Source organism: Osmerus eperlanus, chromosome 1 (assembly GCF_963692335.1).
Source record: "Osmerus eperlanus chromosome 1, fOsmEpe2.1, whole genome shotgun sequence".
Taxonomy (NCBI): Eukaryota; Metazoa; Chordata; class Actinopteri; order Osmeriformes; family Osmeridae; genus Osmerus; species Osmerus eperlanus.
Genome location: NC_085018.1, coordinates 14,375,474 through 14,436,421, shown reverse-complemented (window position 1 = coordinate 14,436,421; position 60,948 = coordinate 14,375,474). Strand labels below are relative to the sequence as shown.

General features: G+C 46.0%; 3 protein-coding genes across 3 annotated transcripts; 1 reads left to right on the top strand and 2 right to left on the bottom strand.

Annotated features, from left to right (window-relative positions):
- Positions 1 to 715: 715 nt before the first annotated feature.
- On the bottom strand, positions 716 to 6,982 carry si:ch211-220m17.5 (guanylin family protein). The gene is made up of 6 exons (XM_062456413.1): positions 6,846 to 6,982; positions 6,244 to 6,439; positions 5,998 to 6,049; positions 2,720 to 2,852; positions 2,175 to 2,361; positions 716 to 1,173 (listed from the first exon to the last, which is right to left on the bottom strand). The coding sequence occupies exons 1-6, from the start codon at positions 6,909 to 6,911 to the stop codon at positions 1,100 to 1,102; spliced, it is 708 nt and encodes a 235-aa protein (XP_062312397.1). The 5' UTR covers positions 6,912 to 6,982; the 3' UTR covers positions 716 to 1,099.
- Positions 6,983 to 17,688: 10,706 nt separating this feature from the next.
- Positions 17,689 to 20,137, top strand: nmur3 (neuromedin U receptor 3). Its single transcript, XM_062471852.1, has 2 exons — positions 17,689 to 18,607; positions 19,615 to 20,137. The coding sequence occupies exons 1-2, from the start codon at positions 17,755 to 17,757 to the stop codon at positions 20,028 to 20,030; spliced, it is 1,269 nt and encodes a 422-aa protein (XP_062327836.1). The 5' UTR covers positions 17,689 to 17,754; the 3' UTR covers positions 20,031 to 20,137.
- Positions 20,138 to 22,045: 1,908 nt separating this feature from the next.
- On the bottom strand, positions 22,046 to 30,833 carry lactbl1b (lactamase, beta-like 1b). The gene is made up of 6 exons (XM_062461690.1): positions 30,652 to 30,833; positions 29,439 to 29,545; positions 28,169 to 28,326; positions 25,338 to 25,585; positions 23,905 to 24,010; positions 22,046 to 23,566 (listed from the first exon to the last, which is right to left on the bottom strand). The coding sequence occupies exons 1-6, from the start codon at positions 30,755 to 30,757 to the stop codon at positions 22,588 to 22,590; spliced, it is 1,704 nt and encodes a 567-aa protein (XP_062317674.1). The 5' UTR covers positions 30,758 to 30,833; the 3' UTR covers positions 22,046 to 22,587.
- Between the last annotated feature and the right edge of the window lie 30,115 nt (positions 30,834 to 60,948).

The window sequence follows — 60,948 nt, the reverse complement described above, 5'->3', positions numbered from 1 at the left end:
TTGCCAAGGTCAACACAAGCGCGGGTCAAAGCGAAACCCGATTGGATTCCAGTTTCCCCTTATTCAGTGTCAAACAGCGTCTGTGAAGGATGTTGATGCTACAGAACCAACACAGCCCTGCGTGAGAAGATGGAGGTGGAGGTTCTTTTTCTCTGCGTCCCTCCTCTCATGCCTGGAAGCGTTCTTGGCATAACAGGGTTCATTTCAACATGGTGTCAGCTGTCCAACTATTTATTATCCCTTACCGGCTTGGCATTCTTGTGTGAGGTATGGTAGGACATGGCATGCTGATTCTTGATGGGTTGTAATTTACGTGTTGTTACTATAATTTGTCATCAGTGTTTCTCCGACAGATCTCTACATGTTGGATTGAAAAACAGTTCTCTTTTTACTTTTACGAAGTCACACTGTTGACGTTTCTCACAGTTGTGTTCACAACAAAATGGTCAAGTAAGATATCGCGTTTTGAAAAGGGATAGTGGAACTAAGATTCAAACTAGTTCTTGAGATTTATCATTTTTTCCACCTTCCTACCAACCTATCTATCGTCCTACCACGGTTGGCACAAGAGGTTGTGTGGTGAAGTCTGCCCTCTGTTGGTAGTAGAGAGGACAGCAAAATTAACATGACCAATTCACATTCGGTATGCTTTATTTTCACATAAAAGGATAAATGAGAATGCAAATGAAAGGGAACAGGACAATACTTAAACTCATTAAAGTCAAACATATCTTTATTTTCAGTTCCACAAAGTGCAAAATAATAAACCATGAGGAAACATTTTCAGATAATAAATTAGTATAAAATGTCAAACAGAACAATACAACAACCTTAAAAATTACTCCAGTTCCATATAGTTCATGATGAACGACAAGAACACGAGGGCGAGAGGTTGACGGGTGTGGAAGCTGGTAGGAGGGCTGGGTAAAGGAAGATGAGTGGGTGAGGGAAGAGGAGGGTGAGGAAAGAGAATAGTGGCTGGGTGAAAAGAAAGGCGAGTGAGGGAAACGTTTTGTTGTTGTTGTAAATATAACAGTGGAAGATGGGCACCTTGTAGATTCTCCATGGTGATGTTTGTAACAGAGTTCCGGTCACCCTGTCACTCGAACACACATCCGAAGCAGGATGGGTTGGCACAGATTTCACAAGGATCAAGCGGTGTGATGAGCATTGCTGGAGACACACACACACACACACACACACACACACACACACACACACACACACACACACACACACACACACACACTCACACACACACACAGACAAATACACACAGCATTGTAAGCTTCCAGTGTCCCTCTGACATTAAACATGTTGAATGTCAAACTCCAGGCAAATATTGACAAAGGGAGGATGTCCTGAAGCCTTACAAGGTTTACAAACAATACAAAACAAGGTTTACACAATATTAAGGAGTATGCACAGCGATAGAGTCATACACAAGCGCTCTTTGTTTCACTCATTTTATTGCCTAAACACTATTTACTCTGCTCTCAATGGTCTCCTGCCTGACATAACACCTCAGAGCAGTACACACACACACACACCCAGTAGCAAGGCCTGTCTGGGATGTGTACAGACCGCAGAGCAACAGCAGCCAAACGTTAGCCTGTAAGATACTGTGTAAACACTCGACCAACCTCCTATCCAAAATGCAGTATGCAACCTACGGGACTGTTGTGAAGGGGCAGCATCTGCCACACGTCCCCCTACCCTCCAGCCCTGCCTGTGCTGCTATGCAGCCTTTCAGACCCTGAATCCTGCAGGTGTGAGAGGGGTGGGGGATTAGCCTGGAGGTGGGGATGTGGGCTCACAGCTCAGCAACATGCTGTTACATCTGAAACGAGTCACAAACCAGTCACAAGCTCTCGAGCCACAAGCCATCTGGCTCCGACATACTGCAGCAGAGCTTCGCTGGAGGGGGTTTGGGGAGGCACTGCAGCTGATAAAGATTAATCGCTCCCCTTGACAACGTGTATAGAGTACAGGAAATATTCTGGCAATGGGCGTTGCTATCTTGAAGGTGGATATTAGAAGGCTAAATGATCAGTTCACGTATTCTTCTTCCATAAATCGTTTCTCGTTTGTGGGAAACTGTTTCAAAAATGGCCCGTCGCGCAAGGCGCAACCAGTGTTTTGGGTGGAGTTGCGATCTCTGGGATCTGACTCACCAAGCCGGTAGAAGGTCAGGGCTGCTCCTCTGCCCTGGCACACTGGCAGGAAGGACTGAGGCAGGGCGGGGTCGGCACAGAGGGACGAGGCGCTGGTCTCAGCCAGGTTGGGGTTCAGGATCCAGTCTGCATCCATCAGCTCCTTCAGCACCTTCACTGCCTCCAGAGGGTAGCTTCTGTCTCCATCCTGCCAACGCACACGCACACACACGCACACACACACACACACGCACACACACACACACACACACACACACACGCACACACACACCCACACACGCACACACACACACACACACACAATTATTGTTTTCGCTTTTCTGAGCCAGATGGTAGCCCACGTTTTCATGACATCTGACATATGGTGCAGTTATACACACTCACACGCAAACACACCCATACACACACATACACACCCATACACAAAATACACATATAGAGTTTGTATTTGTCTCACAATGTACTACCTGACAGAAATGAAATAACGTTTGAAATAACGTTTTGAAATGGTTCATTACTCTTAAAATGAGTTTTCGTCCACTCACCCTGACCTCCACACCCAGACTTCCCCACAGGATACAAGACGTCAACAGCATGAAAACCCTTAATGACCTCATTCTCAGGCTGCTTGCGAAGTCTCTGAGTCTCAGGTTGTTGCAGGACAGGTCTGTGGTAGGTCTGTGGTGAAAGTCTCAGTAGTAATGCAGTTCTGTTGCTGCAGTAGCACAGCTCTCCTGTAGTAGCGCTACTGCTCTGTAGTAGAACTGGTCTGTAGGAGTTGAAGTACAAGTCGTAGTTTTTCAGCTCTTCAGTAACAGTAGAACTGCTCTGTAGTAGAAGTGGACCTCAGGAAACAGATCAGACTCTCTGATGTGTGTCTATCACACATCAAGCCCTTATAAAGCCACGCCGCAATGAGTCAGTAACTCATTAACACGGAAAGTCTATAGGGGCTTGGCTGGACCCTTGGTACCAATGTCTCCATAAGATAACAAATGGCCAAAGGGTAACTCATTAATGACATTAATGGATCCTCTTTTTTGGTCATTTGCGTGGTACTCCTGTTGACACAGTCTGACGTCCCTACTGCCTCACCCACATCCTGTAAATATAAGGCTGTCTCTATCCCACACTTGTCTGTCTCCACTGATAAGAGGACATGGTTCAGAGGACGTGGACGTGTTTCACGGTTTCCATATTACGTCGGCCTGATGGATTGCTCCCTGTCGAAACAGCTGTGATATTTGCTAAAGCCGACATTGTCTGGGTGTTAAAGTCACCTGTGAGTTCTACTGACGGTCACATTCATTCGCGCATCATCTAGGTGCGGTCACAGGGCTTGTCGTTGATTGGTCCTTGGATCGAAAATCTGAGATTTCAGCAGATTTGCACACTGCCACGTCGGCATGTTATTTCTCACACTGTAAATGTGACTTTTCTGGTAACGTAACAGGTGTCACTGTGTCACCTGTGTCATTTCCTTTCTCACATGCCACCTTCAGGGTCTGATTCCTCATATTCCTACCATTCACGAATGCCACTTTAGCCGCATTAGCATGCCGCGAGTAGACGCTACTTGTACTTGCTGGGCTGCTAAGAACACAAAATAACTTTCTCTCACCAGACACCACCCCACGTTGGTAGGCCTGGACACCCCCCCCACACCCCCCCCCCCCCTCACGGCTAGGGTTATGCTCATTGGATGACAGCAGATGGATGAGGCGCCATGTCATGTTTGGGGAGAGGTGTCCGTTCTTCTGTGACGTGCCAGTTGGGTGAATTTAAGATTAAATGTGGATAAATGATTGAAGGAACTGCTCCACTGAGGGAAATGTACTCAGCCTGCGCACACTGGGCCATGGAGAGTCCACATTAACGCCAAGGCCACCCTTACCAGGTCAACCACCCGAAAAAAACTGGTAAACCGCAAGTCTGGTACCTGGAAATGATGACATTGAACTGTGGGGTAGAAGGGGAAGTAGTACCCTGCTGCCACTGGCAAGGACAGGAGCAGACTGCAGCAGATCATCCACGCTGCTGAGAAGGTGATGGGCTGCAATCTGCCTTCCCTCGAGGACTTGCACCACCTCATAGACCCTGCTACTCCCCTCTGGCAGGAGGCTGCGGTCCATCAGGTCCAAAACGTCCTACCCCCCCAGAACAGTTTCTCCCCATCCACAACTGGCCTCATCAACAAGGCTATTTTTATATAGTTTTTTACAAGGACTGTACGCACATTTTGTATGCACGTGCTACCACAGTAAATTCCTTGTTTGTGTACACTTATTTGGCAATTAAACTTGATTCTGATTCTGATTCGAAAGAGCCTTACTATACTGTTTTGGGCAATGAATGTGGAAGAAAGCTTCTTGGCACATCTATAGCCTATATACTAGCGTTAATGTATAAAACAATGCTAATTTTGGATTAATAATTTAAGAAGCAGAAGTAAATCAAATCAAATCAAATGTATTTGTATTGCCCTTTTTACAAGCAATGTCACAGAGGGCTTCACATACCCTCAACAAACTTAAACCCTCAAGGAAGACAAGGAAATACTCCCAGAAAAACTCATTAGAGAAATATAATTGAAGAAACCAGTAAGAGGCCGTGAAGAATGTTGAGGATTGTTATTATACGTAAAAAACCTTTCCTGAACCCATCACAACAGTGTGCTACTCTGATGATTAACTACCGACCCATTAACCCTCCTCTTGTCTTGAGAAGTACTAACACATTACCTTCAGGCCACTGTGACCCGGAGTAGAATTGACATCATAACTCGACTCAACATCAGCTTTTTTCCTTAACTCTCTAGCTTCCCCAAAGGTACAGCTATAAATACAGAATACAGATAAGAAAACAGACGTAGGTGGTTTGAACTAAGTCAACAAGGTTGTGGTTCTGCAATGTTACCATGAACACATCTAAACTTCCCAATGAAAACATGTACATTTGAATTTTCCCTTATAACATTTTTTTGCAGTCCATTTCAAGACTGATGACCAAATCTATAAGCTACTGGTCTTTTTATAACATTCATGTCTGAATATACACTCATTGAAATGAATAATAGACAATAAAAGCTGGCCTTAGTCTAATTGCTCAGTTTTGTTCTTCCTGATATGGCTTTAACAACATATTCACTTAGAGGAAAAAGGTGGGCTAACACTAAAGCTACTGTTAGATCCTGTTCCAGGCTACCGCTGGAAAGAGAGTGCACCCACAAAATTGTTGATGTTACACTTACGATATGATATTGATTTTGCTGCACTCTACTGTGCACTATTGTAGTTGATATGTTAATGCTTCTCATCCTGGATTATTGAATGAAATGTCCAATGTAATGTATAAGGCATACATAGTCGCACACAATGTTTTAATCAAGAGGTTTTTATTAAACATAAGTCATTCATTAACAAGAGTTGAACACTCCTGCTTTCAAATAATGAAAAAAGAGCATGTCTGTATTAAATAAGTACATAAAGCAAAGTCTGTAACAGGCAGGAAAAGTCAAGAAAGTGTGAGTGCTATGCTTTCCAAAGTAACAGTTGTCTACAAAACTGAGTGTGCCCCAAATGTATTTGTTTTCCTGCACTTTTAGCTGGTCTTTCAGTTTCAAGGAAACACAAATGACATAGGATAGGAATATTCAAGAAACAAGGAATTCCATTATGTTGCCTTCAACCAACCGAAACAACCAGAGAAAATAACGAATCAACAAAACCTGGAACGACCTTGGAGGTAAACCAGAAACCCAAAAAGATGCCTGCTAGCGGGGTCCCGGGAGGGTTCCCACGACGACGGCCATCTCCATCAGCACCCTGTGCAGGCAGCAAAAGCGCAGATCTCGCACACATCCATGGGCATGAAGGCTGGAGACGAGACAAGAAACCAAGAAGACGTTAGAAAGGTTACCACGGTGACCAATTCGTGGTCGGCAATGCCGTTCTTTAAAGCAGCCATTTGCCACGAAACTCAATTAACCTAATTCTAATCAGTAAGCGGGCATCCGAGATCAGTGAGCATTTGATGATTGCTTTGTCTTGTTAGTGTCTGAGCAGCTAACCTAGTCTGAAGAGAGAATCAGATGCTCCTCGCTGCATACACAGAGGCAGGAATTCCATTGGCAGGTCTGGGTTGGTACAGACAGCTGCCAGGCTGGTGCTCAACAGGCGAGGGTTCTCTCTGTCGGACAGCCTGCTGCTCTCAGCCAGATCCTGAAGCTTCTTCACCGACTCCAGAGAGAACACAAAATCTCCCTCCTGCAGAGGAGATAAAGAGAAATAGAGGGGGAGACAGACAAGACACATCATTCAAACCTGAAAGCCTACATTACCAGTCATTCCTTTTTAACTGATGAGAGCTGAGATAGCTGTCATTTCGTGGACAATACGGTACCACGATGGATATGTGCCTCAGAATGTAAGATAATCAGTATGTGACCTGGTTGACACCAGATGCACATTTCTGTTTGCTTCTATTCAGAACCAGTCACACAAAGCTACTGTACAGTAGTACATTGGCTTCACCCAGCATATTCCCTGACGCCCATTCCAAGTCCCTACAAGACTTATTATGTCAGACCTCCATAAAGAGGCTGCAAGTAAAACCCAGGTGAGCAAGGTTTTACTAACGCTAACCGCAACAGCTGAGAGAGGTGTTACTTACTTTAACCACAACCGCCTCAGAGAGGGAGGTCAGGCACAGGGCCAGGAGCAGGAGAGCGGCCTTCATCTTGTTGAGTTTTGGGAGGGATTGTCTTCCTGTTGGTTCTGTAGCTGGAGCTGCGTTGGACAGGTGCTCGAGTCGTGACTGCTCTCCCTCCGGCTCCCTCAGACTTTTTGAACTGTTCGCCCCACAACCCGCTGCCCCGTGATTGGCTACGAGGCCACCGGGAGTTTTTTTCTCACGGTTAATCAGTAGAGAAGGTGCTGGTTTACGGCGCCATAAAGAGGAATTCATAACTCCACTCTGACCTCATCTACTGTCTTGTTTTTTTTTTTATAGATCCATGAGTGCCCCTCCTCCTGCTCCAGTGGGCTTACGTTTGGTTAACTTGTAACCGCGGTGCCGTCACACATTTGTGAGGTCTTACACACAGCCAGACAATGTGGGCCGGAGACCCGCTTAGTTGCCCAAGAGAATGCTGTATAACTTCTCCACGGAAGGGATTGTTAAGTGTGAAACCAAGGTCAGGACTTTTCTAGGTCAAGCTCTCTCAAATGAAATCCAAATCGAATCAGATTTGAGTTGTGTCTCCTTTCATACAAGCAATGTCACAGAGGGCTTCACAAAAGCCTACAGATCAGTACAGATAGCAAACTTAAAACCTCAAGGAAAAACTCTCAAAACTCTCAGAGAGAAAATAAATGGGAGAAACATTGGAAGAGTAAGACATTGGGTGATGTGAAGGTGCAGACTACAGGCTGGGGACAGTTACCCAACACTTTTCGGCAAGTATGTCCACAAACACCCTTCCCCAATACTGGAACGTTGTCTGTATATTGAAACACTAGACTCCTCTAATGCATTCAGTCATAGTATTAGTCCTCTGTCAATGAGCTCCAATTAGGCTACATCCTGTGGAGTCATTTTGGACTTTGACATCCATCCGTGGATTTACAACAGTATTTCATGACTATTAACACAGGGATTTGCACTAATTGGTGTATCTGCAGGCGTGAGGGTGCGTGTGTGTTTGTGTGTGTGTGTGGGGGGGGTCATAAAGGGATGGTTGACACAGTGACCTCTATGTACAGTAACCCTTGATACAGGTAGGTATCAAATATATAAATACATATATTTTAGACTTACTTATTTTAGACTTTAGACTTATATATGTATAAAGGTTATCAGTGTGGTTATTAGTCATCAATGTCCTGAATATCTCTGCAGTGCACCTTGCTGCCAACAGGGGGCTTGGCAACATGTGTGGCTTGTTTCATCACTGCAATATTCCAACATGATCCATCCAGACATACATTTAATTTATGCTCTGCGGAAAACAAACTAAGCCCAGCCCAGCTCCTGTTCACACACCTCTTAAATGGTCATTCCTACTATAAAGCTCCCATTGTTTTTCGGTATAAAAAATCAGTTGATAGTTCTGTAGTAAGCTGGGAGTGGCTCCTTCAGTCGCTTTAAATCACTCCTTTGTTTTACTGCTCTCAAAGAGTGTTGTTAAACTGTGTGACCTTTGCATCAGACTGACAGGCCTGTTTCCAGACATTGTTTGAACGTAGACAACATCCACATACAGCAAACTCTGTATGTGGACATACAGCATCCACATACAGCAAGTTCTCAAACAGGATTACATGAAACCACACTTGGTCATGTGGTTGGGGGGGGGGCTGTTGGAAAGTGTGTCAACGTCAAAGTTTGTGTCTCCATCCAGTCTCCATCTCAGTTCAAGTTTTCAGGTTATTTACCATTTGTAGCACGTACAGCTGCCACAGCTTCCTAGTCATACATTTTCAATTCCATTCACTCTATTGATCCCGAAGTGAATTCAAGCGTTCAAGTAACACCAGTCATGGTCTGTGACAGGCCTCTGGAGGGTTGTGTATATTGGAAGGCACTGGGAAAAGATCCGCTGTGCCGGAGCCTTGGGACCATTCTGCCTCATTCCCAAGGCCCACAGTTGAAACCTTGCATAACTTTGATGGTGACATCATTGTAATGGTGAGTGTTCAGATGGGCATGTATTGCATGTTCACAGAGTGGGCTGACACACAGTTCTTGACAGGTGTACAAGTCTAGCCCGCTTTGTCCATATAAGCAAGACTAATGACATCTATTCATCCAAGACTCATGACTCAAGTCAATAATCATCTTCGGAGGAACACGCTGGAGCTGGCAGGAACCACTTTTACCGACTCTTCATGGAAGAATATCATTCATGAAGAGTTGTTCCCGAACAACAATGCCAGTGTGGTTCTGTTGCACTTTGGTCTGAAACAAACACGTTACTAATAACAGATAACTAGGCTTGTTTATCAGAGGTCTGGTTGATTCAATAAGTGTGAGGATTCACTTAGCCTTTGAAACATATCTATTTCAATGAATACGTGCTCAGGGTTGACGAAAATGTAATCAACAACCAATTTACAACCGCTTAGAATTGCCATGAAATGATAATAATAAGTCAAAAGTGCAAGCTCTCTGGCAGTAAAGTTTCCCGAGACACGTTATGAGTCACGGTGTCACTCACCAGGAAATTACAGAAGACAGACTAGGCTGGTCCACTGTGACTAACCCTACAACCATTGACCAGCCAGACTGAATCTCTTTACACACCTGGGTGGGTGGGAAGTGTACCCTTACCTGCCGGAGTGTCTGGAGATTTGGTGTTGGTAATGAATTAACCCATATGTGTGTGTTTTACTGAGATTAATGGCTTTTATATGAATCATTTCACACTATCCCCCATTCCCAGTCCAGTCCAGACTAAAATTGTCAGGCCTATTATCATAAAGGCTGATTTTATTGGGCTTACAGTGTCACTGACTGTGTGTCAAAGAGAGCACGTGTTGGCATGCAGGTTAACACTTGATATTGATTACTTGTTTATCTTAGAAGACCCTTCTCAATCCTTAAAGGTCTATTCCGCTACTTCAAAGTAACTGATCAGCTCAAACAGAGGAGCAACAAAGATGGATTGCAAAGTCATCAATCACACAGTGGCACCGTGATCACGAATCTGATGAACTCCATGGAACCCACATAGGACGGGGAATGCTACATGCATGTACCGCATGAGTCTACATGTGACTGTTATAATAACATGTCTGTGTGTGTCTGTGTGAGTTTTTCATGCCGTGTGCATGCTCGTCTGACGTGTGCGTGCATGTGTGCGTGCATGCACATGCGCGTGTTGATAATATGGGAGTGACACACTGTGTTTATGGCCAATATGAGCATAAGGCCATGATGATGTTCAGGGGTGACAAACTGAGACTTTTCCAGAAAAGTTTGACATCTCTCCTTGTGTTGAATTTGTCAGGTTCCAGCTGACACGATATAATGACAGGATACCTTTTGGAGCCACCCTGCTGTCAGAAAAGACATTTCCTCTTTTAAACTCTCCTCATCGTCAGTGCAGGGGCTGTGACGCACACACAGACGCGGCTCCCTCCCGCATCAACGCATGATGTACATCGACTCATCCAAATGTCACAACTTTTACGCAGACAACGTTTCCTTATCTAGCTCAATGGTCTTGCTGTCCTCACCATATATTCTCATGTTGAGGCTGTAAAGACAGCAAATCATCTATGTCAAATAGGCTTATGCCACAGGACTGCCAATAAAGGGAACTTGGTCAAGCCTCTCTCTTTCTCTGTCACACTCCCTTATCTCTTTCTCCTTGTCTCTTTCCAATTTTCTCTCAGCAATGGATTCTCTTTGATGTTGATTAGTAGTAAAGTATGTTTTATTATATGTGTAGGTGACATGCGAGTGGCATCCTTCAAAGGTATTCATGGTCACATCGTTATGGGAAAGGTTGAATGGTTGAACCCAAATACTACTGTTGTGTCCAGAAAGATGTTGTTCTTTAGAAGTGCTAGTTAGAAATAATGGCTTAATGGCACTAATGAAGATAGAGAGATGATGACACAACTAATTAAGATAAGGACAATTATGTTATTGTGAGAGCAAATATGATATTTCAATTGAGTAATTAAAAAATCACCATAACGTTTTAAACAGGTTTTAAAAATGGATTTAAAAAAAGAAAACGATAAACATGTATACTGCAGGAGTGAATACAAGGCATGCATAGAATGAAGGGCTTCTCATGTGATCATGTGTCTTGGTGTAGAAGCGTGTTACCACACCACAAGCGTGCTACCACATCTACATGCCTGGTAGACATGAGAAAGGATAACAAGCCCTTATGTCTGCAATAGCAGCCATTGCTTCAAGCCAAGGAATGAGGGGGCGAAGCTTGGATGAAATTCTGTCAACCCCGTCGTCTGCAGTAGGATTTACCCATGTTTGCATGCCATGTTAGCATGCCATGTTAGCATGCCATGTTAGCATGCCATGTTAGCATGCCATGTTAGCATGCCATGTTAGCATGCCATGTTAGCATGCCATGTTAGCATGCCATGTTAGCATGCCATGTTAGCATGCCATGTTAGCATGCCATGTTACCATGCCGTGTACATGCTGGTGGGGGCAGAGTACATGCTGGTGGGGGCAGGGTACATGCTGGTGGGGGCAGAGTACATGCTGGTGGGGGCAGAGTACATGCTGGTGGGGGCAGGGTACATGCTGGTGGGGGCAGAGTACATGCTGGTGGGGGCAGGGTACATGCTGGTGGGGGCAGAGTACATGCTGGTGGGGGCAGGGTACATGCTGGTGGGGGCAGGGTACATGCTGGTGGGGGCAGAGTACATGCTGGTGGGGGCAGGGTACATGCTGGTGGGGGCAGGGTACATGCTGGTGGGGGCAGAGTACATGCTGGTGGGGGCAGGGTACATGCTGGTGGGGGCAGAGTACATGCTGGTGGGGGCAGGGTACATGCTGGTGGGGGCAGAGTACATGCTGGTGGGGGCAGGGTACATGCTGGTGGGGGCAGGGTACATGCTGGTGGGGGCAGAGTACATGCTGGTGGGGGCAGGGTACATGCTGGTGGGGGCAGGGTACATGCTGGTGGGGGCAGGGTACATGCTGGTGGGGGCAGGGTACATGCTGGTGGGGGCAGAGTACATGCTGGTGGGGGCAGGGTACATGCTGGTGGGGGCAGGGTACATGCTGGTGGGGGCAGGGTACATGCTGCTCTGACAGACTATGCTGCTGTCACAGATGTCTCTGCCTCAGATTCTTGGAAGCACTCTAGAGTTATCTAGTCAGATCTACAACAACTAGGCTAAACAGACGTACAGGTCTTTATCTTTCTTTTGAAATATGCTTTCGGCCTCACAAAATTCTATAAAAAGTCATAAAGTCAAACGCGATGGAGCAGTCTGTTACAGATGAATACAATGTGTTTCAGAGCACAAAGGCAGAAGTAGAAAAAACAACTGTTACAGGACGACAGCCACGACGACCTGCACGGCAAACATCCAGAAACACTGTGTTTTGGCATCGATAGAGTTAGGAATGTGGTGGTGATCTAAATGTCCTTTTTTGGGGGCTTTGGCAAACCCTAACTGGCCACATTGAGACACAAGATAGAATCATGCAAGATTTTGCAATTCGACGTTCACAGACACCAACATTCACGGTGGATTTCCACGCCTGCAGGGCTGCACTGTACCAGCAGGCCTGCAAACATGGATCATTCTCCATCTCTGCTCCAAATGTACCTTCCCCACAGCGGAGAGTGTGCCGCTGCTAGTCCCAACAGTTCACCCAAACAGCCTATCGTGCTGAGGGTGAAAACGATCTGAGAGGATTGGGTCATGGCAACTGAAGATGTAATTATGCTTGAGAATAGAAATGCTGCTGATACGCCATCTGTGGTAGATGGAGAAAGCAGGTATTCCGATAAAGCGCTGTGTGTTCATGAGAAAGGGGGTTCATGTTAGCCATGACTCTGTTTACCCATGATGACAGTGCTATGGGTTGGACACCACACTGAGCAGTGTTGTACAGGTATCACACGCGTCACCATGTCTTGCAGCTCTGTCACACAGCTTCTCTCCTCAGTGGGGACAGTCGGAACTGACTCTAACTAGACACACTCTGCCCTCTGTTGGTCAAGCCCTGCAGTACATACAATTCCCATGTTCAAAGACCAACAACTGACTATTGTACATTTAGGTGTTTTACTGAAAGGAACAACATAAGTGACTGAACAACTGAAATTGAATGAATGGAATAAGCTTCCAGGCAGTAAGCTTCCAGGCAGGTGACTGTGGAAGCTTTCCAAACCTTTTTTACATCGCTCCCTTCCTCTCCCCCTATCACTATCACTCCATTATTGCTGGGAAATAATAGTAAATATCTGATGGGTGACAAGGGGTGAAGGAAACCAGGGAGTGTGGAGATGAGTGGACTATAGTGACCCTTCATCAGTGTGGCTGACTGTCAGGATTGCAGAAACAGGAGTTGGAGCACAGAGGAGGAGATGGGGATGGTGTGGAATGCAAGAGGAGAAACACACCACCCGAATGGGGAAACTATGGTCACCTTTACTGGTCTCAGTTACGTGTTGTGACTGGCAGATGGGAATCAGATGTGTGATGCTAAGACAAAATTGGAACATGGGAAATGTGTGTGAGGCTAAGACACTGTCAGCACAGAATGTTTCATGGTGCAGACCACTGTAAAACTGTAAGAATTCAGATTTCCGAGTCATGACCTACAGTACATTCACATTCAACTGCATGTGAATGTACACATCGCTTTGGATCAATGCATCTGCTGAATGAATATCAAATGTAAATCATTTGATGGGAGTTGTGCTTTTTTCAATAAAATCGAATCTCCATTACATACAGTCTCATAGCAACTGATGAGTCCAGTAGAAGGTATTAATGGGTATTATAGGATCTTATGCCATCTGCTAGGGAACAATGAATATTATAAAGTACTACACATCTATGTAAAGAGAAAAGTAAAATGACGAAACCCAAACCATATATTTTTTTTTGAATGAGTAATATGTGCATTTCACAGCAAAATAATCACCAGAGTCCAGATGGAATTCCCATACTACTTAGAATGGATAACACCGGTTCATTTCATGTCTCAGACAAGTCTGGTCTTGTCTGTTAGGGAATTGAGTAATTCAGAAAATAATAACTCAAAACAGCTTTTTGGTTTTACACTCACAATGAAGCTGTTACAATTATCTTAAAAACTCTTAAGGACTCTGTGTACAATACTCTTCAGAATCAGAATCAGAAAGGGGTTTTAATCGCCATGAAAGTTTGCACAGACAAGGAATTTACTTTGGCAAGACAAGGAATTTACTTTGGCATGACAAGGAATTTACTTTGGCAATTTACAGGACTTAAATACCACATGTAAAACCTTTGAAGCTGAAAGGAATAACATTCCTTTTTATACCAGAAAGTTACTTATTATTTTCCGAATCCTACCTACATGATTTGGCATTAAGCAAATCACAGGTGTTTGAGGTATACTAAAACAATGTATAACTACAGGCAACCTGCAAGCAAATTAGATCAATTAACAGTAAAATCATCAAAGTCTCCATGTGGGTAGCGCTGCATAGTGGGGTTCCTTCTTTCACAACTCATAGCCCACATCAGGGCCGGAGTGGGGCCACTTTTCAGCCCGGGAGTTTCAGGCCCAAGACCGGCCCTTTTTTTTGTATACCAAACAGGGCCGGATGCAGCCTACTTTGACTGGGGGTGCAGTGAACCTTTCTGGGGGTTATCATGATTACAGAAAGGGATCGTATAATTTTTTATATTGATACAATTTTTGAGACTGCTTATTAACGATCCGAGTGTTACAGGCACGGAGCCAGACGTTGTAAACATTCGAAGCTTTGCCCCAACCTAGGACTTATGGGTTTGATGTGATGCAAAATAGGGACTTCTACACTTAATGCGAGAGCGCACTGTGCGCGAGCGAACATTTTTGGCCATTATTTGAGCGCAAAATAGTTTTTTGAGCGCAAAATAGTTTTTTGAGCTTTATGTAAAATAAACAGACGTTTTCAATTGGTAAAACCTTGTCTAGTGATGCCATCACTCCGGCCCTGCTCCCATCCATCCTCCCTGACGCGTATCGTTACAGTAGCGCCGCCCGTCCCAGCTATCGGTAGCCGATCTGAGAAAACTTTTTGGAAAAGACGGGCTATGGACCCAACCAACTCGGGGAGAACTCCCTCACATGGTACAACCCATGCAGAGGCTGAGGTGTCAGAATGCAGAACGTGTGTAGCCTACTTTAAGAGAAGATGGACTAACGTGACAAATGTCAACAACAAAAACATAAAACAAAAACCACCCCGGCCCTGGCCCACATACGCCATACTTGAAACTGAGACTGCTGTGAAGCATTGTGTGCAGGGATCTCTTCTGTTGGCTGCATAATTGGTTTGTTATTTAAAAAAAGTACTCTGCAGCAACTGAATAAATGTAATGTATACAGGCATTCAACATATGATCAAAGCGAGAGGGGCTGAACTCCTTCAGAGCTATAATAAGCTGATCTGGGCTGCATAAAGCGAAACGCAGTACGAATCACAAATGAAGCTTTGGTTTGCACCTGTGGCTTTCATTGGACGTTAACGGTGAGTATAGAAACGTAGGACTTCTGGAAATTGGAAATTCAAATGTCCATTTGATGTAGCCTACAATTTTGAAAAAGGAAAACACTTCATTGACACTTCATCAGTAAGCCATCTTAAATGGCTTACTGATAAAGTAAAGTAAAGTAAACATCTCTCTCTCTCTCTCTCTCGCTCGCTCGCTCTCTCTCTCTCTCTCTCTCTCTCTCTCTCTCTCTCTCTCTCTCTCTCTCTCTCTCTCTCTCTCTCTCTCTCTCTCTCTCTCTATCTCTCTCTCTCTCTCCCTCTCTCTCTCTCTCTCTCTCTCTCTCTCTCTCTCTCTCTCTCTCTCTCTCTCTCTCTCTCTCTCTCTCTCTCTCTCTCTCGCGCGCGCACGCTCTCTCTCTCTCTCTCTCTCTCTCTCTCTCTCTCTCTCTCTCTCTCTCGCGCGCGCGCGCGCACGCTCTCTCTCTCTCTCTCTCTCTCTCTCTCTCTCTCTCTCTCTCTCTCTCTCTCTCTCTCTCTCTCTCTCTCTCTCTCCGAGTCACTTGTGCGCTCAGCTGCAGGTAAATGGGAGGCATGCAGACCGCGTGAGCGCATCAACACTACCGACGCCTTCGTACTTCCAGCTGTGGTTTCGTGTCCGACGTTCATCGACTTTTGCAAGACGCTTGTTTTGTCATTTAGACGGGATTATTATGTATCTCTTCCCATGATTTCCAGGGTGATACACTGAGCTGTCAGCTCTGAACTTGTATTAATACGGTGAGTAGTCTATTCTTGCCAATTAATGATCTAATCCGAATACACCTTGTCTTAGTAAGATAGCATTTCTTAATTAAATAGCATCAGATGTTTCTCTATATTTTCTCTATGGTAATATTTATTACAGCTTATAGCAACAAACTATTTCCATCAGAAACATGAAGTTAAGAGCATTTTATTTGATGAATTTAATTTAATGAATTGTTCCTAAAGAAGAAAGTATCAACTTTGTCGTCTTTTTGGTCAATTTTAATTGAATTAAGTTCCAACCGCAGTGGGAAGGGTTAAAAATAGCAGATTTTATGTTTGATATTATGTCTGATTATATGCACCCTCCTTGCCACGGAACAAAACTAAAGATAAACAACGTGATGCACAGGCTGTTATCACACATTGCTTAATGTGATTTGGATTGGAAATTGGGCTTTCTCAAATAACATTCCTCAGTTTTTAACAGACCGCAGTGATGTGACAGTACCTACAGAAGCGTGAAAGATCCACAGCATCATAGAGTGGCTGTGCCTTAAAGGCTGATCCACAGCATCATAGAGTGGCCGTGCCTTAAAGGCTGATCCACAGCATCATAGAGTGGCTGTGCCTTAAAGGCTGATCCACAGCATCATAGAGTGGCTGTGCCTTAAAGGCTGATCCACAGCCCATCATAGAGTGGCTGTGCTTTAAAGGCTGATCCACAGCATCATAGAGTGGCTGTGCCTTAAAGGCTGATCCACAGCATCATAGAGTGGCTGTGCCTTAAAGGCTGATCCACAGCCCATCATAGAGTGGCTGTGCCTTAAAGGCTGATCCACAGCCCATCATAGAGTGGCTATGCCTTAAAGGCTGATCCATAGCCCATCATAGAGTGGCTATGCCTTAAAGGCTGAGTCAGATCATTGAGTTGACGTCATACAGGACTGTATTGCACTGTTTTATAGAATAATTTTTATTATTCGGTGTGTTTCCTTGAATTTTTCAAAGGGGCCATGACCTATGCTCATCACAACACACACAATCCCCCCTCCCAACCACACACACACACACACACACACACACACACACACACACACACACACACACACACACACACACACACACACACACACACACACACACACACACACAAACACATCTCCTTCTGAAGTTACAGTATAGGTATTTGCTGCAGGTGTTGTTACAGTAATGCTCAAAACACTAGTGTTCCTATAAACAGATAAAAATGTATAGCAGAATAAATCTGCATGGGTTAGGAGGGCTGAAATGGATTCCATGTATTTTCTGTGCCTGGAAAACATCTGACACTGAAATCAACATGTGTTGATTGTCTAAAGTCAGGAAAGTCAAACGATTTTACTGACAGTCGATTTACAATCACAATTCATCAGGATGACTTTGACACTGACTGCATTTTAACCTCCGACTCCAAATACAAATCTCTCTTACTCCCCAAACTCTCCTAGGAACAGGCCCAGACTACTCGATGTCTGTGGACTTGAGAACAATGACTCTGTCATGACACACTGTGTTTGCTTCCTCATTCTCCTCAGAATGGTAGAAGACTTATTAGCCTCTCCAGTCCTCTTCTCCTCCTCTCACTGACCAGCTTCCCTTTCTGAGATGGATGGGTGCTGTCTGGAAGACGAGTTCTCCAACCTCTCAGGAGCTGAAAGCCAATCCCCCAACCTCACAGCGTTCCTCAACCTCACAAGCAACAGCACGGGGGTCCAGTCCATCGAAGACCTCCTACTGGACATCCTGGGGCCCAAACGCTCCCCTTTCGTCCTCGCCATCACGCTGGTCTACCTCCTCATCTTCCTCACCGGCTTGTCAGGCAACCTGCTCACCTGCACGGTGATAGTCAAACACAAGAAGATGCGCACCACCACCAACCTGTACCTGTTCAGCCTGGCGGTGTCCGACCTCATGGTGCTCCTATTCGGGATGCCCCTGGAGATCTACGACCTGTGGCAGAACTACCCCTTCCCCTTCGGCGAGGGCGGCTGCTACTTCAAGACCTTCCTGTTCGAGACGGTGTGCTTCGCCTCCATCCTCAACGTGACGGCCCTGAGCGTGGAGCGCTACATGGCGGTGATTCACCCGCTGAAGACGCGCTGCCTGTCCACCAACACGCACGCCAGGCGCGTCATCGCCGCCGTGTGGGCGGTGTCGCTCTCCTGCGCCGTTCCCAACACCCTCCTCCACGGCATCTACTACCTGGACCTGCCCGAGAAGGTGGACGAGTCGGCCATCTGCACCGTGCTCAAGCCCCTCTGGATGTACAACGTGGTCGTCCAGGTGACCATGGTGTGTTTCTATTTCCTGCCCATGACGCTGATCAGCGTGCTGTACCTGATCATGGGCTTCAGGCTGGGCAGGGAGGAGAGCCAGCCCCGGGGGACGGGAAACTCCCAGACCAGGTGGAAGATCCACGAGGACAGCGGACGGAGGAGGCAAGTCACCAAGATGCTGTGTGAGTTCAGTTTGTCCTCAGCTGTTTCACAGAAGCCGTGTTCTGTCGTTAGCATCTCCGTTCCTGCATGGACATGAGTTTCTGCATGGACATGAGTTTCTGCATGGACATGAGTTTCTGCATGGACATGAGTTTCTGCATGGACATGAGTTTCTGCATGGACATGAGTTTCTGCATGGACATGAGTTTCTGCATGGACATGAGTTTCTGCATGGACATGAGTTTCTGCATGGACATGAGTTTCTGCATGGACATGAGTTTCTGCATGGACATGAGTTTCTGCATGGACATGAGTTTCTGCATGGACATGAGTTTCTGGGGGTTTTCTGCTCCGTTGTGTTGGCTTTTTTTTCTGTGTCAGCTGTTATCACACATATTTAATTAAAAACAGGTAGGGGGGATTGATCCTGCAACATGTTGACCTGTAGTCAAATGCTTTACCACTAAGCTACATCCAGACACATAAATGCTCAGACATGACCGAGGACGTGATGAATGAAGGATATGTCATTATGTGCCGACATCTCCCACCCCTTAGACAACAAAATTGGTATTCAGAGATGTGCCTCTTACTGATGATACATCCTCTTGGCTTTCGGACTCAAGGATCTTCTTAATCTCTTGAATACTGTCCAGGTCTGCTTGGTCAGTGAACACACTCGTTATATCACCAGCAATTACAAATAATTGAATTGTGTTTATGGGAGAGTTTAAAAAATATATTTGTTAGTTTTACCCCCCACAACACACCTTCTTTTTTGCAAATAGTATGCCAAGAGGCACTACACTACTTTTCAATTTTCTGACTGTGAAATTAACTGGAGATTAAATGGACACAACATGCCTAGCACTTAAATCACGAAGATTTATCCGTCTTCAAGTTGAATGATTTTTCTTATTATACCCTCTATGACCCCCAACCCCTCATCATTTCCTCTTTCCCTGCATCCTCTTCTCCCTCCTTACCTCCTCCTTCCCCCTCCTCGTCTCCCTCCCTCGCTCTGCAGCGGTGGTCGTGGTTGTGTTCTGCCTCTGCTGGGCTCCCTTCCACATCGAGCGCCTCCTCTGGAGTTCCATCAGCAGGTGGACCGACTTCCTGCATGGCGTCTATGAGTGCGTCCACATCCTGTCCGGCATCATGTTCTACCTCAGCTCCGCCGTCAACCCCGTCATCTACAACCTGCTCTCCACGCGCTTCCGGGAGTGTTTCCGTGAGCTCGTCTGCACCCAGGTGGAAGAGGGCACCCCAGGGAGGGAGACCCCGTCCTTTGTCAAGATCCAAGGTCCCCCTGGCGTGGTCCCCAGACGCCGGGTCAAGACTCAAGACTCATCCTCTTTCATCCCTCTGCTTTCTCCAACGGTGGCCGTGCGCGTAGACACCACAGCAGCCATGTTCAAGGAGCAGGACTGCACTGCTTTATAAACCGAATCGTACATGGGGTATGTTGCGGACATAAACATACCGATTGTACCTGCGGTGAACATGGCTGGGAAGGGAAGTGGTTTGGTGGCTGGGGTTAAAACTCGGGGGTTGAACCACTCTGGATGAGAACTTTGGAGGCATACTGTTAGCATGCCATTAGCTCCAGTAAAGCAGAAGCTTGGATCATTAGGTAGCTTGGCCTGCTGGCTCTGGGCTTTCTTCGTTGCTAGATTAGCACCGCATGTGGCTGGTGCACAGTGAGCACTTCACCTTATGATTGGAGGACGATCTAGTGATTGCTGACCATTTCCTGTGCGATTTATGCCCTGTGACTTACATTTAGTCATTTTTTACATTTAGTCATTTTACATTTAGTCATTTAAAGTTAAACTTTAAGGGTCCCCAAACTTTGCGCTCAACGTTTTTACTACAAAACAATTTAATGTATATTTTCAATTTGAATGACTAGCCAATTAATAAACAGATTTGTGGATTTCCTTTACTGAAATACCATGCTTGGACAAAATCGTCGTAAAATAAGATGTAGGAAAGATGTTGGTTATTGATTATATGATCTTTATTTTCAAATGTTTGTTTTATGTGACTCACAGTAAGTGATGTATTTCGAAAATCATGTTAAAATGACTGTTTTTGTATTTACTGTTGATAACAGTGTCAAAACATTGAATGTATAATTGACAATTTTCTGGAATATCTGCCTATTTCTCTCAAGCTTTCTCTGTTAGAATTATTCAAATGTCTTTGGTACATTTTGTAATTTCCAAGGACCACCATGATTGTGATTGTGCAGGGCCAGAAAACATAACAACATAATATTCATGCTGAATGCACATTGCAATACTCTTGCTGTTTTCATTGTAATCATCCATGCATTTAATGTGACCATACATTGAAGACTTAACTTAACTTGTGCTCATTCCTAACTTGATTCTTTTACATGGATTACTTCTTATTTACTTCTTCAATCCAGTTTACAGCTGCCACAGACACAAATGTACGTAGATAGGATTTAGATGAGTCAACATGAAAACTAAATAAAGCTGGTAGCGGCTGTCAATTGTTGATATTCAAGAACACTCTGAATACTAAACAAATTAGATTTTCCCCTCCTGTTCCAAATACAGGAAAATCAAACCTAGTGAGGTTGTTTTGCGGGATATGCAAAGAGGAAAATCCTCTTTCGAATGCGCCCCTCTGCACCACTGGATGTCTGTCAGTTAGTGAACGTGTCTTTCAACTTAAACAACCACTACATATTTACTCTTCATATCAAGGCCAGAGACGATAGTTGAAACAGGAGCCAGTTTATGAGCTACAGAGGGATGATTAATCCTGAACCATATATCTTCATGCCCCTGATCCCTGCTTTTGAGTGCAGATTTGGACAAATGTTTAATTTTTTGTTTTTTACCTTTCTTACATATGTTACAGGGTTGAAGATGCAGATTTTGCTGCCAGAGTGCATTATTATGGTATGTCGCTATTTACAAACAAGTGTGTTTGGCATGAACACATTTAATGTGCTTTATGAATGTCAATGTCCAAAATGTAAATGAATGCAACCAATAGATTTGTTGATGTTCACACTGTAGCAAACCAGGGGAAACCGACCAGCCAATCCGGCACATAGGGCGGGTCCATAGGCTTAGATTAGGGGAGATGATAGAAGGAGTCTATCTGCCTGTTGAAGTGCTGCAGCCACTTGGCACATGGCACTGGTCACAACTGCAGCCCATCAGGTGATCAGGGGAGGGCATAAAGGGAGCCAGCCCGAGGCCGCATGGATGAAAAGAGGGAGGACCAAAGGACCAGAGAGACAACCCTGGAGGAGCGTTGTTCAGCAAAGAGACTGGCCGGAAAAAGACTGACCTCTCGCTCTGCTTTTAATCCCCACAGGACCACACCCCATGAAGGCCAACAGACCCCGGATGGGAAGAATCCTGATTTCAAGTTTGTCCCACTACCCTTACCCTGACATCTGTTATTAAAGGACAATTTATGTTAACGATAAATGTCTCTGAGTCCTCTTTCATTATGAATCAGGCCTTCAAGTCCCCTGGGTTGCTACAGCACATTATTTCCAATGGTAAATATGAAACTTATTTGAACATTAATTATAAAGTCAGCAAACATAAAAAGAAATGCATATGCTTAGGATCATGTTAGTTACAGTAACGAGACTGAGGAATGGGATTGATGAACACAGAGCAGATTGCCATAGTTTTATACTCTTAAATGTGGAAGTAAAACATATGCTGCAAACGAATGCAGAACGCACAGTCAAAACATTGTGACGGTCAGGCCAGAGACTGTATAAAAAGAGTCAACCTGTATGGTGATATTGATATGGGCTGTCAATAACAGTTCATTCAAATGAATAAACAAGTTATCCTCTTCATCCTGAATCCCCCACAGATCTATGCACAGCCAGTCAGCACCTGACAAGCTCAATACATGTAGTATTTACAGTTACTATCTCCAGTACTTCAACAGGCCCGATAACAAGCATGCGTCCGGTAAACCCAATCAGCTCAATTCAGTTTGAGAAGGTTGGTCTCCGAGCTATCCTGACAACGTTGTACGTGTTCAGGCCTGGCGCGTCGAAGCCGGGGGAGAGACCCCGTTTATCGAACACGTAGAAGTTAAAGAGCTGTCCATCCTGGGCCTCAAGGGACACAGAGGCGGTGCTGACCCGTAGGACGCAGGGATACTCCTTCTCAAACACCACCCTGAACACCCTCTCCACCAGGTAGTTGAGCTTTATGGTCCGGTACCTCTCGGGGATCAGGTCCTCAATCTGGGGCCCAAACTGCTGCATGATCAGAACCCCGTCCGCCCCGGCTTTGATCTCGTAGAAGGTGATGTTGCCGTAGGTGAAGAAGCCGACGTATGGGTCTGAGCTTGGGGGAGGGGTGATGATCTTCTTGGACTCGCGGAAGGCCCTCTCCATGGCCGGGATGATATAGCTGTAGGCCTTGGACACCACATCCTGGTTCTGAGGCCTCGACCCAGCCATCAGGACCACCAGGCCCAGCTTGAGACGGGGAACCAGGGAGAAGGTTGCGGAGTAGCCGTCCAGGTCCCCATCCTTGCGTACGACCTCGTAACCCAGCTGCTCGTTCACCTCCCAGGGCGTGCCGGTGCGGTTGGCGAAGTAGTCCTTGTCGCAGCGGAACAGCGGCGTCAGCATGATCTTCAGGGTGTCGGGCTCCAGCAGCTTGCGATGGTAGGCCCCCAGCAGCATCATGGCCAGCTTGGCCAGGTCCGCCGCTGTGGAGAACATCTGCCCCGATGGACGGTACCAGCCCAGGTCGTAGAGAGGGGCCGGCAGGCCGCTGGAGTACACCCCCACGGCCATCTGGCTCTGGATGCCGGGGGTGATGTCAAAGCCTGTGTCTTCCATGCCCAGCCTGTCCAGGATGTTGTCTGTGATCCAACGCTGGTAGTCCAGGCCCACCACCTTCTCAGCCAAGACATGAGCCAGCAGCGAGAAGGCCAGGTTGCTGTAGTGGCACCTAGTGGATGGAGGAAGGCATCAATGGAAGCTGATGATATTAAGTAGCCTAATAACGTATTTGCATTCAAATAAGGGTATGGGAATGTGCCAATAATGCATAATATACATGCAAATATTCCTTAAAAGAATTGACTAAGTACATCATTTTGGAATTGCTTCTCCAGATGCTCCCAAAGCACTTTTTGCTCAATGGAGATGGCTACATCTATGAAGGATTGATGATGCACACATGAAATACTTAAAATAACCATGGTTTGCTTACATGCATAATATAAATGCTAATGTGGGAAACTATCAGGGAAATGATGATAGAATGTAGAGAATGAGGAGTCTCACTTGGTTCCGGGGTCTGCCACTAGGACGTCATCGTGTAGGAGGTTAACAGCAGCCTGGGTCTTCCCCTTCCACAGCAGGTTTGTTGCTCTCAGTCTTCTGGGCAAACCTGGTTTTACAACACGATAAAGGAACACCAGTTGGCATTTGTCTATTCCAGCTTTGGACTGCAAATAAAACAGCTTTATTTACAAAGAACGGCTACAAGGCTGGTTGCAAAGATGTTTTGCATATCAAGTTAACTAATTAGTATTCAGGGTGGGATGAAACCAGATGTTGGATTTAAACAGTCCTACAAATGTATCTCTTTTTAGCAAATCATTGGGAACAAAGTGAGAATCTTTTCAACAATTTCTAACATCTGTTTGTTATCAAAGCTCAAAATGATCCACAGTACACAGCACATGAAAATACATAAGACACACTCATTGTGTCAATTATCCCTCAGCACATTTGCCCACAGCTGCTTTCTCATGTTTTATCACCTTATTTCTATTTGAATTGCGATCTCACCCAAGAATAGCCATGACTCATTGTCCCTGTTAATGTTATCCTGACTCATTTCTGGAGCTATTTCCGAAGGTGAGCATATTTATGGGGTGATAATCTGCACTGTTTCTCTGGAGATCACACCTCAGATGACAGGCTGTCTAGCTGAGGAGAGATCTTACTGGAGGACCCGTCTGTGTTTGCTCTCGGGTGTTTGAAGTGAAACCCTGTGTCGTAAGTGAATGGGTTTTTTGCAGCAATTGATTTCTCCACTGGACTAACCCACTTAAACTGTCTTCCTGGACAGTTAACTCCCTGTAGGTTTTTTCTCTAACCCTAGTTGTTGCTAATACAATTTAACACATGAACCAGCTGATTATTAGAATCAGGGTTGCTAGATGTGTGGAAGTGAAAACCCAAAGGAAGGTAACTCTCCAGGAATAGAGTTGGAGAACACTGCACTAGATTATATTGTTTGTTTCACCAATTAGCAGTTAGCTCCACAGTATGTTGGTATATGGTATTGTGGGCCTGGCTGATACCACTACCTATAGTAGATTCATGTGGATGTCTAATAATAAATGAAACAACCGCTAGTTACCTCAACATAGAGGCAAATTCTGGAGCTAGCAATAGAGTGCATCAGGGGCTGAAACCTACCTTTTTTTTTTTATTCATATTTATTTAGCAGACCCTTTGATCCTTAGTGCATTATTAGGCTAAGTGTAGCATACAAGACTTCAAGTGTATGGTACTACAGTAGTTAGTGGCAAGATCTGTGTGTGTGTCTGGTATGTTTTACAAGATCAAATATCTATCTCTGATAGATCACATAATTAGTCTTTCTTTCTTTCTTTCTTTCTTTCTTTCTTTCTTTCTTTCTTTCTTGCTTGCTTTCTTGACTGTAATTGCGAGACTAATTGTGGAGGATAATCTGGGTGTCTGACCTGAGAGCTGGCTGGCCATCCTGCGGAGGGTGACGGACGAGGAGCGTATCTGGACCTCCCCGCTGTCCAGGAAGATCAAGCCGTCCGTCACATACTTGAGCTCTGAGTCTCGCGTCCTGCCCAGGGGGTTCTTGATGGTGAAGTTATCCACGTACTTCTCCAGGGGGTCGTCCAGGGAGCCCACCTTGCCGTCCTCCCACAGGCGGTACAGCATTAGTGTCGGGAAGATCTTCGACAGGCTGGCAATCCTGGAGGGCATGACCAACACATCCACATGTTTGTTTGCGAAAGCGAGTGCGGTGTAGAGCTGGATGCAAAAATGGAAGAACCCTCTGCGAACAGTTTGTTCATTCCGTAGATACTTAAGTGAAGTGAGGTGGAGGTATGTGTGTGGGGGGTTCTCTTGATTTGCAGTCGAATGTTATCTCTCTATACATCCTTCTTTTCAGGCCCATAAGGTTCTATTTGGAATCCAAATAAAAGGAAGAACTCATTAGGTTCTTTCTAGAGCAGTAGGAGGTTGTCTGAAACCTCCAGTCCTCTTCTATAGTTCATCCCTCTCCAGTCATGGTCATCTCTCTTCAAGACGAAACACGGGACTCAGATAGTGGAGGACTTGGGTGTTATGAAGATTCACGCACCCGAAAAAGCTAATTCATTTGCTATTGTAAGAGGGCTTAACAATGATTTAATGGATCTATTTTGCATGTTTATTCATTGCAGAATCAAATTAGCGAAGAGCCCAAATCTTTAGAGTATTCATCAGGCTTCACAAATCATGCAATTTTAGTGTACAAAGATTTTGACAACAGTGCTTAATTTATATCCTCAACGCAAAGTCATATATTGCAGGGTGTCGCAGAAACTTTGTTGGATATTTTTTTAAACAAATGTATTTTGTTTATCCCCACTTTCACACACTTGATCCTTAAGTGCCGGGTGCATGGCCCTGAGTGAGGCTCTGAGTGAGGCCCAGAGTGAGGCTCTGAGTGAGGCCCTGAGTGAGGCTCTGAGTGAGGCCCTGAGTGAGGCTCTGAGTGAGGCCCTGAGTGAGGCTCTGAGTGAGGCCCTGAGTGAGGCTCTGAGTGAGGCTCTGAGTGAGGCCCTGAGTGAGGCTCTGAGTGAGGCTCTGAGTGAGGCTCAGACTGGGTACAGGACAGAAGCAGTAGGACTCGAGAGGACGGTTGGTTGAAGTGTCATGTTCTCACTTATTTCAAGTGCAGAGAAGCATATGCAATTAAAGGCACATTCACAAGTGCTGAAAATATCCACTGAGCCATAACTGAGCCAGCTTGATCGACACAAGTGCACACCTCCTTTATACAAAAATATAAACTTGCGAAATTAGTAAGGCAAAAAGAAGTGAGCGCTTTTTTGCTTCTTTCATAAAGTTTCTGCAAATAGTCCAGCCCAACCATGGGGGAACTGTTTGACATGAAGAGGTCAACGCCTCACCCACGAAAACACTTCAAATTCGTGTCTCCAATGCATTTACGTAAGAAAGGCATCATAGATTTCAGAATATACCTCAGGTTGACCTTTTCACTCTTCAACATAGATTTCAAGGCCCAGGTTTTGACGCAGACACTTTTTTGGACTACAATTGGACAAATTTTGCATTTGGTGTGGACAATTCTAAACCTGACCTTTACTTTGCCAAACTACTACCGGTACAGCTATTACAGCTTTCATCATTTCCACCATATTCACCTTCTGCACAAACTTCATCACTTCTACCACCACCTCCACCTCCCCCAACACCCCCTCCACCTCCACCTCCCCCAACACCCCCTCCACCTCCACCTCCCCCAACACCCCCTCCACCTCCACCTCCCCCAACACCCCCTCCACCTCCCCCAACACCCCCTCCACCTCCCCCAACACCCCCTCCACCTCCACCTCCCCCAACACCCCCTCCACCTCCACCTCCCCAACACCCCCTCCACCTCCACCTCCCCCAACACCCCCTCCACCTCCACCTCCCCCAACACCCCCTCCACCTCCCCCAACACCCCCTCCACCTCCACCTCCCCCAACACCCCCTCCACCTCCACCTCCACCTCCCCCAACACCCCCTCCACCTCCACCTCCCCCAACACCCCCTCCACCTCCACCTCCCCCAACACCCCCTCCACCTCCACCTCCCCCAACACCCCCTCCACCTCCACCTCCCCCAACACCCCCTCCACCTCCCCCAACACCCCCTCCACCTCCACCTCCCCCAACACCCCCTCCACCTCCCCCAACACCCCCTCCACCTCCACCTCCCCCAACACCCCCTCCAGCTCCACCTCCCCCAACACCCCCTCCACCTCCACCTCCCCCAACACCCCCTCCACCTCCACCTCCCCCAACACCCCCTCCACCTCCACCTCCCCCAACACCCCCTCCACCTCCACCTCCCCCAACACCCCCTCCACCTCCACCTCCCCCAACACCCCCTCCAGCTCCACCTCCCCCAACACCCCCTCCACCTCCACCTCCCCCAACACCCCCTCCACCTCCACCTCCCCCAACACCCCCTCCAGCTCCACCTCCCCCAACACCCCCTCCACCTCCACCTCCCCCAACACCCCCTCCACCTCCACCTCCCCCAACACCCCCTCCAGCTCCACCTCCCCCAACACCCCCTCCAGCTCCACCTCCCCCAACACCCCCTCCACCTCCACCTCCCCCAACACCCCCTCCACCTCCACCTCCCCCAACACCCCCTCCAGCTCCACCTCCCCCAACACCCCCTCCAGCTCCACCTCCCCCAACACCCCCTCCAGCTCCACCTCCCCCAACACCCCCTCCAGCTCCACCTCCCCCCGCACCCTGCTGCTGCCCACCTGTAGATGGTGTACTCGTTGGGTGGTGTCGACAGGGGGTCGCTGTTGTTTTTCTTGCCAAAGTTCCCCGTCCAGAGGACGGTGTCGTTGAAGATGACGATGGCCGACAGGGAGGGCATGCTCACAGGGTTCAGGGTCTGGCGCAGTAGGGTGTCCACCTGGAGGACGTCATGACATCAACGACCATGTGACAATCTACATGCGCCATGACAACAACAACAACAGCGTTTACTCGGCATCAGGGATATAAAGTTTTCATATGTCATCGTAGATGAGAAAACATCCACCCTTTTTGTATAGGTTTTTTGGAAACTTAATATCAACAACAAAGGAGCACACAGACAAGAGGGTGCAAGAAGACTGTGGGATCGAATCATCTCCTAATGAACATGTTTGTGAAGGATGTCTTGTCAGATTTTTTATGTATTTAACATTTGTTTGTAATGAGGTTGACTTGCTGAAGGTATGTAATTTCTGCCCAGCAAAGCTCCAAAGGAAAACATCCTGTTGATTCACTTGGATTAGGTTATTCAGTGAGAATCCAACTCCCTTCCTTTGTACGTTGTACACTTCAGTTATAACGGGGCTGTCAAGAATCAAACAAGGTCAAACTGTCACCTTTCGTCCTTCCTCCTTGCGACTACATCTGATTGACCGCAATATGAAAGGCCTCTTTCATCGTGAACTAGACTAGAGATCTCAGTCCTCTCTCCCTTCCTTTCCTGAAAGATGGGAGGTTATGTCCTTGGTTCTCCATTGTGAAACCCTGGTCTCATTTTCAAGTCATCGTCTAGCAGCGGTACCTACTGGGTGTAAAGTAGACCAAATCACAGGCTTTGTGTAGAGGGACACACCTCCTTCATCAAGCCTGCTTTTCTACATGTATGACTGTAAACCCCCCCCTGGGATCCCTCACTGAGATCGCTGCAGTACAGAGTGAAGCATAATCCCCCTAGCACTCTCTCCTGTTCTTAGTGGACGTGCAAGGCTTTGCTGCAGATCGCTAAGAGCTTTGACCCTGACGACCGGGGCATCATAAGGAACCTTAAGACGTCTTGTTTTAGATGTGTGTATAGTGTGTGTGTGTGTGTGTGTTCTACCTTGCCTGTATTGGTGTGGACTATTGTCTGTTTTTTTGTTGTTGTATGTTTTAGTGCCGACTGTACATAACTAGTTGTGTGTGTCTGTATGTGCACTTGTGTTTGTGCAGATGCGTCTGTGTGTGTGTGTGTGTGTGTGTTTGGAGGGGGGAGGTTGTCTCTCCTCCTACCTTCTCCAGGGCTTCCTTCAGGCTGGGGATAGGGTGTTCAAGAGGGAGGGCCTGGGGAAAGCGTGGACACATCCTCTCTGCTTTAGAGTTCCCACCCATCCCTTCATCTGAGAACAGCAGGGAGGGAAAAGAGAGCGGTGGAGAGGGAGGATAGAGAGAGAAACAGAAAGACGAAAGGAGAGAGAAAAATGGAAAGAGAGAGAGGAGAGGGGAGAGAGAAAGAGAGGGAACATGGGGCAATAAGAGAGAGGGAGAGAGAGCAGGTGGAAAGAAGCACAACATAAAATATGGTTATTGAAATTCCCACTTGAATCATATGAAGTGCAATTTCAACAATGCATGAGCAGTGTGACAAGGAGACTGTCTGTCTCAGGACAATCTTCTCTTGTCTTTCATGGAGGCAGTCCTGCCTGAACGATTGTTGTCACACAGCTGAGGGTAAATGAATATGAACATCCATTTGAATGAGGGTTGAAATATAATACAGCACACTGGGGACCCTTGTAGCCATTAAGTGTCAATCTATACTGCAAATCTATGTAATTTCCCTGACTGTAAAATACAAATTGGCACACCACGTGAAAAAGTATGGATTGCGTAGCTGACATAACTAACAAGTTTGCATAGCTTATATGTCACACATACATACAGTAGCTCTCACATTTTCAAGAATAGCCTATCACAAAGCAGACAACTGAAATAGGAGACCAGTTATGCCAGCTATACCAAAGGTCCTGCAAATACAGTTTTACACCTTTACATCCACTGTGCAGTCTTATGATCACCAGGCTGACTGACTGTCTTTAGAATTCTAATCCATTTCCCACCTTCAAAAATAATTGGATTTCACAAAGGCACCCGTGACAACCGCCGACAAAGCACTTGCCTGACCTCTTTTGGCTCAGAAGAGAGAAAAAAGATTTAGCTACAAAGAGAGCTCTACTCTCTTAGTTATTGTGAAGCACTTACAATAGGCATGGTACTGTACGCCACTATCCACACTTGCAAATGAAAACACTATTACCTCAAAGTCAAAGTTTGTAATCCTGGCAATCACGATTACCTGATGTAAACTGATAACCACAACATGAAATGACATTCCCATTGAGCGTTAATCGTTTTTTGTCTGTCTCACATCCTTCTCTTTGGCCCCAACGAGCCAAATGACATTCCTTTTGGTTTCCATCTTGAATAGAGGAAGGTTAGTCGTTACCTGGCGGCAGCTTTGGCAGCTGGTACTGCCAGAGGAAACACCCCGTCATGACGAGGGAGAGGAGCAGGAAGAACACCATGCCCAGCTGGGTCCACTTCACCTGCATCCTCCTCGGCTTGGTCTGCTCTTCTACAGTCACGGCGACGGCGGCGGCGGCAGCGGCAGCAGTAGGGTCAGGCTGCACCACACACACAAAGACACACACACACACAAACACATCCGCACGCGTGACCGTACACCCAACCAACCACACCACACACACACACACTTCCAGAGTTAGGGATGTGCCAAAGAGTCCAAAAGGATCACATCACTGTTCAGTCGAGAAAGAACCGTGCATGCGCTAATACAGTGCATCCATCAGGGAGCACGCAGCTATCTCACCAGCTATGTTGGGATACAGTCGGCCTACTGGTACAAACATGACAGGAATGGTTCCCCGTATATGTCTGGTCTTGCATGTCCTACAGTACAGTACTCACCATCTGGCTGCTTTACACGCTGGGGTGTGGGGGGGGGGGGCTGTAGGGGTGGGGGAGAGAGTCAGCAATCCCCTTCTGTCACCAAATCATTCTCTGAACCCTCCACTCAGCATCTCGCCCAGGAGACTCCTAAACGGCTGTCCTGTGGACGGTGACGGTCACCCATGACGGGTTGACAGATCTGAGGTGTGGTTCCGACATGGTGAAGCCAGCTCCCTATCTCCTCGCTGGCCGTGCCATAATCCTGAACATCAGAACTCCTCTCTGACAATTCAATTTCTTCTCGGGCAAACCACGGGCCTCTGACATCATAATCCCTAGATTTACTCCACTAAAACCCATCTGAGCGGGAGGGGGGTATTCTTAATCTGTAATCCCCCCGAGAATCAATTCACTTCAGTCCCTTGTTCCCTCTGCCGGAACACGGCGAGCCACCAAGTTTGGCGTGCCTGGCACTCACACGCCCCTCTCCAGGCCACTGGGAGAAGACACGAGTTGACACGGAGATCCACATGAGTAATGACCGTGCTCAAATAGAGTTAGAACGCTCCAGTGGGTCTAGGTACACTCACCGAGTCTCGTCTCTCTCTCTCTTTCCTATGGAGTCACTTGACATGCCAAATGTCGTTATAGTAAAAACTATAACCCTAAATCTGTGGAGTTTGCGTCGTGTTGTTTAGTGGAGTATCAGCCCCCGGTACACTGTAAATCCTGTACTGTGTCTGGACCTGGCGGGGAGGTCTGGGAGACAGAGGACCAAAGGGTGTGGAGCCTGAGTTAGAACAGTAGATTTGATCCCAGGATTAGAGACACACAGAGAGAGAGAGAGAGAGAGAGAGAGAGAGAGAGAGAGAAAGAGAGAGAGAGAGGGGGAGGGAGAGAGAGAGAGAGAGAGAGAGAGAGAGAGAGAGAGAGAGAGAGAGAGAGAGAGAGAGAGAGAGAGAGAGAGAGAGAGAGAGAGAGAGAGAGAGAGAGAGAGAGAGAGAGAGAGAGAGAGAGAGAGAGAGAGAGAGAGAGCTTCTTAGACACCGTTATCTCACATGGGACAACAGGTATTAGACATCTTCTCAGCCGAACCAAGTTTTCCACATTTGCATCAGATGAGGTGATCAGGTGGACCTGATTAGCAAATAGTTCTAAACAGATTGAAATTTGGAAAATAATCTATGTGATAATTTCACTATCCCTGATGATTCAACCGAGATGATATGAAGTTCTGGTGCATTTCAAAAAGAGCATGTTAAACTCTGGATAGAGATGCAGACTCATGTTCTTGCCAAAATAGAGGAACACCAAACTAACAAAAGCAGCTTTTTATTATAAACCCCTTCATTTACATAAAAATACTACTCCAAAGCACAATTTCAACAATGCATTTTAATGACCGTTCCAACGATTTCCTCCTTTTTCAACATGTGTCCAAATGAATCATCAACCAACATGGATAGCAGTGATGGATCTGTGGTCCACCCAAGCAGAGCAGAGCTGTTCTCTTCCGGTTGTGAGCCTAATGATGCTGCGTTACTGTGGAAATAACTTGCGGCCGTCGCAGGCAAGGCTTGATCCTGCTTGCGTAATCAGCCGAGAGCTCAGGATCAAAGCAGGGGCTGCTGCCTTCCTGCCTTCCCATCTGAGCAGCCTCAGATAAGCACTGTGCAGCAGACACACACACATGACCCCTGACTCCCAACAAGTCTGTCTCTGTGTGTGGGCAGAGCAGGTGCGTTTGTTTGGTGTGTGCTGCATATTAAGTGTGTCTGCGTGTGTATGGAATATGTGCGTGTGCATGCTTAAACGTGTGTAATGCCGTTGTGTGCGTCTGAATATTTGCGTGTCTGTGTGTGTGTTTTCTTTACCTGCGCCTGAACCCCGTCCATGGAGGTTTCTCTCAGGACCTTGCTGCCTGTCTTCCCCATCGCTGATGGTCCCTGGAGATGGAGAGGAAGCCAGGAGATTCTATTAGCTGTTAGCTTTCTGCTTCTAGCCCTCATGTTGGAGCTCACATACATTACCTTGGTAGACACATTTGAACTTTAGATTTTCGTATATATATATATATATATCACACAGGAGTCACATAGGCGCTTAGTAGACAAAACAGCACAGCTATCGTACCTGTGAGATGCTGTTGCTACATATCTGTATATCTTACATTTACATGACCAGACCGTCACATTGAAACATTTACATTCAGTCATTTAGCAGATGCTCTTATCCAGAGCGACTTACAGTAAGTACAGGGACATTACACCAAGGAAAGTAGGGTGAAGTTCCTTGACCAATGACACAACGTCAATTTGCAAGCCGGGAATCAAACTGGAAACCTTCTGATTAATAGCCCGATTTCCTAACCGCTCAGCCATCTGACTCCCCCCAAGATACATGAAACATGTATCTTGTATGAAGAAATTCAGCATTGCGCAAAAAGACAATAACAAAAGTGATATAAAAATGATATATTTATGTTTTCAAACACGATATGCTCAAATAAACGCTTAAATGTGAACAAAGAATACTTCACCCCGAGCCGGGTTCGTGACATGGGCCCATGTCACAAACCCGGCTCGGGGGTTGAGACAAAACAAAGGGGAACACATGCGCGAGGACTAATGCTGTGGTCATTTATTAAAGAATATTAATCTAACATAATCAAAAGTGAGGTATGTAAGTCAGTAAATCAGTAGTGTACATGTGTGTGAGTGTCTCATAATAGTGAGCAGTGTTGAAAGGTGTATTAACCAAAGATCAAAAGGTTGCCACAACTCAAAACAAAAGTGTGCTGAGAACAAACGAAGGGGTCATGTCTCTCTCCTGACGTCCTCTTAAAGGGGAGGAAACCACCTGGGCCCAGGTGTAGCCACTTAACGGCTGAGGAGGCCGTCACAATCGTAATAAGCAATCAGAAGAACAAGTGTCCTGAACAGTTAATTCCTTAATCAAGGTTTTCAAATGTCCTAATGGGCACTGTTCATTGTAATTGCAGATTAAGTTCATCAGTACATTCCAGTTGACTAATGCCCAATGGCTCAACGGTGAAAGGTCAGTGTGGGTTGCAGACACAACTGAACACATCTACAGGATCATTCTGCAGGATGCAGGGAAGACATCCTTCAAGGACTAACCTTTTAGACATGTTACGTGTCTGGGCTGGGAGAAGAGGCAGGTTACAGAAACCTGCCATGGTACAGAACATCTGCCAGCATTTACAGACAAAACCAAGGGTGAATCTAAAACATGTCTTCAACTGAGTACATCAATTCAGCCAAACAAATTACAGCTGGGACCTTGTTCGTTCAGAAGCTGAGACTGAATGTCCGCGGGGGCCTCATTTGGTTTTATTAATTCTGCTTGTGGTGAAGCTGCTCATGTTGGCAACTCTTAGTAAAAGAGTTGTAAAACAGACTGTGAAAATGGCATCCAAGCAGGCGCAATCAATGTGAACAATCCATCGTCATCGTGGCCGATTCTCAGAACATGATCACAAACAACATCTGGCATCAAATGTACTGGCTAACATAAGTCAACAAATACCAAAAGGTTGCCATCACAAACATCTTTTGGGTCTGCCAACGCTGGATCGAGTCGGCAAGTGGACATCGGTCTCCCTGACGGACAACAGCGAGTTCCCGGTCCCTTTCCTCATCCCCCTGCCTGTGATGCTGCGCTGATCACAGTCCCCCATGGGATGGGATGGTCAGTGTTGCAACAGTGTGCACGCTTCTTTAGACTCAAACTACTAAACAATGTACATGTATTTATTTAGCAGACGCTTGATTTATTTGGCAGACACTCACGATTTATAAATGAAGTAAGATGCGCTCATGAAAAGCAACTGTCCAGCTGGGAGAATTTGATTGGTGATTAAGTGTTAACGAACATTTAACAGCTCTCTCCTGTGAGGAGCTGATGATGAACACCCAAACCAACACTCCCACAGACAGGCGTTTGTATGGTCTCTCTGTGTCATTCATCAGTACTCTCACTCTTTTAAGTACTTTGCAAAGATGGATCCCGGGTGTTCTGACTGACAAACACACATGTCCACCTAGAATGAACAATTACTTCAGCAAGCTGGAGACTCGGTTGTGTTGTGACTTGTGTGGTTGAGGTTTTAAATCACTCCATCTTGCTCCCTGTCTTGCTTTTTCTCTCTCTGCTTCTCTTTTGCTCTCACTTGCTTTTTCTCCAGGTTATTCACACACAGTAGGGGAGGTTATAAAACATCATGCACTAACAAAGGGAGCCTTTGGTGTATATTACAGTAATAAAGGTGTGCTTGTGTGTGTGTGTGAGAGAGCGAGAGAGAGAGAGAATGCATAAGGCCGTGTATACTGTACATTCTATGTATCAATTGATTGAAAAAAATACATAATATGTTACTTGGCATTGTTATACTGTAAATGTTTGTTTATAATTGATGAAGATGTTTCTGATGTGTGTTAATTATGTGTGTTGCATGTCCCTTCATTGCGGAGAGAGAGAGAGAGAGAGAGAAAGAGAGAGAGAGAGAGAGAGAGAGAGGGGGGGGGGAAATAAATACTGTAGAAAGTTGCCTGCCCATTTCCTGAAGCCTCCCTTCCTCTCTCGCTGCCCTCTCTCTCTGCCCTCTCTCTCTCTCCCTCCCTCTCTTTATTTCACCATCTCTACAGGACAGTTCCTCTCTCTCCCTCTCTCTTCCTTCCTGCAGCAGATTAGTCTGCCTTAATGATCTGTCTCAATATTCACAGGAGAAACTAATGGCTCATGAAGTACTGGAACATGAATTGGAAAGTGGAAATGCTCAACACTTCCATGTGCGAGAGGGTAATCAAGTATTAACGGTAACATAATCATAATATTTTAGTAGCGGTTATGAGATGCTAATGGAATGATAATGCCAGACTTAAACCTAAAGTCTGCTGAGGTGCACATTGTTTGCAGTTCTCTTGACTGTGCAACCAAGAACATCTTACTGCACATTTATCTTTCCTCTGGCCAACGTCCGGTGAAAACACAGCACCAATTACAGCATGGACATTGTAGAGCACTCAGAAATTTTCAAAGGTGGTAGACTCCTGCTCTCATCCTTCAGATAAGTAGATTCCATCTCTTACAGAGAGCTATGGCTGGTCCCAACACATCTTCTGGGAAACACATTAGTTGCATAATGTTTCTGCAATCATAACACAGACAGTGTGACTCACAGCAGCCATATTCTGTATTTACTGATGTCATCCAACATCCATAGCTGCAGCCCATTCCTAGGAAATATAGAAAGTCTCTTCGTAAACTAGAATTGACAGAAAGTCAATGTAAAATGTCATTGTATCTCTATCTTAGGTCTCAGTAAGAATCATTCTTTTCATGCCAGGTCCACCTGCCAATGTACTGTTCATCATAGTATTTTCATAACCATCCGATCTATCCCACTTGGAGATTGGAGAACCGGTGAGCTCACAAGAAGAGGATAAAGGAACATAAAAGGAACCCCTGCACAGTTGACATTGACAGTCTCACCATAATTGCACCTTTCTTCTTAAAGAGATGATGTATTAGACGGAAACGTCAGTTGGACTTACTCATAATTATTATAATTATAATTATATATAATTATTATAATAATTAGTAATCATAACTTCCTATAATTACTCATTATGAGTGCAATTAATATCACACAACCCAACTTCTATACAGTACCAGTAACAAATAATTGTTCAGGATGCCATGAGATACAATGAGAGGGTATCCAGTGAAAAGCCAAGAAAAAGGCCTGATTTATCAACACTAACTTCTTTTCAGATCAGAAGTCCGATTGGACTTGGATGAGTGTTTAAAGGAGATATCCATATAGGAATCAACTCTAAAAAAAACTTACCACAAGTTTGAAATCTATATTGGTTCCACGTTCTCCTGGATAGAACTGAGTATTCCTCTCCCGTTGGTGCTCTGTGGAATTATTCCATTTACTGCAGAATGCTGCCAGATGTGTTTATCGTGGCCATGGTTAAATCCTGCTTGGATCCAAACCAGGATTCAGGATTATCTGTAACAACCATCAGCAACATCTGCCGTGCCACAGAAATGGGTGCTCCTGCATCTGGAAAGTGTGTGTGTGTGTGTGTGTGATGACATGTGAGTAAGCATGTGTGTATGTGTGAGAGAAGGCGTTTGAATCTGTATGTGTGACAATTCAGTATTCCTGTGTGTATTGGAGATGCAGCCTGTTATGCTGTAGGTCAACACCGTGGCATGTTGGTGCTTGTTACTCACAGGGACGTTACACTGCCTGGCCCAGGAATCCATGCTGTACAATGTAAACTAATGTAAATCACCTCATGTGTGATTCAGCGCTGATGTGAATCAGTACACATGTGAATTGACTCCTTTGTGATTCAGGTCCTACAGTATGTAATTCAGCTCCTACGGGATTCAGTTCCTACCGTATGTGATTTATTGTAGCTCCTATGTGATCCAGCTCTACAGTAAGTGAATTAGCTTCTACAGTATGTGATTTGGCTCCATGGGATTCAGCTCCTACAATACGTGAATCAGCTCCATGTGATATGGCTCAGACTGTGTCAGCCTGTATGCAAGCTAAAACTCTACTACTATTTCAGTTAGAATGCTGTAGTACTGCTGACATTTCACATTGAACAATCATTTCAGCTAAATACGTTATTTGAAATACATTTAAATGAACATAGTTTATTCAAGTGTTGTGTAGTACCGGTATCATTCTGAACTACATTTCACATTTTAACTTGTTATAAGCTACTTTGACCCTCGTGGCCCTGAAAATTCACGACTGTTTAGGTACCTAGTAGGTCTTAACCCTAAATAATTCTCAGAAATATTCTGCAAAAGTCACCACTAGATCAAAACAAACTGGTCAAGACTACAGTCATCAGATAGAGAGCCAAAACACTGTGGTTTAGTTTCACATTCTGCTCATATGCATGGCCTGACCCAGTTCTCTCTGCTGTTATGACTTCCCGCTGGATAAGAAAACATATAAACGTGTTTGTGGGTCAGATGTGTATGAATCAGTTGTGCAGGAGTCACATAACCAGATAACAGATGAAGGCTGACGTGTTCAAACGAGGCTGGGAGCTGGACCAGAGACCATCAGCACAACCTGGAAGTACACAACTACACATCCTCTATACACACTTACATCTGATGAACCAGCCCACTCTCTCTCTCTCTCTCTCTCTCTCTCTCTCTCTCTATCTCTCTCTCTCTCTCTCTCTCTCTCTCTCTCTCTCTCTCTCTCTCTCTCTTTTTATCTTCCTACCTCCCTCTTCCTCCCTCTCTTGTTCTGTCTTCCTTCCTTCCTCCTCCCTCTCTCAGTCCCTCTCTCACTCCCTCTCTCCTCTCTCCCTCCTCCCTCTCACGCTCCTTCTCTCCTTAGTCCTTCTGGTGGAGTTACCAGAGTGATCACATACCCCATGCAGCCTCCAAAGCACATGCGGCTTGATGCAGGTTTGTAATAAAATGAGCTTGTCTGATGAATACTAATCCAAAACTGCAGAGCACAGACACACAGGCAGGCAGACAGACAGACAGACAGACAAAGTTTCTGAAAGAAGAGATCATTTAGACAGGCTAACATCAAGCTTTAACCAATTTACCTGTACTGCATATAAAAAAGGAAATCTTAAGGATCAGTCAGATTACAAAGCTGTAGATTTTTTGGGGATATGCCCAATGATACTGCCACTATGTGTTTTCAAGGACAATCCCAAATCAACCAACTCAGTGTCAAACATTCTTAACAGTATACCAACGTAACCATGGTGCAGTAACAACGGTCAAAGTTGTGGGCAGAAAAATCCTTGTTGGTGCGCTGGTGAAATCATAAAAATGTACTTGAGTTCAAGGCCTTTCAAAATCCTTAAATTGTACCATGCTATATGTAGTTTGGGGATATTAATAAACATTTTATAATAAAAATTGAAGCAAAGACAATCTGAGTTTCATTGACACACAGATGTTTCTGGGCATGTTTTTGATTTGTATAAAGGGTTGTCAACTCCTTTCATCAACCTGTTCAATCTAATTATTTTGTCTTAATGTAATGGTATATTTAATATAATCCCATCATCCCCATCTCTCCCCTAAGCCGTTTCTACATAAAAATAAACAATCCAGGACAAACGAAAACAGTTTCATTGTTTCCCATCAGTGAAAGCCTGCTGCGGCCAGTAGTCCTTCACCTCTGAATGAGGAAATGATATTCTGATGGACAGCTGAGGTGGGATGGGTTTCAGTGAAATTAATATTGCACTAAAGCAATCCAGCTCTGAAAAGATACCAGCTGCCTACTATTCAATGCAACATGTTCATCTGTGATTTATGACCTTTGTAATAAAATACATAATTGATATTTAGATTTTTCATGATGATAAATGATGAAAATGTTTTTTGCTCCATTACACATTGTAACACAGTACTGGGTAACAGTTTACTTGAATGTGGTCATCATAAGTATTCATGAGATCTGTTTACAAACACTCAGGCAATACTTTAAATGATAAAGTTATAGTAGCTACTGCACCATGTAACTACACAACAACTTTGCAGGTACAATAGAATGAATGTGTAATGAAATAGAGTGTTAGTGGTAAAGTGTAAGAAGGTACAGTATAGTGGATGGAATGTAAGGGGTGAAGGGATGTTTTAAAGGGGCAATGGACAGTTTTTCTACCAAAACAAGTTAAATGTTAACATCTACCAACCCTTGGAAAGCCCAAACTCCCCATACCGTAGTTTCAGTCATGGAATAGCCTCTAAATCACAATGCAAATGTTACACAACTTATTTTATGAGTTTATATAGTGAATATATATGGTAATATACTATATATCCACAATGTTTTTACTGTTGGTTGTTTGTTTATTTATTTATTTATTACTACTAAAAACGAGTTATATGAGCTCAGGTCAATTAAACCTTAATGCAAAAAATAGGAACAGAAGTTTAAAACTTGCACAAGATTTTGAGTTGAAAATACCTAACACAACATTAGGTGATAATCGGCTATGTATTATTCATTTACTTATTATTACTAAATTCAGCAATAATCGGGCAGGCACCACAAGGGGGTGCAATATTTAAAGGAGATCACAAACAGTGAATGGGTGGTTCATGCTGCCCCTGGTTGGATGAAATCTGTACTACAGTTTTAGAGTTTTTTCTGTAAAATTACACTGTTCTAAAGATCACTTGAAAAAATTTTTTGGGCATCTGTGTGCTCAAAAGCAACATTTTCTTCAGGTTTCTTTCTTTTCTTTCTGTAATGTTTTTTCAACTGTCATCTTACATGTAGCCACGCAGACTCAAACGTCTTACTGTTCCTAGCAGCTGGAGCACTGAGTAAGGTAATGAAAATATATTTGTACAGTGCTCACAAAGCACTTTACAGGAAAAAAAATAATACAAAAAACACCTTGAAACAATGACCAATTTTGGCCAAGGACAATAAACAAATATGCAAATAAAAGTCAAATAAAGTACATTAAAGTGTATCGAAGAAGAGATTTGAAAGAAGACACCAATACAACTAGACTAATTTCCTCAAAGTAATGTCAACTTCTTCTCTGAATCCATTGTTTCAGTCACATACACTCATCATCCACACACATCCATCTATTCCAGGTCAGTCTACCAGACGTCCACCAGGTGGCGACAGTGCTCCATGCAGCATTGCTGTCACCAAGCGCAGGCCATTAGCATGCTGAAAACCCACCAACATGCACGCGGTGCCCGAGCAGACATGATGAACACTCGTGAGAAGTCCATGACCCAGAATCACAAAACCCCTGGGAGAGATCATGTGACCGTCCTCTGGCTCTCAGTCATGAGTGGAGGAGGAAGTCAAGAGAGAATCCACTAGCCAAGTAGCAGAGCTTGCCATCCCCTAAAGAAAAAAACCCGACAACAATATTAACCAGAGTGGCATGCCGTGAGGTGCCCTGAGTCTGTGTGGAACAGAGGCGTATGTACACAGCAGACTGCTCGAGTGTGTTTGCCTTGCGGGTCATCCTCGTACGGCATGTTGCACACCAGGCCTTCTCCGTGGTGCCCTCGGCTCCCACCATCGTAAACCCCCCAAAGGATGTTCCATCCCAGAAATGGAATCGCGATCGAGAGTTCTCCTGAGGGGGGCTGTGCCAGCCTCGCTTCTACGAAGTCTCGTTCAGGTACCTTCCACCGAGAGCAGTGTGCCCTTTGTTAAAGGCTTTATACCGCGTGCCAGAATCTTAACAAGCCAGCCCAATCACAAAGACATGCTGGTGCCAAGATGCTCGTGTGGTCGTCAGTGTGGATGGAACATCCAGTCCCCCCTGAGCTCCAGGCTGACCCCGGTTGTGGTCACCCAGCTAGAAGGTACAGGGTTGGGGTTGGAGACTGAGAATTTGCCCCTGTGATGGTCTGCCTGGTGCCTGGGATTGCCACTGACTTCCAAGCTGCAGGCAGACTGGGGTTTGTGTCTATATTAGTCAGGAAGGGGGAATCAAAATGGCAGTCGTGCTTGAGGAGGGCATTGTGTGTCATTAGAGAGAAACAAAATCACATCGCTGTTCCCTCTCTAAAAAGTTTACACCATAAAAAATATTTGGGATATCTGTGGTTGATGGATGGCAACGCAACATCCTCTTGATTCTTCCCAGTCAAGCGTTTGAAACAATATAATTGTCCAAATGTGGCACTTATAGCTTTCTGCTGCATTGTAAGCGTGCTTGCTGAACACAACACACGTGTGTGTGTGTGTGTGCAAAACACACACACACGCCATGCAGATACTGTACTTCATAACACTGCTGGGTTAGATAGTACTCCAGTGTTGCTGTTGTTTTAATGATGTCTCATCAACTAATGTGGGATATTCCTCTAAGCCCTTTTGAAACAAGTTAACGCTGCTTCTCTCATGAAGAGTGCGCCAACTGAGCTCTGCTGATGATTGTGTAAATGACAAAGCTGGGTCACTGTTGTGGCTCTATTGCCGCCTGTAGGCCATTCTCACACGCACACACACACATAGACACATGCACACACACAAAACACATATACACACACATGTATACTGTTAATGTACACACACACACACATACATGTACACACACAAACAGACACACACGCTCACCCGTCCCTTCTCAAACACGCACACAGAGGCGCGCATGCATTCACCGAATGCACGCATACACACACAAACGTACCCTCAAGGTACAATTGCACGCACCACCCTCACCCGGAACTACCCTGCCCCCCATCCCTCTGTCTCTCTCTGCCTCCCCACGCTACACCTCCCCCCCCCACCCCCCCCGCCCCTCCCAAGCATGTTGTTGTGTTCTGGCAGCATTTGTCGCCTGCCGTGTTCAATGTATGCCCACATACTCTGGGATAATGAGGCAGAGCCAAAAGGCCCAGGCTCTCTCCTCCGTATGTCTGCAGTAAACAGACAGGCCCGGCTCTTTGTTCCCCCGGCGGCCACGGTGCTGATTGCCTGACGCCTCCTTTCTTCGGCTCCTGCTGACCTTTGACCCAGTTCCCCTGAGCGTGCGGAGAGGGCATCTGGACGTGGCGTAGCCTATAGCTGCTGACACACACACTCGCCCCTATGTAGGTCAGAGAACGGCTCGCCGCGGCTCTCACGATGCACACGACTTGGGTTGCTGGATTGTGAGGTTGACCGGTGGCGTGAAATTTTGGTGGGACACACGCACACACAAACACAGAGACACATGCAGACACACACGTGCACGCACGCATATACACAAGCACAATCGCACACATGCAGACACACACATGAACACAAAGCATACACAGACACATACACCAATACATGTACACACACACACACACACTGTACATGCACACACACACACAGACACACATACACACACACACACGTGGGAGGAGGAATCCCATGTGCTGCCAGAGTTCCTTCATGCTTCATTCAGGCTTGTTGATCCGTTTATGTGTTTCGTACATGAGGGTTTCAAGTTCTACTTTTACGTTCAGCGTGAAATCTAAGATTCCTGGCCACACTTTCGAAAGAGTTCTGGTTGTCACAAAGCTGAAAACATTCAGTTCATGTAGTTTGTTTAGATTTCTTTGGTTTGTGGGAGGATGATTATTTAGAAGGAACTGAAAGTGGTTTTGGCCAGTACAACAACTTGCAAAATGTAAAAATGTGTTAATCAATGGCTACAAACACTCTCCCTGCTTGTTGGGATTATGTGGTCAAAGCGTGTTTCTGTAAATTCAACTTTCATCAAACTTCACAATACTCAGGTGTCTAAGAACCAAATGAGAGGACCAATGAGTCAAATGTATGGATGCAAAAACAGCAGATATGTCCTGTCCTGACACAAACCTATTCACAAAGTACACGGACGAAAACATATCGAACAGTCCAGCAACCAGAAAACGGTGCAATGACATGTGGTGTAAGCGTGTGAGTGCTTCTGAAAGCCCCCGGAGGTCCTGGCGACAGGATGGGGAGCTGTGACGAACGGTGTGGTGTTTCCAGATCCTCTCCACGTCACCCGTCCACAGCCCGTCGCGTTTGGGTCCATTTTTGATCACGCTGCTCAATCGCTCTGGTGGCAGCTCCATCGACCAGCCTCACAGGCCGGGGCGATGACCTGACCCGGCTAATCGCTGGGCACGCATCAGAGCAGGCACTGCTTCTATGGTCGGGTAAGTTGACATGGATTTAGCAGGCAGTCCGTGCCTGGAGGTGATGGGAGGGCTCTCTGACACAGCTAACGTCCCAGAGTTCAGGAGGCCAAACTCTACGTGGCCCCAGTCTCACACCCTTTATCCAGTCTGGCTTATGATCCTGGTCAGGAACAGAGCCCTGCGGGCCAAACAAACCCCACCCTCTCTCTTTGCCGAGATACACACACACCCCTCTCACACACACACACCATTCTCGTTGACACACAACCCACCCTCGCCGACACACACACCACCATCCGCCCACACACACACACACCATCCACACCCACAGACACCACCCACTCAGACGTCCTCTCACACACACACACACACACACACACACACACATCACAACCTCCCCCAACATACACACCCATACACACACAACACCAACCTCGCCCAAACACAGACACACACAACCCACATTAACACATCACCCTCCACCCTCCCTTCTTGATGCGCTATCCTTCAGACCACACACCGCTCTGATTGGTGCAGAGCATTCTGTGTAAAAGCCCCATTAATAGACCTTTAAACTCCCACATTAAAGAAGTAACAATGTAATGCTTCAGCAATGTTAATCCCTACATTAGACATGTATCAACTACACTGATTTGTCGATGAGGAAAAACAGAGTTCATTTTGTGGGAAACATAATTGAAAACAGTCAGGAAAGATTAAGGATGCTGCTACTTTTGTTAGAGAAAGTCCTTGGAATAATAATAAAATTCCTTTAACTTTTTGTAAGGATTTTTCTCTTATGCAAATGTAACCTTGACTTCATACTGGTGTGCTTTCTCATCTCACTGCACTGGAATGTTTTTGTATAAAATGTTTTATATTTGGGTGTGCTCAAGCCTTCGGCGAGAGCACAACCTTTGTTCTCTCACATATATATTATTATTATTTTTATTTCTTTTTGCCCCCCTAAAACTCAGTCAATATTTGGCCTACATAGACAACGTAGGTGTCAAAAGTTTCGTCTTGGTAGCGATTGAGTTGCTTCTATTGGAATTTACGTTCTTTTGCATGGTTTAGGCTGAAGTTAAGTTTTTGTGGCGAAAAGTGAAGCTAACGGTGGCTAATTTGCTAGCCACAGTCACTGACGTTACTAACGTCACTAACGTCACGAAAACACGCGTGACTACCTTTGGCAGAACATTCGTTTCGCATCTGTTAACTTGGGGGATAGCTAGGCTAACTATAGCTTTACTGCAAGGCAGCTGCAGAAACGCCACAAGCAAAGAGGCCAGGGTGATAACTATTTACTCATTTTACTTTGTGATATGACACCCAATTGTGATGTGTAATGTACAGTATAAGCTGATATTATTAAGGAAGTACATCTACTTTCGGAAACAGTAGTCTACTATTTCACTGAAGTATTAGCATCATGACATTAGCCTGTGTTGCCCGGGCAACACATACTACAGTGGTCTATGATGTAGCGTTATCTGTTTTCAATCGTTAAAATAAACATTTCTCACATATACATTTTCGTTGTAGGATTTATTCTGACATTAGTAAACGATTTGTTGGTGAAATTACCATTACCTGTGGTTTCAAACCAGTGTAGCTCACTGCAACGCTGTAGCTTACGCGAGACACACTACAAAAACATCTACACTACACAGCTGTTTAGGAAGTCAAACGGCGACAGAACATGTTCGGCACTCCCCTTACTTAAATCAAAAGTCTATCTAACTACTAACCTGAACTTCATTGCCACAGCCTAAATGTTGTCAATCTGTTCATGAAAATAATTAATTTCAGCCTAAACCGTACAACGGAACGTTAAATCCAATTCAACCAACGCAATCGCTACCAAGACGAACACAGCAGTAGTGTACCGTAGTAGTACAATTTACCGGGGCAGCTTCTCCACACAGGGCTATATCGCATTTTGCGTTGTTACTGACAATGATCGCTACCCGCGAGCTTTTTATGAATGAGCGATTTTCCACTAAATAAATGTCAAGCTTATTTACGTTTTGGGGGGCATATTTTCAGTTAGCAGATGGTACTGTTTGAATCGCGATTCCATCTTCTACTGCCGGGTAACGTAGAATAATCTTCAAAGGGGGTTCTTTATTAATGAATGAATGCAATGAGTAGGCTACATGCCTGAAAATATCACGAGAAGGGAAAAACTTAAAATGACGTTTAAGTCATAGAGATTAGGTCAATTTTTACACCGGTCTGACGAAATTTATTCGTTTTGATTCAACGATGAGGCTGCCTCTTGTAGTGAGGTCCACAAGACCACACGGAGCCAACATCTTGCCACACCTGAAGAGTGATTCAATCACATCAGAATCAGCCCTTGTGACACCCTCAGTATGCTGATTACCCACCAAACGCCGATGCAAAGGAACCATAGAATGGGGGGGGGGGCCTCCCCAATCTACCTAATCAGCCCTCCTGCTAGCTTGCAAGCTTCAAAGGGCCTGATTTAGACAACACGTCTCCAGCGACCATTTGCTATCCGTTTCGGCGGCGATTTGAACAAAGAACATACCTTGATCAGAACTTTTGAGGAAAGTCTTGAGACTTCACCTTTACCACAAGAGTACAAGGTGGAGAATTATGAGAGGGATATTTGTGTTATGTTTGTTACTTTGTTTTAATGTTGTGTTCACTGAAATCTTGATTCTAGTAACAACTCCTTCTTCCTGAAAGATAACCACGTCATTCTTGGTATCTACACGAAGCTATCATAATAAAACAATCATTCAACTATATTTTGTAACTGTACCAAGATGTCCAGAACAATATTTGAACCATCGAATGAACCAGCCAAAGATCAGATCACACCTTTGGTAGGTGTGAAGGAAGGAGGGGGGAGTTGAGAACCCAACTTCCCCCAATCCACATCTGACCCCAGACGGGTCCTCCCTCGAACTGTATAAAGCCCTAAGATGACCATCAATCTCTGACTCCAGCGAAACCGACCATGGCATGAACGCCATCAGGATTGGCGTTCCAAAGGACGTCGCCAAGCTTCTCCTGAGATTCAACTTCATAGTGAACGCGTCACTATCGGGACGTTTCAACAGAAGGACCAAAAACGCAATTCCAAATGCGACTTCACTGAGATCCCGCAGACTCAGTCACATGACCCAGCGCAGCCGCGCTGTGACTTCAGATTCTTCAAATGGACCTTTGGCGCAAACCGCCCTCAACATCATTGATCAACCCCTGATCAAACGTAACTATGGCTAACGCTCTTTCCTCCTCGACATGGCATTGGCGTGAGCTCTGTTTATGATTTGTAAGGATGTAATCACTGACTGTACAATTTCTGCCTTTCTTTAAGTTAGACCATTTCATTCTGTTCATTGAAACCAATCTCTCATATCAAACCCATAATCCAACTTTTCATAAGATCTGTTTACCTTACTTGAATAAATTCATTGTAAAGATATTTTGACGTGCGTGTTCACTGATGTTACGATTGGCTCTACTCTTAGAACGAATTCATTCCTTAAGATTAGACTGATTATTACGAAGGCTATTATTTAAATATTATTCAATAAGGTTTCCTCTATCCCTTTAACAATAAGAGGTGGTGCCCCAAGAACTACATACTTTATTATAAATTAAGTATTTCTATCTTTAAACGAGCAAACCCCGCTACACTCTTGCAGGGGAAATGAGAAGACATCTATTTCATTCTACACTTCACTCGTATTTTCAGTTGTAAATGAGCAGCAAAAAAAAATGCTTTTAAATCTATTTAATCTTTATAAATAATAAGTATGCATTTTCATATAAAATATACAGAAATCAGTTGTAAAAATGTCATTCAAAAACGGACCCCTGTGCACTTCACTCGTATTTTCAGTTGTAAATGAGCAGCAAAAAAAAGATGCTTTTAAATCTATGTAATCTTTATAAATAATAAGTAGGCCCTATGCATTTTTATATAAAATATACAGAAATATCAGTTGTAAAAATGTCATTAAAAAATGTTGCTCTTGTGGTTAGTGGTAACTGATTTAAAATTGTTTGTACTCGCTGTGATATATTGTTGTTTTTTTTATTATTGTTGCTTGTCTTTTTTTCCACAGGTACACTTGCACTTATAGCAGTTCATGTTGTTTAATTGTAACTTGTTTAACTACATGCTCTTATGGTTCTTCCCTTTGGGCACTTACTTTGGTTGTTCACAATGTGTGCTTCATGTTTTGGCTACTCGCAATGTTTTGTGGCTATCTCGTTGTTATGATCAGTGACCTATGCACTTTGTAAAGCTCTCTCTTGGAAGTCGCTTTGGATAAAAGCGTCTGCTAAATGAATGAATGTAAATGTAATATAAAAAACTGACCCCTGTGCAACCGATGCAAGCAAGCACACCCTACAAAAACCCTAAAAAAAAAGAAAGAAATTGTACCCTCTAGTTGCTGTTGAACTTTCAAACCTCTCTCCTATGAATCAGCTCATGTAAAAACAATCAAATATGAAATGTTTTGTACTTCATTATTAAATATGATTCCATTGGAATTCACTATTTATTAACATAGCTCACATTTAATGTCTCACAGTTATTCAAAGCCACATTTTTCCAAAAGTAAAAAAATGTCACAAACATCCAAAGGTGTAATACAGTTTTAATACATTTGAAACAACTTTTATTGCATTCTGCACATTTCCCTACATTGATGATCATCTTGACAAGACGTTTCGACTACCAAAATGATTTAGCAATGCAAAGAATGTGTCTTATATTTCTCCAAATCTACCATATCTAAGTAAAAGGTTCTCCGGTAGAAATGAAGAGAGGACCTGTGATCCCCCTCTCTCCTCGTCCTCCCTGCTCCCCTCTCTCCTCGTCCTCCCTGCTCCCTCTCTCCTCGTCCTCCCTGCTCCCCTCTCTCCTCGTCCTCCCTGCTCCCCTCTCTCCTCGTCCTCCCTGCTCCCTCTCTCCTCGTCCTCCCTGCTCCCCTCTCTCCTGGTCCTCCCTGCTCCCCTCTCTCCTCGTCCTCCCTGCTCCCTCTCTCCTCGTCCTCCCTGCTCCCCTCTCTCCTCGTCCTCCCTGCTCCCCTCTCTCCTCGTCCTCCCTGCTCCCCTCTCTCCTCGTCCTCCCTGCTCCCTCTCTCCTCGTCCTCCCTGCTCCCCTCTCTCCTCGTCCTCCCTGCTCCCCTCTCTCCTCGTCCTCCCTGCTCCCTCTCTCCTCGTCCTCCCTGCTCCCCTCTCTCCTCGTCCTCCCTGCTCCCCTCTCTCCTCGTCCTCCCTGCTCCCCTCTCTCCTCGTCCTCCCTGCTCCCCTCTCTCCTCGTCCTCCCTGCTCCCTCTCTCCTCGTCCTCCCTGCTCCCCTCTCTCCTCGTCCTCCCTGCTCCCCTCTCTCCTCGTCCTCCCTGCTCCCCTCTCTCCTCGTCCTCCCTGCTCCCCTCTCTCCTCGTCCTCCCTGCTCCCTCTCTCCTCGTCCTCCCTGCTCCCCTCTCTCCTCGTCCTCCCTGCTCCCTCTCTCCTCGTCCTCCCTGCTCCCCTCTCTCCTCGTCCTCCCTGCTCCCTCTGGCTGGCCTTTCGCCCCGTGAAGATGTGTCACATCGTCTGGGGATCTTCCTTCCTTACTCAGTCATCTGCGTCCCCGGGGGCGCTGGGCATGACAGCGCGCTGACAGCCATCGATTTCAATGTCAGCAGCTTTGCAGCCTCGTCCTGGGAGAGAGAGAGAGAGCGAGAGAGCGAGAGAGGGAGGCAGAGAAAGAGAGAGGGGGGAGAGACGGAGAGAGAGAGGGAAAGAGAGACAGAGAGAGAGTCAGTCCCCTGAGAACCTGTTTCAGTGAGAGGAACTTTGACCCTGAGAAATCTCCACTTAAGATATGAAGGACTTGTTCTGAAAGGCTGATCCTATGTACTTACCACAACCAAAACACCAGAAAACCACTTCTGAATCACAGATAATCAGCGGACGTCTGTGACATCATAGCCTTCCAGCCTTCTGGCCATCAGCAAGGCTCCCATGGGGATTGCGCAACTCGATGGTCTCTTAGGACATAGGAAGCAGTGTACAGTAGAAGTGTACGGTACGAGCATTTCTTTTATCCTTTGACTTTCTCAGCATCAACACGCATGCCAGGGATCGGTTATGTTCACGTTTGTGAGCATGTTGACTACAGGCATCCCACTGTCAAACCCAACAGTACTTAACTTCTGCTCCCTCCAAAGTGGCACATCTCTATGAGCCCTATCAAAGTTTTATTTCCATTTATGCCGGTGTCATATGTTGTTACGTGCAGCTGAATACCCATTATGTTTGCTCGCAAACTGTTACTGCTCTCACAAAGCATCTGCATGCACTGCCTGGTGTGCCGTCTTAGGGATTTGCCCTTCAAACATTCATGAGCCTGTGAGGGTTTGTGGACTTCACTTTTGTGTGCGAATCTGTACTGCATGTGCGTGTCTGTGCGATGACGTGCATGTGTTTGAATATGTGTGTCTGTGTGTATGTGGGTGAGGATGAATGCATACGCATATGTGTTTGTGTACGTGAATGTGTGGATGCGCGTGTTCGAACAGCTGTATGTGAGCTTGAGTGTATAGTGTGTGTGTGTGTGTGTGTCTGCCTTTGTGAATGTGTGTGCGCACGTGGGTGCTTTTGCATGAGCATGTGTGTGAGTGCATGTGTGTGTACATGTGTGTCCGTGCATGTGTGTGTGCCTGTGTGCATGTGTGTGTGCCCGTGTGTATGTGTGTGTGTTTATGAGCCTAACAGCTGCTGCTCCAGGTTTGAGGACCCTTGACTCTAATCAGCATGGTTTAACTCTCCTCCATCCTCCAGACTAACAGTACCAGAGGCCTGTCAGCCAGGGGGAGCACGAACAGCAACCTCTGAAGAGCACCTATCTCTGGGCCCCGCCAACCACTCTGGCCCTCTAGTGAAGATGCAGGAAGGGAGGAAAAATGATGGCACAAATGTATATAATTACACTTTAGCTAAAGGACATGGACATGTACGGATAAGGAATCTGTATTTACTGCTAGTTTTACTGCAGCATCCCTTTCGCTACTTTAACATTTCTCTATAGCTTCCTGGCAAGTACATACAGTCCTGTAGATGGTCTAGGATCCATCTTCTACATTGTTTCATTAGTAATAAGATGATTTTTAGTGTAATAATTTTCAGGTGAATTTTTGGAGTGCTGTCTTCCATTTACTAGGACAGTAAAATTTGAATGATGGCATATTCATGTTCAAACTTGTCAAGTAATGAAAAGTGTGATGCCATGGGTGTAAATAAATCATAAATTGTAAATAAATCATAATACTCCCATATAAGGAATTCCTGGTTCCTGTGACGGGGCTGGGGCTGGGTTGCGTGTGTGAGGCCTGCTCTGAATGGACACGCTGTTTCAGTTCAGGGAGCATCATGGCCAGATTGAGGCTGAGCTCTGAACCAGTGAGAGACAGCGGGGAAGGGGAGAGGCTGATCAGGGAGGTGGTGATGGGGGGGAAAATCACCATGCCCTCAGCAGGGACCACTCTCTTCCTGCTCTCACACACACACACACACACACACACACACACACACACACACACACACACACACACACACACACACACACACACACACACACACACACACACAGAGACAGACCAAAGATGCAAACATACACACACAAACTGACACAAACACACGCACATGCATGCGCACACCAAAGATGCAAACACACACACACTCACACACACAAAACAAACTCACATTGCCCCCCGGATCACTGTCTGTTTCCAGGCCAGTATCCTGAGTGGGTGGCTCTCTCATGTTCCAGATATTAAATTACTCATGAAATATTTGCTTGTCCTCCAGGCTCCAGTGCAGCTTGCTCAGAACTCCCCCCACTTAACCCCCAACGCAGCTCAGGGAGCAGGCTGGTGTCACCTCTTCACGCAAGGTCAATTTTTCCAATTTGGAGACGATTCATTAGAGGGCGTTTCACTTCGGATCAGCGTCAGAGGCCTTCTCTTGTCACCTTTCCCTCCGACACAGTTTTACCTCTCTTCCTTAGCAGCCAGTCTTCTGGGGGAGGGACGAGCTGCTGTCCTAAAACAAGACGTGTGAGAGGCCAAACGTTCCTTGATTCTGTTAGTGGAGGAAAGGCAGGAGGAGAGGAAGAGGAGGAGAGGACAGAGGGTGATAGACAAAGAAAGACAGAAAGAGAATGCGTGTGAGAGAGAGAAAGCAGGGGGAAAAAGAGAGAAAAAAGAGACAGACAGAATAGACGAGAGGCACACGAAGCAAGAGAGAGTGGGCAAGAGAGTGGGAGAGAGCGAGAGAGAGTGGGAGAGAGCGAGAGCGAGAGAGAGCGAAAAAAGAAAGAGAAAATAAAAAGCCTTGATCCCTCACGCTGGGGTGAACTTGACTGTACCAGAAAGTTCCATCATGTTCACTGAACCTTGGACACATTTTAAAGGCACAGACTCACAGTTCAGAAGGGCACCAGAAGAGGACACATGCAGGTTAAACTTCCTCCTAGCCCTGTTCTGTGATGCTCTGTCCCTTCCTGCAAACGGCCTACTGTTCTGTGATGCTCTGTCCCTTCCTGCAAACGGCCTACTGTTCTGTGATGCTCTGTCCCTTCCTGCACCGGCCTAGTTCTGTGATGCTCTGTCCCTTCCTGCACTGGCCTACTGTTCTGTGATGCTCTGTCCTGTCCATTCCTGCACCAGCCTAATGCTCATCTGAGGGCCTTAAACTGCAGAATAGCAAATGCAAAAATTGTTTGGATTACATACTGGCCATTCATTTGATACTACATCTTGACAAAAGCCATTTCTGTTAGTATTTCTGACAGAAATACCGGTTTCTGGTCTACTGGTCTATCCTCCGTTTGTCAAACATAGCAATGATTCATCTGTAGTATTTATTTATCTCATGACACTCTGGTTATATGTTTAGCGACTGTAAGCCACTGCAAAGCAAGACAGGTACACTTAGCTACCTCTAGCTGTATAGATCAGATCAGAATCAGAAGGTTGCCGGTTTGATTCCTGGCTGTGCAAAATTACGTTGTGTCCTTGGGCAAGGCACTCCACCCTACTCGCCTCGGGGGGAATGTCCCTATACTTACTGTAAGTCGCTCTGGATAAGAGCGTCTACTAAATGTAAATGTAGCTAATGTTTCACTCTGAGGTAAATACTACACAATGCATTGGCAGTGTATTCCCATCCACGTTAGTCACTGATTACAAACAAACTTTCCAAAAATGAGTGTGGCTCAGTTTGTTGGAGCGTAGCATCTGGAATCTAAAGGACAGTGGATGGAAATCCGGATGCATGCAGAGATTTTGAATTGGAATTGGTGTTACTGCTAGCCCTATGGTTCTTTTGTCGGCAGTTAAGTTTAACCCTCTAATATGTCAATTTAACAATATTTTGAGGTGGAATCCACCATTGTTGCTTGCAGCTATATTTTAAAATTATTATTATTAAAAAAAGACAATTTGGAAAACGTCAGACCGTATGGAATAAAGATCTTAGTGTGCTTTCCACAATTAAAGGTCTAAAAGAGATTAGTCTGACTTTTATATGACCTTCTTTTTCAATTAAAATTTAATCCAATTAGTTCATATCTTCAGGAGAGATCTTGATGAAACTGCTTCTCTGATTAACCAGAGGCAGGCTAGGGTGAGGCAGACAGTGGGGGTAGGCTAGGGGTGAGGCAGCTGGGGGTGAGGCAGCTGGGGGTGTAGCAGGCTGGGGGTGAGACAGGCTGGGGGTGCAGCAGGCTGGGGGTGCAGCAGGCTGGGGGTGCAGCAGGCTGAGGGTGAAGCAGGCTGGGGGTGAGACAGGCTGGGGGTGAAGCAGGCTGGGGGTGCAGCAGGCTGGGGGTGCAGCAGGCTGGGAGTGAGACAGGCTGGGGGTGCAGCAGGCTGGGGGTGCAGCAGGCTGAGGGTGAGACAGGCTGGGGGTGAGACAGGCTGGGGGTGAGACAGGCTGAGGGTGCAGCAGGCTGGGGGTGCAGCAGGCTGGGGGTTCAGCAGGCTTTGGGTGAGACAGGCTGGGGGTGCAGCAGGCTGGGGGTGAAGCAGGCTGGGGGTGAAGCAGGCTGGGGGTGAGACAGGCTGGGGGTGAAGCAGGCTGGGGGTGAGACAGGCTGGGGGTGCAGAAGGCTGGGGGTGAGACAGGCTGGGGGTGAAGCAGGCTGGGGGTGAAGCAGGCTGGGGGTGAGACAGGCTGGGGGTGCAGAAGGCTGGGGGTGAGACAGGCTGGGGGTGAGGCAGGCTGGGGGTGAAGCAGGCTGGGGGTGCAGCAGGCTTGGGGTGAAGCAGGCTGGGGGTGAGACAGGCTGGGGGTGAGACAGGCTGGGGGTGCAGCAGGCTGGGGGTGCAGCAGGCTGGGGGTGAGACAGGCTGGGGGTGCAGCAGGCTGGGGGTGCAGCAGGCTGAGGGTGAGACAGGCTGGGGGTGAGACAGGCTGGGGGTGAGACAGGCTGAGGGTGCAGCAGGCTGGGGGTGCAGCAGGCTGGGGGTTCAGCAGGCTTTGGGTGAGACAGGCTGGGGGTGAGACAGGCTGAGGGTGCAGCAGGCTGAGGGTGCAGCAGGCTGGGGGTGCAGCAGGCTGGGGGTGAGACAGGCTGGGGGTGCAGCAGGCTGAGGGTGCAGCAGGCTGAGGGTGCAGCAGGCTGGGGGTGCAGCAGGCTGGGGGTGAGACAGGCTGGGGGTGCAGCAGGCTGGGGGTGCAGCAGGCTGGGGGTGAGACAGGCTGGGGGTGAGACAGGCTGGGGGTGAGACAGGCTGAGGGTGCAGCAGGCTGGGGGTGCAGCAGGCTGAGGGTGCAGCAGGCTGGGGGTGCAGCAGGCTGGGGGTGAGACAGGCTGGGGGTGAGACAGGCTGAGGGTGCAGCAGGCTGAGGGTGCAGCAGGCTGAGGGTGCAGCAGGCTGGGGGTGCAGCAGGCTGAGGGTGCAGCAGGCTGGGGGTGCAGCAGGCTGGGGGTGCAGCAGGCTGGGGGTTCAGCAGGCTTTGGGTGAGACAGGCTGGGGGTGAGACAGGCTGAGGGTGCAGCAGGCTGAGGGTGCAGCAGGCTGGGGGTGCAGCAGGCTGGGGGTGAGACAGGCTGGGGGTGCAGCAGGCTGGGGGTGCAGCAGGCTGGGGGTGAGACAGGCTGGGGGTGAGACAGGCTGGGGGTGAGACAGGCTGAGGGTGCAGCAGGCTGGGGGTGCAGCAGGCTGGGGGTGCAGCAGGCTGGGGGTGCAGCAGGCTGGGGGTGCAGCAGGCTGGGGGTGAGACAGGCTGGGGGTGCAGCAGGCTGAGGGTGCAGCAGGCTGGGGGTGCAGCAGGCTGGGGGTGAGACAGGCTGGGGGTGAGACAGGCTGAGGGTGCAGCAGGCTGAGGGTGCAGCAGGCTGGGGGTGCAGCAGGCTGAGGGTGCAGCAGGCTGGGGGTGCAGCAGGCTGGGGGTGCAGCAGGCTGGGGGTGCAGCAGGCTTGGGGTGACGTTTAGTAAGGTCAGAGTTATATTAGGTGTGAAAGATGTGTCTGTATGAGAGAGTGTGTGTGTGTGTGTGTGGGGGGGGGGGGATGTAAAAGTGTGCCTTGTCCTCACCCCAATCAAGTACAGAGACTGACTCATTAAAATAGTGAGTGAGGAGGGGGGAGATATGAAACTTCAAAATGTGAGAGGGACACTCTCCCCCTCTTCGGTTATAAGAAACTTTGACCTGCTTCCGAGTGTGGTATTTATGTCTAAAAAAAGGTTTCCGTAGAAGGCATTTCATTCTTTCGTCTTCCTTTTCAACAACTTGTCCCTTTTTTCCCCAAAACCCCTCTCCTCTGTGGTCTTCGCTCTGTCTGGGCGTTTTAGTTCTGTTCTGCTCCTCTTCTCCGCCAGATCTCAGAGTAAGGTGAGAACCCAGTCACCCATACTTATTATCATCTCAGTCATGAAATCTCCAACCACGGGGCGGCCATGGCGGGAAGAGAGACTTGGGATCGGAGGCCCCTTTTATTCCATCTGACCGAAGCTGCTCTGACAGAGTGCCACTTTGTGTAGACCCAACACCACACAAATATCAGGGAAATATATATTTCATTGCGTGGGAAAGGAAAAAAATATTATTTTTTTTTACATGAACAGAATGCTAGATTACTGGATGCTGAGCATTGCCCATCTACAAGAATTATATATGTTGTCAGAAGTGATGTTTAAAAAAAAAAAGCTTTCTCCTCCACTATCTGATCTTTGTTTCCGGGAAATCCAATTCATCTTGTTTTGTCTATATGGTTATATCCGGATTAGATGCAACTTTATCTGTGGCGCCTCCCAGCCCACCGTAGGTATACATGGGCTGGACGAGTGTGTGGGGGAAGGGTGTGTGTGGGGGGGGGGGTCGTGTGTGTATGTTGCGTGCGTGCAAACATGTGTTTGTGTCTGTGGACTTGACTCGTGGCTGAAGCAGATTAATGCTTCTCTCGGTCGCAGAGTATTTCAGGCACAGCTCAGATTTAAGAACTTAGGTGATGTGGAGCATGAATCTGACTCGATCTATAAGGCGATTTAACAACTCTGTGAACCTTGGAGGGTGAACGAGCTCGTACAGAGTCCTATGTTTCCATGTGTGTATATCTGGAATCTGCAGGCTTCGCATAAATTCCAGGCCCCTGGAAGGTCGTCTATCTGTGCTTTTTCCCTGTTCCAGAAACATGACATATAAATCATTCAAATCACCTATGTTTTTTGGCCGCTTTCCTGACTGGATGTTTGGAGTGGAGTGCTTGTCCTCTGTCTCTTAACAAAGGGCTCTGGAAACCAGAAGAATATAACTTTCTGGGTTGATGTGGAATTGTATGATAAGCCACAAAATTAAAATAAATAAAAACCATTCTGTGTAGCTATGGAAAAAAGCCACAGGGTTTTTTGTACATTAATTGCAAATTAATTTTGTTTTGTATTTTATACAGGTGCAGACCCCATCTTAAATATAAACATAGATGTATTCACTGATACATTTATCATACATTTATGATAAATAATCCATTTTATGTTACAAACATAAAACGTTTGGTCATACTTGCCCTTTATCAACCCTCAAAGGCTGTGACAAAAGCTTAGGACACAATGTGCGTGCTTGCTGATGCACTTGAGCCTGTGTTGTGGGCTCTGTGGAGCAAGGGAGGGGGGGTGAAGTGGGGGATTAGACCTATACATCAATATACATTTGCTGACAATAGTCTGCATTTAATGCTTGATCACTCCTTCTATTGGTAAACATGCTAGCTATCATAGACTTGGGCTGGAAAAACCAGCTTTACAGTTTAATGTATGACCCGTAAGTCCAGCCAGATTAGTCCTGATTGGATCGTTGGTGCCATATGTGACCTACAATCTGTGCTCCGCTTGTATTGGCAGGAAGAAGGAGGGTCAGCCATCTCCCTGGCCAAAGGTTTCCATGGGAACGACCTCTGGATCTCGCGGCCGGCGTTTTCGAAGCCTTCGCTCATCTTGAGGAAGCATTACCCAGGATTCCTTAATGTCAGGCATCTATCCTTCTGCTCTAGTTCACCTCTCCTCTCCAATGATCCGACTCCCTGTGTTTCCCAACACCACGTACACGCACGCACACAATACACGCACACCACCTACACACACAACACACAAGCACGCATACGTAGTACACACAGGCACACAAACAAGAGTGCATTCATACACGCACACACTCGTACACACTCGCACGCACGCTCACCGCTGGTATTGTTGCCGCTCAGCTGTCCCGCTGAGCTATTCTTGTTTTCTGTGCACGATGCGTCCAGTATCTGCTGTGATAATGCAATTAATCGTCCGACTTTATACACCCCCTCCCCGCCCCAACCCACCCAGCCTCTCCAGTCACGCTCTGCACCAGCATGCACACTCAAACAAATGGCTGCTGTCATGTTTCGTCAATCTGGGTTGACTGAGGTGGGGGTCCTTCCATGCCTGTCTGTCTTGTGAGCGAGATGGAAAACCAACCGAGCTGTCACGGTTTTATCCATGAAATCTTTTTTTTTTTTCATCTGAGGTTTCAGCTTTTTGTTTGATATAAATGTGGGTGTGTTTGTTTTCCATCTGTGCCGCTGTGTGCGTGTCAGCTGACCTGTCCTCAGGTACCCGGCACGCAGTGAGGTTTCTCCATCATCGCCTCTCTGGAGCCTTTACCGAGACTGATGAAGAAACATCCTCCTGGTTTGATGGGAGATGTTTGATGGCACAGTAGGAAAAGTCCAGAGCAGGTGAACGACAGGAGGAGGAGGAGGGGGAGGAGAAGTGGAGGAGGGGAAGAGCGGGAGAGGAGAAGGGGGGACAGGTGACGACAGGAGAGAAGGAGTAAGAACAGAGGAGGGGGAGGAGAAGAGGTGTAGGAGGAAAGGGATAGGAGGGGAGGGGAGAGGAGGGGAGTGGAGGGGAAGGTGAGGAGAGGAGAAGGAGGGAATCTTCTGGATGTACATATCTGGTTGTACCTCTAAGAATATGACTGGTTTAAAGAGGAAGGTAGAGAAAAGGAAGGGAAAGAGAGGGAGAGAGAGAGAGAGACAGAGATGAAAGACTGAGAGGAGACTTAATTAAGAAAGAGAGAGACAAAGTCATTGATAAGAGTGTCTTGACCACCTTGGTGAAACGGATTTACAGTGAATTGACTAACAAGGAAGTCATAATCGAATTCTGCCAAGGCTTTCAGGGCTTGTAATTAAAGCTGGACCATATTACTGGTCTGGAATTAAGGTTCTGGCAGGAGGCTCAGAAACATGGCACTCAACAACAACACCAGTACAACACAAACACACACAGAAACGGTCTCCTTTCTCCATTTAGTCATTTAGCAGACACTTGTATCCAAGATCTTAAACAAATAATTTGAATATACTAGAGTATGAACAATCACTGGATACATCAATGCAAGTTGAATCTGATGTTCCGTCTATCTGACTCAGTATGAGTGTCACCTTCTAGTCTTCTTCTCCTTCTTAGTGTTAGTAAAGTGGTGTGATCCAGTGGTGTGATCCATGCAAAATCAGAAGTGTGAATGTCAAATACGGATGTCTGGGGTCAGCTACTACATGACAGCCGGCAGTATTGAAGTGACTGTAAATAATGTTTTATTCATATAATAAAGACATGATGAATATTCTTTTTTATAGTTATTTGTAAAACAAGTATTCATGTTATTGAAATCAGTCATGTGGAAATTTGACTCAAGTTATCCTTCTGTGTTATGATATTTGAATGTAATGAGTTCTGAGAGGGATGTTGAAGGGAAGGGTGTTGTCGCCAGACTGTCTGAACAGGCTCTCTGAAAGGAGCCAGCCTTCTGGAGTCTGGGGCTTTGGGAATGCAGAGCCAAAGCAGGTGGTAAAGTCCACCTGAGGCTGAATACCAACATGATACCTCCAGTCCACAAGTACTTTGAAGAGAGCCCTCCCCTCACACACACACTGATTCCCCTGCTCCTTCCTCCCCCCTGGTGCTGCGCTTTCTTTCCATCTCTCTATGTTTAATTTTCTTTCTACTTTCTCCCTCCCTCCCTCTATCTTGTTCTCTTTCTCTCTTTCTATGTCTGTCCTCTCCCTTTCTCTCCCCCTACTTTCCCCCTCTCTTTTCTGCTCTCTGCCTGAGTCCACGGATCGCACTTAGAGGCCAGCCAGTGTGTTGGCTGGCTGGCGGAGGGTTAATCCTGGTGCAGAGGTTTCTCTCTAGATTAGAGTGTCCTGTTGGTCGACTCTGTCTGGGGTCAGAGGTCAAACAGCGACCTGGTACAGAGCAGGCCAGTGCACTTTCTCAGTCTCTTTATCTTGCTGCCAGGTCAGCTGAGAACGACACCTCTGCATAAGCCCCTTAAGGCTAAAGGTGATATTAATTCCGGTCAAGAGAGAGTATTGTGAACCGACTAAAATTGAAGCTAAGCATTTCTGGAGGTTAACGACACTTATGGGCTGCTTGAGCTTTCATGCCACACACACACAACACCCCCCCCCCCCCACACACACACACTGACTGTTGAGTTGAGTAGATTTAAGTTAAGTTAGTCCATAGGACCACAATGTGATCGGAGCAACGATTGATGAGGTACTTATCCCACATGGACTATTGCGTTTAGGAACGTTTTGCTTCAGACCAAAATAGAATGAAAACCAACACAATTCAGTTTACATTTAGTCATTTAGCAGACGCTCTTAGTTAGTTAAACAGAATTAAACAGAATAATGTTCACACAAAAAAAAACAGAATTAAAAGGCAACACATACAGCTGAATATGAAAGCTCAGACACCCTTTTTGTATGACTAAATCCTAGTGGTCTGTATTACAAGCACATTGAAACCATGACTGCTTGTTTTTGAAACTCTAGATGGCACTGTTGATACAATCACAGCGATGCCATGTCAAGTGACACAGATGGAGAGAAAAATATTATTTCGCACATCGTAAGTCAAGATAACCAGAATAAAATCTATTTATCAACATTTATTATGCTCTTTACCTGTAACAGAATAAGTCACTGCCATCACTTTTTGCTTTTACTCAAAGATATTTGTTATTATGTTGTAACAGAAAAGTAACATAATCTAATTTCCATATAACTCCAATCCACACCAAGACTACAGGACAATGGTGAAAAATAATACATGTGCTTTTAGATTTCAGAACTTTCCTACCCTTGAGATAAGCAGAGAACCATCAAGTTAATCCAGATACCATTCAGATTAAAAGGCTGACCCTTTTCTGAACTGGCGAGCACAAGACCAAATAATGACAAGGTCAAATAATCGAAACGTGTTTTAACACACTGAAACAAATGCCTTCCAAAATAATCAATTGCCTATTCCGTAAATAGGCAATTGATTCCACATTTAGAAAGTTAAAAAAAATAAAAATACAATGAATTAAACAAAGCTAAAGTTTTCACACATTTCAGACATACATGGCAATGAGATTTCAATGTGTTCTGCAGGTTTTATGTTTACTTCATCATATAAGTTTCAGTGTAAAAGTGTGGGACTGTTGTGAGGAAAAGAGCAGTGAAGGTTTCATAGGAGTTCTAGCTCTGTAGCCGAGAGACACTAGAAGAAACCAGACCCACAAACTGGTTTATAGAATCCCTTCACCACCGAAAACATTGAGTTTCAGACAGAAACGTACA

Bases quoted from the DNA above. Each gene is read 5' to 3' on its own strand.
- lactbl1b (XM_062461690.1), bottom strand. From the start codon at position 30,757: ATGCAGGTGAAGTGGACCCAGCTGGGCATGGTGTTCTTCCTGCTCCTC. The intron at 24,011-25,337 runs GTCAGACACCCA...TTGTAAAACCAG, and splicing joins GATGGCCAGCCAGCTCTCAG to GTTTGCCCAGAAGACTGAGA. The intron at 23,567-23,904 runs GTGAGACTCCTC...TCCATCCACTAG, and splicing joins GTGGCAGACCCCGGAACCAA to GTGCCACTACAGCAACCTGG.
- nmur3 (XM_062471852.1), top strand. From the start codon at position 17,755: ATGGATGGGTGCTGTCTGGAAGACGAGTTCTCCAACCTCTCAGGAGCT. The intron at 18,608-19,614 runs GTGAGTTCAGTT...CTCGCTCTGCAG, and splicing joins GCAAGTCACCAAGATGCTGT to CGGTGGTCGTGGTTGTGTTC.
- si:ch211-220m17.5 (XM_062456413.1), bottom strand. From the start codon at position 6,911: ATGAAGGCCGCTCTCCTGCTCCTGGCCCTGTGCCTGACCTCCCTCTCT. The intron at 6,440-6,845 runs GTAAGTAACACC...TCTCCTCTGCAG, and splicing joins CTGAGGCGGTTGTGGTTAAA to GAGGGAGATTTTGTGTTCTC. The intron at 6,050-6,243 runs GTTAGCTGCTCA...TCTCGTCTCCAG, and splicing joins TGATTCTCTCTTCAGACTAG to CCTTCATGCCCATGGATGTG.